Source organism: Urocitellus parryii, chromosome X (genome assembly GCF_045843805.1).
Source record: "Urocitellus parryii isolate mUroPar1 chromosome X, mUroPar1.hap1, whole genome shotgun sequence".
In the NCBI taxonomy this organism is placed as follows: Eukaryota; Metazoa; Chordata; class Mammalia; order Rodentia; family Sciuridae; genus Urocitellus; species Urocitellus parryii.
This window is the reverse complement of record NC_135547.1, coordinates 33,689,614-33,761,702: the sequence shown is the minus strand read 5'-3', so window position 1 is coordinate 33,761,702 and position 72,089 is coordinate 33,689,614. Positions and strand designations below refer to the sequence as shown.

Genomic DNA, 72,089 nt, shown 5'->3' with positions numbered 1-72,089 from the left:
TAAGAGGTCCCATTGCAGGGGACTTGCCTGTGGTTTAATTTGCATCTGTCTTGTTGTGGAAAGATGTCACACTGATTTAAGGGGGTGACTGGTAGGCTGAGGACTCCATAAGATGGCTGTAGGCCCCCCAGCTCAGTTTTCTTTTCACAATTTGGTTTTGAGTTATTTGTGCTGTTTTAAGAATATTTCTGTTACACTTTAAATTTTGTCTGCCATTCCAACAGTTTTTAAGTAGGTGGGTTTAAGAAATTGTCCATCCCCTACCTTTCTCTCTCTGTTGCCATTACATCCTTGTCATCCACAGGTTTGGGTTCAGGGTCAGGGCACTCTGCTTTTTGCTCTCGTAACCTATCTTCTAGTCTCTCCAGGTCTCAGATTATGTAATATTGAATAGAGTATTTATTTTGTCATCCATCTCGCAATTTTGCTTTCATTCACTGCCTTCTTTCTATGTTGTGAGATCAGGACTCACTGCCTAGCTTGCTTCCACCATCTTTCTACTGCACTGAACTTGTGTTTTTAAAGATCTTTTGGAACTCTAATATTCTTGTAATCTAGAAGAGTACAGCTCTTCTTCAGTTTCTCTGGGAGATCAATTCCAAGGACCCCAATGGATACCAAAATCTGTAGGTGTTCAAGTCCTTTATAAAAAGTGGCATAATATTGATATATAGCCTAGGCACATCCTTCTGGTATTCCTTAAAGATCATCTCTAGGTGACTTATAATACCTAACACAATCTAAATGCAATGAAAGTAGTTATTATGTGGTATTGTTTGGGGAATATTAGAAGAAAAAAGTCTGTACAAATTTAATAAAAATGCATTTTTTCAAATATTTTTGATCCAAGGTTGGATGAATTCACAGATGTGGAATCTGAGGATACAAAGGGCTGGGCATAATTACTAATATCCATTATGTTTGAGCAGTTTTCCCATAACCCAAAATTATTCTTTACTCTCTTGCAAAGGTTTGAATTTTTTTTAAAAAAGAAGGAGGGCATTTATAACGTCTCTTTTCCCTCTCCAACATTACTCTAGCATTTTGACATGTGAGTATTTATTTATAAATTCTAAATTATACAAATATACAAATGTTGATGATATACAAAAAGTTATTATCAAATGATCAAATTCATCACTTTTTAAAACTGCTTGTTTCATATGATTATTGATATGGGTTGTTAAACCTGTGACTGATCCTTATTACAGTATCAAATATCATGAGATCTTTCTTGGAAACAGGTTCTATCTGAACTTTTATAAACTTACTGTTCTTCTATAAACTGAATTTGTTTAATAATCCTTATTACAAAGGGCACTGAGAAATAAGTACTGATTTTCAATACTTAAAAGGTTTTTAATAGTTAATAAGGTTTACACTAACACATGTAGCTGCAGACAATAGAGCTAGGACCAGGAGTAGAGGTGCCAATAGGTGGACACACTGGATGTTGCCCTAAAGACTTATGATTTCCATTAAAGATAAGGTATCTCTGACAAAAGTGCCAGTAAGTTTAAATAATTAACCAACGTACTATATCCCAAGTGCTTTCTGCTAATTTCACTATCACCCTCAGATCAAAAGGCATAAACTGTGAGCATGACTCAATTATTTCATAACGAAATACCTAATCTGATTCTAGTTAGTCACCTCTAAACTAGGAAATCACCCTAACTTTTCAGCCTTGCATGACAAGTTAAAAAATCATACAAACAGAAATTTACATATGCACTTGATGATCATGTAAAATAAATGATATCCATAATAATATTGATCTGTCCTCCTACCCTGGCAGTTTTTAAGGATGGAAAGCATTGTATTTGTTTTCACATATTAGAGAAATACCTGTTATTAAGTAATCTTGATGTAGGAAAGGAGAATAATTCTGAGTCTCTTCAATAAAAAAACTAACATGTCTTTTATAGACAATATTTCCTTTTTTAAAAAAACGGACTGTATATGAAAAAGATATTAAAAGAACTGTCATTTATAAAATGTCCATTTGGTAAAGATGCAGTAGTAGGATCTGTTCATTCTATCCTCTTAGCAATCCTCTAATATTAATATATTTTTATTTTGTTGGTGAAAAATCTCAAGGTTACAACAAGAACTATTCTATTTAATATTACATGGCAATAGATTGGATAGTGAACTTAGTATTTATGAATTCATTTGCTTGTTCTTGTTATTATGATAGTTTTCCTAAGACCATGTTCAATTGTTTCACAAGGAATTTTCCCACATTATTTTCTATTTGAGCACTAAGGAGTTGATTTTTTTTCTTCTCAGATACTATTGTTTTTCAAACAGTTATCAATCCACTATCAGATCCATAATAACAAGCTCTCAATTATACATTAGGGATTTTTTGCTACTGGGGAGATCTACCAAAAGCAACCAGGAAGTCTGGGTGTTTACTTCTTGACAATTGATACTTCACTAAGCTACTGTGAGTTCAAGTGACATCAAGAAGATAGTGTTGTGGAAATAGGTAAATGTCAAATATATATACACAAAGATATTCAGCATAATGCTGTTTATGATGAAAAAATTTGAAAACAACTTAAATATTCAATGAGTTCAAAGCATGGTACAACATTAAGGGAAAGAATTCATTCATTAAACTTGATAATGTAGATCCATTATTGTTGACAGGGTTAGAACTCTCACATGTTATATTTTAGAAGTTTTCAAAAGAATCTACAATGGAAAATCATAACATATTATCAAATAAAATATAATGCTATATTAAAAAGGATATTATATTTTTAAAATGTAGATTTCTTTCAGAAAGGAAAGGGTGGTTTAATTTTTGTAAATCAGTGAATATAATTCACATTGACAGAATCAAGGCCATATTTATATTTTACCTCACTAGATGAAGAAAAAAAAATTCATAAAATCCAATATCCATTCAAAATTAAAATGTTAAAACTTTGAGCAAACTAAGAAGAGAGGAGAAATTGCTTAATCTGGTAAACTCATTGTTTAATCAAAAAGTGTACTAGAAGAGTAGATGAAGAGGATTGAGGAGGAGGAAGGAGAAATGGGAAAAAAGAACAGTGGAATGAATCTGACAAAAATTTTGTATGTACATACATGAATTAGCACAGTGAATCCCAACAACACATATATTCACAAGACACTATTTAAATAAAAAACTATAAATAAATTGAAGAAAAATCAGTAGAGTATAGTAGAGGGAGGGGAGAAGAAAGAGAGAGGGGAAGGAGGAAGTTCTAGGTACTGAATTAGAGCAAAATATATTTCACACTTTTGTGATTATATCAAAAGTATCCTAATGTTATATATTACTAAAAAGAATAAAAAACAATAACAAAGCTTACTGGAAACAGTGGAATGTTGAAAGACCCCCTCCATACGCATCCACAATTGGATGCCCAATGTTAATTCTTCCCTTGATTGTTGTACTAGAAGTCCTAGCCAGTGCAACAAGGCAGGGAAAAAATGGTGTAAAGATTGGAAAGAAAGAATTCAAACTGTCTTTATTTACAGGTGAGACTCTGTATTTAGAAAATCCAAAATTATTTATAAATAAGCTATTGAAATTAAAACATGAATTTTCAGTGTTGTAGAATACAAAATCAAATCTAAAATTTTATGTATGCCAGAAAAATCATAAAAATGAAAATTTTAAAGAAAACATTTACAATACCAGAAAAATGTCAAATACCTAGGAAAAATGAAATATATAATGGATCAATACACATAATTAGATAAATAGATCAATGGGAAAGAATAGAGACTTCAGAAACTGATGGATATGTTTACTTAATTTATGATAAAAACTGGCACTGAAGTATATCAGGAAAAGATGACCTTTTCAATAATTATGCTGGATTTGTTACTGAATTGGAACAAATTATGTCCCATGTTTGTATAAATTATATTAAAATTAACCCCAATATTATGTATATCTATGATGAACTACTAAAAATAAATTAAAAACAAATATAAAAATAAAAGGAAATCTCATTCCTATATTATAGCACATACAAATTAATTCCAGACAGACTGCAGATCTAAATGTAAAAGATAGAACAAACATTTAGAAAAGAATATAGGAGAACATGTTACTGACTTTAGAAAAATAAATTAATTTATTAAAAAATAAATTCTTAAATTCTTAAATGATTAATAAAATGATGCTATAAGACTGAACATTAAGAATTTCTGTTAATCAAAAACATTGAAAGAATGAAAAAAATTATATATAAAAAGGTGTTTATAAAAATATGACCTGGAGTGACCAAAATATCTAAAGAACTCCTATAAATCAACAAAGACAGACATTGTAGTAGACAAATGAATAATATATCTGACCAGATACTTTTAAAGAGAGAATATCCAAATAGCCAATGAACATATGAAAAGTGCCTCAGCATCATCAATCATCAGGAAATTGCCAATTAAAAACACACAGAAATAAATACACATCCATTCAAAAGGCCAAAATGAAAAAGGCAGATAACTACAAGTATTGGTAAGGGTGTAAAACATCTGGGATGCCCATGAACTGCTGGTGGGAGAGTGAATTTATATAACACTGTGGAAAACTGACATGCTATACTGAAGCCAATGTAGTTTGCAATCCAGCATTTGTAAGACAAATATGAACATAAATGCACCAAAGATACATACAAGAATGCATTTAATAGCATTATTCATAATAGTCAAGAACTAGAAACAGACCAAATACTCATCAAGTTTAGAATGAATAAATATCTTGTTGTATATTCATACAATGGACTTCTGTGCAACTGCTTGGATGAATCCTATAAATATAATGAGACATGAAAGAAGCTAGATATAAAAACAAGTGCATACCCTATAATTCCATTTATAAAAAGTTCAGAAAATAAAAGTAGTAGACAATGAACGAAGTCAGGGTAGTGTTTTACCTTATGTTTGGATAGTTGCTGGGAGGATGTACAGAGCACTCGAGTGCCAGTTGTATTTTATTTCTTGACCTGAGTGAGGAATACATGGAACATTTTTACTTTGTGAAAATTCATTGAGCTATATAATTACAATCTGTGTTGTCTCCTGTATGTTGAAAACACACACATACACACACACACACAAACACACACGATAAAGAAAAACACTTGTTAAAAGAATATGTCAAATGTTCCTCTTTGTTTGTTTAAAATGCACACCTTCATATAGAAAACTCTTAAATTACTTTCATACCAAAGTCTTATGTTCTGTTGGGTGGGATTATTAATGATTCTGATTTTCTGATTTATGGTTTTCATTTCTTGAGAGTGGGAGTAATGTGGAAAGAAACATAGGAACATCATGAAGTTTTAATTCAATCTTGGGTAAATAGTTACAGACCTATACTAAACCTAAAACTTGGACAAATTTGATGCAGGCTGGCAAGAAAGCAAATGCCAGAGAACTATCTCAGGTTCTTAGTTGCAATTGTTATATTAGTCAGTAGAAGTTTTTGGGTTTCATGGTCTGTGCAAGAGTCTATTGTCAAAGGTTCAGTATAGGTCTCCTCCTGTTTTCCAGTACAACACGTCTCTTTCTTATAGCACTGAAGTACTTGGTTGCCTTAATACAGATACTGCAAAGAGAAGGTGACTTATGGAAGGTGAGACAGGAACACAATGTTTTCACATTATTTTCAAAGTCTTCATGGGAGCTTAGATGTGGTGCCTTTATAAAAGAGAATTAAAGGGAGGAGCTGAATATAAAGGAGATATTTGAAACCAAACTTTTGACTGCCAAATCTCTATGTACATTGAAACAAATTTCCTTATTTTCCCTTCAGATGCATAACTGCCCACTTTGTGGTTGGATCTTAGATATTTAATTTGTCGTGATTCAATGGGGAAATACCTGAGTTTGTACTTTGATATTTTAATTCAATTGTATTTTTCTCGGTGGTCCTGAAAATGTCAACATTTGGTTTCATAATTGTATGTTTTGTCATAAGTCAGTTCAATCACACATGAACCAAACAGGTCTAACATGATTTTACTGGCAAAAGGCCAGTCAGCTTCTGCTGCACTGTCTCTTACCTTACAAGCTTTGAATAATCCTTGTAGTGGTTCCAGAGTGGCTGGGGCTCTCTAGTTCCGGGAGCATGAGTGCATATGAAGTACAGGTTCTTTGGGCAGCTTCAGTCAGTTCCAACATTGTCTTAGCCTACTTTATAAACATGCATAGATTAAAAATTCAGGAAATTATTTCTCTGGTACAAATAAGAAAGCTAAATTTTAGTTAGGGAAGATCATGAGCAAGTTGTTCAGGAAAGTTATTTCTATAGTTGAACTCATAAAATAGACTTAGTAACACCTTTTTTTTTTTTTTTGTATTTCTCAAATCAAAACACCAAGGTGAAAAAAAAAAAAAACTAGTCAAACAGCTTTCCAAAGGTTTTTCTTTGTTGTTTACATGATGGGAGGCACCATTTGGGTGTGCTTTTCCTTTTGTCCTGATGGGCACTTTATTTACATTCTTTCTTTGAATCCTCACAACAATCTAGTAAAACAAGTACTAAGTTATTGTTCCCATTTTACAGATGAGGAAACACAGACAGAGTGCTTAAGGAACTTGTCCAAAGTCACTCACCTATTAAGTGGCAGAACTGAGATTCACATGAAAACATGTAGTATTGTGGAATATAAATTCTTAACCGTTCCAATATATTTCAGATATGTATGCGATCTCATTGTTCAAACATACCTTTTCTGATTGTTTGAAAAACATTCTGTTAGGAGAGAGATTAATTTTTGTCCATTTAAGAAGAGAAAATTGAGGATTACAATGGCTTATTAACTTGCTTAATCTCATACAAAAGAATGTTGGTTAAAAAAAACCAGTTAATTATGACTTAGAATGGAAACTGGAAGCACACCTCACTCATTACAAAATGTTGGGGACCCTTTATTTATATTGTTAGTTCTCAGGGGAGATTTTGTCCATCATCTTCTACTTCCAGGCAGATTTACGAATGTCTGAAGACATTTTTGATGGTCAAAACTTGATGGTCATGGTGCTACTGGTATCTTCTGGCAGAAACTAGAGATACTGCTGAACATCCTACAGTGCACAGGAATTCCCTCCACAAAATGGTGTTTGCCAGGAGGTGAGGGTTTTCAGAAAATGAGAAAATATTGGTCAAGGGCACAAACTTTCAGTTTATAAAATGAATAGTATTATAAATAAATAGTATATATAATAATGTAATATAAAATACATTATAATATAATGTAATAATATAATAATAGTGTATAATTTAAAATGTACTATAAAATGAGTAGTGCTGAGGATCTAATGTACAACATTATTGACTATAGTCAACAATACTATATTATATATTTTAAATTTGCTGTTCTTGTCAAAAAAGTTAACTAGATGCATGTCTTTTTGTGTCACTATGGCAAAATATCACAAACTGAGTAATTTATAATGAATAAAAAATTATTATCTTGTAGATTTGGGGATTGGGAAATCTAAAATTGAGGGCCAACATCTGGTGAGGGCTTTGTTACCCTATACATGACAGAAGTCATCACATGGACAAGACAGGGCAAGGGGCCAAACTAATCCTTTAAAAGACTAATTTTCATAATAGGGACATTAATCCATTCATGATGTAATCACCTTTGAAGGTCCCACCTCTCAGCACTGTTGTACTGGGGATTAAGTTTTCAACATATCAACTTTGGAAGCCACATTCAAACCACAGCATTCTACTTCTGGTCCCCCATATTTCTGTCCTTCTCACATGAAAAATATATTTATTCAATCCCATTAGCCCTCAAAAGCTTAACATGTTCCAGCATCAAGTCCAAAGTCTAAATTTCAGAATCTCATCTGAATCACATATGGGTAACACTCAAGGCACAATGTATCCTGAGGCAAATTCCCCACCAACTGTGAGCCTGTAAAATCAAAAGTTACCTGCTCCCAAAATACATGCATAGGATAAATATTCCCATTCCAAAAGGATGAAGTGGGTAAGAAGAAAGGAGTAACAGGCCCCAAGTTAATTCTGAAATCCAACAACAACAACAACGACAAAAACATCTAACCTTCAAGCTGCAGAATAATTTCTCACTTCATGTGGTACCTCCAGGACATGCTGGGGTAGAGGTTGAGTCCCCCAAAGTCTCAGGCACACCCATCCCTGTTGTTTTGCTGGGCTTCATTCATGCAGTAACTCTCACAGTGTGGAGTTTTGTGCCTGCAGTTCTCTGAGACTAGAGTTGTACACAGGTAGTTCTAAAGATCTGGGGTTTCAGGGGTGGCCCCAATTCCATGGCTCGGCTAAGCAGTGTCTTAGTGGGTGGGGACGGAAGCCCTGGAGCAGGCTTCTGCTATATCCTATGAAATTTAAGTGGAGGCAGCCATGGGGTGTCCATATAGTATTAATACCACAGCTTAGGTAATTAGTACTACATGGACACTGCCAAGGCTTATTGCCTGAATCCTCCAGAATGGTGTTCAAGCCATAACTGGGCCTGCTTGAGCCAAGGTTGGGGTGGTAAAGGAGCACTGTGCTGGGATGCTTATAGCAGAGACCTGACTTGGCTCTCGCACTAAATGCCAGGGTCCCATGGGTGCCTCTATGGAGTCCTTATCCTCAAAGTCCTAGTTTGCCTTAAAGATCTCTGAAATGTCTTTGGGGTCATTCTCCCATTTTCTTGGTGATTAGCACCTGGCTCCTTTCTAGCCATGCTAATCCCTTCATCACAGAGCTGCTTGGCTGTACCCTCTTACATGTTTACATCTAGCTGTGAATTTTCCAAATATTTCCATTATGTCCCTTAATTATAAATTTTATGTTTTAAATCATTTCTCTCCTCCTGGATATTACTGTAAGTGATTAAAGGTAGCCACACAGCTCCAGTGTTTTGCTCAGAAATTTCTTCTGCTAGATATCCCAGTTCATCATTCTTAACTTTCACCTTCCATAAAGCCCCAGGGCATGGACATAGTTCAAATTCTTTGCCAAATTATAACAAGGATGGCCTTTACTACAGTTTCCAATGAGGTATTCCTTATTTTCATCTGAGACCTTATCAGAATGGCCTTTACTATCCATATTTCTACCAACATTCTAATCATGATGACTTAAGTAATCTCAGAAACTTCAGAATTTCTCTTGAGCTCTTTTCTTCTGAGCCTTTCCCAGAATCACCATTAACATTATGTTCACAGAAATATAAAACTTTCTGAAGACTGCTCCTCCTAACTATTCATGCCTTTACCCAGTACAAGATCTAAAGCTTTTTCTACCTCTGTAGCTTTTTATAAAAACAGGTCTACTTCTTGGTTTTTCTATCTTAGTATGTCTTGTGATAATATAACAAAATATCATAGACTGGGCAGTTTACAACAGGAAGATATTTTTTGGATCATAGATCCAGAGACTGGAAAATTCAAGATTGAGGGACTGGTATTTGGTAAGGACCTTTCTGTGTCATATCATGGTAGAAGGCATCCTGCGGGCAAGAGAGATGGCAGGGGATTTGAACCCATCCTTTTATAAAGAGCCAACTCCTACAATAATGATATTTAGTTCATTCATGAGGGCAGAGCCCTTATGACTGTTTCTTTAAGGTTCCACCTCTCAATACTGTTACATTGGGGATTATATTTCCAACACATGAGCTTTGGGGGGAAACATTCAAACCATAACATTATGTAAGGTGATGGATGTGTTAATTAACTTGATTGTAGTGACCATTTCACAACATATATGAGTATCAGATCATCTCGTTGTACACTTAAATATATACATTTTTGTCAATTACACCTCAATAAAGCAAAAAAAAAAAAAAACCCTCAAGTCATCTGGCCCAAATTGTCAATAACACCAAGGTTGAGAAACTTTGACTTGGAGGGATAATCATAAATTGCCTTACAGGTGTGTTGCATGAGCTTATCTAGGACAATACCAGTTTTGTAACTAGGCTGCTATCTTGTAAATTCCAACAGGTTTAGTGCCGTCAAGATGGCTCCTGTGAACAAAAAGAATTGTCTCCAAGATTGTTTCCCAAATGTTTATAGGATTCTTATGCAAGTAGTTAATAATTTATCAAATAAATAAAAACCAAACAATTGAAAAGGGGCTGTAGCTCAGTGGCAGAGCGCTTGCCCAGTAGGCATGAGACACTGGGTTCGAACCTCAGCACCACATAAAAATAAACAAATAAAATAAAGGCATGCTGTCCATCTACAACTACAAAAAAAAAAAATTAAAAGTAGAAAGAAAAGCAAACCGTTCCTTATAGGAGGATAGAGATGCTCTGAGTGAAACAAGGTAATTCATATATTAGATTAGTTCTGATCTCATATATGAAATCTTGTGCCATGACTTAGAGATAGTCTAATTCTCCTCTCAGATATTTATGTGGAATTCTTAGAAATTGACAAGAGTTACGACAAATATTTTCTCAATGTTGTAAAATAAGCACATGTATTTCTAAAAATAGATGAATAGAAAACATGGAAATTTGAATCACTGGGTGTAAGTCATTCTGCCTTATAAAAGCAACTTTAATATATTTTGGATAGGTGTTTTGTGTTATTACCCAGCTATATTTAGGCTTCTAATGTACTTGGCAGTCTCTTATGGGTTCATCTTCAGAATATTCCTGGGTTATTAATGGTATGTGGCAGATGCTTTTTGCCTGAATACAGACCCAAACAATATGTTAGGAAGGAAAATGTAAATTATTGATCCTAAGAAATACCAGTATTTTCACTTAGCCATTCTGAATTTCATGTAGTGAAATGGAAGGAGCTCTAGCTGTGGCATCAGACAGACCTACTGTTCTGCAATTTTTGTGACTGAAGTAGAATTACTTAGCCTCTCTAAGCCTCAGTTTCCTCATCAGGAAAATAGCATACTAAAAATTTCCACCTCAAAACCTTATGAGGATTAAATGGGATTATGCATGTAATTGAGGAGCACACATTTTTCTTACTAATGTTACCACTTAAGAAATCTTAGTCTTCTCCTATATAGCATTCACAGAAATAAACTGAAGTTATGAAACCTAATACATAGGACATTAGGGGATTATACTTTACATGTATTTGGTGGTCTGTCTGGGCATCTGAAATCACAGAAGCCATTAGTAAAGGTTTTCACATGGTCATTTACTCTAATTTTTATTAAATTCTGGTGAGACTTAGGATGTAAATGGCATTACAAAGCAATGTTACTAAGATATAACTGGATAACAAAACCACTAATTTTACTTCATGGCCATATCAAAAAGTCATTTTCCATAGAGATCTATAGAAAATCTTTGTGATTATGGGTAGTATATTGCAGTAAATGTGGGATGTAAATAGTAAGATTCTTACACATTTGTTTCAAGGTCAGAATTCCCAAACCTTATGGAAAATATTGTGCCAGATCTGTCACATATCAAGAGTTGTCAAGGTACTCTGATCTGATATGTGTCTGTGGATAGTGTGAAATGACATAATTTTGGATAATTTCGCAATATATCTTAAACCTCAATATAATAATCACTTTGGTTTCTAATCATACTTTTAGGAATGTATTCTGAGGAAATAAACCAAATCAATTTATAGAACAAATGCTTATCCAAGCATTATTTATTCATAACAAAAATTTGAAAGAATCACCAAGAGTTAGTCAAATCATTGTGGTACCCATGTGGTACCACGCCATTTTGAAAGATGTTGGCATAGGAAAATGCTCAAAATATATTACCAGGTGCAAAAAAATCATACCTAAAACTTTTTTACAACATAAATCCAATTTGGGTTTTTAAAATACATACATATAAAGTACATGTCTAAACCAAAGTGATTGGATATGGATGGAAGGATCATGGGGGATTTTGTTTTTAACCTCAAATTTTTATATTATGAAAATTTTAAACAAAACATCACTTTTATTGATAGTTGGAAAATAAATACTATATGCTTCATAGTTCTGAAGTACTTAAAGAAGGTGAAATATTTCCTTAGCCCTAAGGGGTGACCTGCTGGTCAGTCAGGAAAAAGGAAGGCCAAATATGTGAGCTGTCCAGGCTTGGAGAAAAATATAGAGCAACAGCCTCTTTAAAGACCTAATTTAAAAGTAAGCTGTGTCTAGCTAATTTAAATAATAAGCCTGTGTACCTGCAATTTAAGTAATCTGTGTATAGTTTATGCCCTGAAATTGCTATGCTCTTTAGCAGTTTTACGCTCAAACTGGCTGACAGCATACGTGAGCAATTGACATAGGGCAGAGGAAGGAAGCAACGAAGAAATAAAGGGGAAAGGCTATGAGCCATAGGGCACAGAGTTCATAAAAGAACCACCCTCCCCTCTGTTATCCAGACATTACTTTGGATGACATCAACAGAAAGTTAGCCAGCAAAGAAGTGCTCTTGAGGTTAGTAGCCCTATTTCCTAATACTCTCCATCATCATAAATTGAGAGGAAATACAGTAAATACACAAACTTTCTAAATTGCACTTCCTTCATTTGTGGTCTCAAATTTTGGAACAATTTTACATGCAGGAAGTGGAATAATCGACATTCAGACTAGGATTATAGGAGATTCACAGGTTTAGAGCTGTACACACTGTTCTCATTCCTCCTTGGGACATTGGAAAACAGTCACATGATTTGAACATTTTTTTGTCTTTGCCTTTTGTTTTCTCTTGCTATTTGCATGTATAACCTTACTAGGGCAAGAACGTCAAATAAGGGAAGAATTTACAGGACTATTCCAGGAATGGGTTAAGGTATCTAGGCATAGTTCATAAATACCTGCTGGTATGTTCCTCCCTTGCATTGACTTTATTCTCACCTCTATTTCTCTTTCCCCTCCTGCTTTTTTCCTTTTCCTCTGCATAAAGGATGAAAAGATAAGATCAAATGTAGATTAAAAATTAAACTCATGATATATAGTTTATCCTCTGATTCAAAAATACATATAAATTATTAATAATTACACCACTTGGAGAAAACTCCCTTTTACTATTTTGGCATAATTTCTTCCAGACTTTCTCCAATATAGTTGGGTATATGTTTGCATTTTTTCATGCCATTAAATATTTTGCAACAGATATTTTCTCAGTTGAACAATATAAAGTTTACTTAAACATTCACAAAATGTTCAGACATTCAATGCATTACTAGTTTGTTTTAAAAATTCTGAATACCACTTCAATGAATAGCCTTCTAGTTAAATTTTTGCCCACATTTTTATTTACTTAGGGTAGGTTCTTGGAATTAAGAAGTACCAGGTCAAAGGGAATGAACACTCTTCAGATTTTTGATGTATGTTGCCAAATTGCCTTCCAGAAATGTATATCAATTTATAGTCTCATCAACTATGCAATGAATGTAAATATGGATTTTCAAACCACAATAATTAAAATAAATAACATGGTAAAGCTTAATTCTGATGACAGCCAAAGAAACAAAAATGAGTGCTGCTTTCATTATTTTTCATCCTTATTTCATGTTCTGGAACTGCAGTTTGCCCTACTTATTTTGAGATATCCTCAGAAAGAATAAGGGTGTAGAATGAAGACTGAATACATAATAAAATTAGAAAAATGCTAATTGTACAGCTATGATTTGAATGCCACCTCCCAAACTCATGTCAAAATTTGCCACTATAATAGTATTGAGAGTTGGGACCTTTAAGAGGTAATTATGTCATAAGGGTTCTGCCCTCATGAATAAATTAATGACATTATCATTGGGAGTGGATTCCTGATTAAAAGGATTAGTTCTGCCTGATTTCCTGTGTGTCCTGTGGGTGCTTGCTTACCCTTCTTCCACCATATTATTATGCAGCTGAAATGAGGGCCAGATGCCAATGCCATGCTCTTGGACTGCCCAGCCTTTAGAACTATGAGCTAAATAAACTTCTGTTGTTTCTAATTACTCATTCTGTGATATCTCATTTCAGTGTCAGAAAATGAACTAAGAAAGGCACCTTAGAAAATTCTCAAGTGATTGTGTTCTTGCTAGAATCTGTGAAGGTTTCCTGTTAGCTCTAGGGCAAATATTCAGATTCAATTGTCTGTATTGTAAGTCTCAACAAATAACAAATATTTGTTGAGCTGCTTTGCTCTTGGCTCCTTCAAGGAAATGAGGATGCAGTAGTGAACAGAAAAGTCCCTCCTTGAAGTTTGCAGCCTAGTAATCCCACCACAATGAGACAACAGTGTCTTCTATTGTTACCCTCACCAGAAAAGTCTTTGGCTATAATCCACTTGTATTCTTCTATTTTATACTTATTTTTTCCTGATTATAGTTAACTTGTCTTTCAGCCCTAATATTCAATCAAGGCTTATCATAAGGCTCCTATGAAGCTCTCCCCATCTATTCCAATCATATGAATACTTAAATCTGTACCTACAATTTATCTACCTACAATTTATCTGTTGATTATGTATTTTCTTGTTTAACACTCTAATACCCTTCTAAGGAAGACTGTGAGCTCCTTATGGACACCTTCACTATATATTGGAGAGTATCTGGAGAGTAGAGTCTCTTTCTGCACTTAGTGTAGTGTATATACCAAGGAGCCCTTTCTTTACCAGAACCTTGCTTTAATACAATAGGATGAGATTCTGAACAAGGTTTCTCTCTCTTGAACCTCCTCTGCCTAAGAAGATTTTCTTACAGAGGTCCCAAAGATCTTATGCTAGTCTAGTTGCAAGTAGTAAGCAGAATGCATGAAGGCAGTGTTATATGGAGACTCCATGAAAGAGTATGGGTCTAGAATCAGGGAACTAGAGTTTATTCCTGGTTCTGCCACTCACATATGGAACCTCTGAAAACACAATACCTTGGACAGTCTTATACTCCTTATGGTTTAGGTTCTTCTTTTGTAAAATGGGGACAGTGACACCATTGCTATCTATTCCATAATATTTTTAGGAACATCATATGAGACATCATTTGGGAAGAGTTATATGTGTGAAGTGTTAGAGTATTCTCCTTGTTATGGTTTGGATGTGAGGTGTCCCCCAAAAGCTCACATGTAACATAATGCAGGAAGGTTCAGAGGGGAAATTATTAGGTTGTAAGAGTCTTAACCCAATCAGTGAATTAATCCATGATGGGATTAATTGGAGTGGTAGGGTGTGGCTGGAGGAGGTGGGAACTGGGGTATGGCTGTAGGATATATATTTTGTATCTGGAGAGTGGAGTCTCTTTCTGCTTTCTGATCACTGTGATGTAAGCTGCTTCCTTCTGCCACACTGGCCTGCCATGATGCTCAGTCTCATCTCAAACCCTGAGGAATGGAGCTGTTCTTCTATGGACTAAGACCTCTGAGACCGTGAGTCCTCGAATAAACTTTTCCTCCTTACAGTTGTTCTGGTCAGATCCTTTTAGTCACAGCAGCTAAAAAAGCTGACTTAAACGCCCCTTTCTTCTTAAATGCAGAGATGGGGAACTGCTCCAAAACCAATAAAAGTGAAGTGAACTATAACTCTTTGCCTGAAAATGCAGGCCTGGAAAACAGGAGATATTGGCATGTTGTTTTTATTTTTTATTTTTTGAGAAAGATTGGAAGAAGTTGCAACTTGATGTCAGAGAACAATACAAAGGAAGCCCACCTATTCACACAGTTCCAAAAGACTTCCCATGCACCAGTGTTGTGGATAGCTATCATGCAGAGGGCATTGATGGCCAGCCATTCACAGCCAGCAAATCAGGGACAGCTGAGTGGAGATGATGTCCAAACTCTTTCCAACTCCAATCCTGCAGAGAATAAAGGTGAAGGGAGGAATGAAGGGGCAAATTTTATTCCTTCACCACTCCAGATTCCTTAAGGTGAAGTCTGACAGTACTGGAGGTAAGGGAGAGAATTTTCATAGTCAATTGGCACTGAAGTTTTAAAATGTGTTATACTAGGCTGGACTTTTTGTCTTGGATTTGGGTTATACTTTTTATTGATGCATATTTATATATATTTATGGGTGTTTTATGATAAATCAATATATGTATACAATGTAAAGATCAAATCAGGCTAATTAATGTCCAATTCTTCTAACATTAATAGTTTCTATGTATTGGGAACTTTCATACTCTTCTATTTATTTTGAAATATACCATACATTGTTGTAGATAACAGTTACTGTACTGTAATATAAAAAATTGTCAATCTCAGAGAAGAACAGAGTGGAATAGTGGTTACTAGAAATTGGGAAGGGCAAGAGGGAGAGGAGGGACAAAAAAAAAGGTTAGGTTGGACTTTTTAATAACTAAAAGTAACAAGAAAACTAGGGGATATGCCTGAGATGCTTTTAGGGGTTAAGAAATTGAGATTAAATGCACCATGGTTAAGGCAGTAATCAGAAAATAAAAGTTATATGTTTGTACTTATCACTGTTCAATAAACTGGATATCAATATAGGTGTTTTTCTATTTCCTAAAGGGTATCCTAGTCAGAATTGGTAATAGGATTCATTTAGTACCTCTACCAGGACAAATTGCTATTTTCTGCTAGCTTTCTTTCCATCAAGAAGTTATATAACAGCAATGTATTTTTTCTTAACTATTTAGAATAATAGGATTAATACACACTGTGCCTACTTCATTCAGCATACGTCACTGGAATGACTAACTCAAGTTGGTAAAAGGATTTAATGGAAAGGTGTTATGTAAGAAGCTGTGTTTTAATTTTTCTGCATTTTAAAATAATATTTCCCAGTTAGTCTTAATCACATAGCTTTCTTCATTTCTAGACATATAAGATCTAAACAAATGAGTCAAGCTGTAACCCACACTGGGGTATTAGCTGCTGTTGTGTAATTACAGGACAGGTGTATTACCACTCCTAAACCTGAAAACAACCGTATCTGAATAACACAGGGTGATGGGCAGCCTGAAATTCTGTTCACCATAACTGATTGCTGCACCCTGATGATGTTAATAACTTTAAAAATATTGATTGAAGAGCTGGACTTCCCTTTATTGGTAAGTTTATCCTCTCATGGATATTGGCAGACATTTGGGTGCTGGTTTAAGACACTAAGTTTTGATTATAGAGAGGACAGTCTATGAAACAGATTGAATTGGTTTATATGAAGAATTACCCCTCCTCCTGAGAGGGGTCATGATATTGCAGCAGTGAATTATCTGGCAGGTGATAAGGTATTTAGTATCTGTTCAGGCCAGTGATGAATAGTAATTACCCTTTGTGTGTTTTTTATCTTTATTTAATTTTTTTTAATGTGGTGCTGAGGATTGAACCCAGAGCCTCACATGTGCTAGGTAAGCACTCTACCACTGAGCCACAACCCCAGACCCCTTTGGTTTGTGATTTAAGGAGATACTGAGAGAGAGGGGAGGGGAAGAATAAGAGGAGTCTGCCAAAAAGGGAAAACAGTTTGGAAGAGGGACTGGATGAGGCAAGATCTGGGGAAAAGAAAGGAGAAATAGAAGTAAACAAGAAGACAGAGGAATGCCCAGTGAAAGGAAAGAAGTAATAGAATAATCAAGAAACACTGAGGTGGGAAGGGGACACCTCATAGTATGATTTCTGGGCAAAGCCCGCTGGTTATGCTAATAAAATTGGTTCAAATAGCAGCCCTTACATTTTCTAGCCCTATGACTTTAGACAAATTATTTCACTTCTCTGTGCCTGTTTGTTGATCTGTAAAAATGGAGGTAATAGTAGTACTTGTTTGGTAGAGTTGTTATGAAAAATGAAATCACATATAAAGTGCACAGCATATAATAGCTACTCAAAAAAGGATACTTAATATTTTGATGGTGGTTATTGTTATTATTGTTATAGTCATCATTATTGTTAGTGACAATATTGTTTGACAGTAATAAAGCACAAACAAATCAGCTATAACATTCAGCAATAAAAGAAAGTTCATCAATGAAGCATGCCTCAGATAGTCCTCCAAATGTTAATTTTAGCAAAAGAAGCTTGAATATCATTCTGCGTTGGCAAAGGAAAAATAATTGCATTATATTATTCACATATTAGGCATTCAACTTCATATCACTTTCACATTAAAGGACTTCAGTGAAGCAAAATAAATAAATAAAACTATATTGTATACAGATAATTGTTTTTTGGTAACACTTCTTTAAACTATGAAGTGATAGAAAAATATATAGCACAGTATTAACATAAGTATTATTTGATTTTTATCTCCTTGTAGGACTCTAGTAGTAGGTGGATTTTAGTTAGGTTCCATAATCAAATTCTTTTTTACATTTTTTTAATTTAAGAAGTTAACAAGGGCAATTATTTTGTGGATCACACAAAGTAAATGATTTCCTTAGATGGGGAAGCAAAAGATTAGCCACTGGCTCTCTAAAGGGCCTGATATTGAAAAACTATGGTGCAGAGTTCTGGTAAAGTTTATTATGTGTTTGCAAACCAGCAACAAGCATACCTTAGAGCTATACATTTAAAAGGAGACATACCGGTGTATCAAGGTGAATACTAAGTATTTACCTCCTTTAATGCGTCATTACAATAGTAGCAGGTAACTAGGTCAGGTTAGAATGTTTATTCATCATTACTAACAACTTACAGAATACCTCTAATGGTTATTCAGTTTCAGTGTGACAGAAAGAGCTTTACTGAAGAAAGATTCTCCCTCTCTGGGCAGAGAAAATTTTCAATTTATTTGCTTCAAAAGAGCAAAAAAATCCACATTAGTTCCATTGCCCAGTTGACTCAGGTATATCATATTAAGGATTAATTTGGTTAAAGAGATTTAGTAAAAAAAGATACTTTATAGTGAAGCATCTAAGTTTTCCTGGGGCTGCAAACCCTACATGTCTATTACCATCTTAGAGAATAATGTTTCTATCTTTGCATCTAGGCCACAGTACTAAAATCTAGCACTCACCTTAAGCACCCAGCACTGATTGTCTTCATAAGGGTCAGCTGAATCTATAGTAGGACTATGAAAATATCCCTAAGCTGGAAACATCTCAAATGTCCATCAGTAAATGAATATGTAAATGGTATTAATGTATATTGATACATTGTAATACTATATGAAATGATAACAGGTATGTATAAAATATGGTAGAATCTCCAAAACAGAATATTGAGTCAGATGCAGTCAGACACAACATTTCATTCATTGAAAGTTCAAAAATTGGCAAAAAAATAATTTATGGTCTGAAGATTCAAGATAGTGGTTAATGTTGGGGAGGTAATGAGGGTTGTGATAATGTTGTTTCTTAAACTTACTGCTAGTTGAACAGGAATGTTAAGTTTGTGAAAATTCATCAAACTTTACACCTACACGATTTGTGCACTTTTGGTATGCATATCACTTTCTTTTCTTTTCTTGGTATCAGGGATTAAACCCAGGGGCACTTAACCACTGAGTCACATTTCCAGCCCCCACCCCCCTTTTTTGAGACAGGGTCTTGCTAAGTTGCTGAGGCTGGCTTTGAACTTGTGATTTTCCTGCCTCAGCCTTCTAAGCTGCTGGGGTTACAGGTGTGTACCACTGTGCCTGGCACATGTTGCACTTTCATATAAAATTTACACTTAAAAAAAAACTATAGTATTCTATAGCCAGTGTAAAAAAATCACAAAATTTAACAGATTCACTTTCTCAGCTTGCAAAGCACCAATATGAAATTATGTATCAGGAACAACCGTTTTCTTCAAGGTTCTCTTGCACATTGTACTTTGTATTCTATAGGAAATTATCATATGAGTTCTCTGTTAATTCACTAATTAATATAGTTAAAGAATCATTTCCAACTTGGCTGATAGCAAAAATATCTATGTGATTATGTATGTGTGTGTGTGTGTGTGTGTGTGTGTGTGTGTGTGTTGCTTGGGATTGAACCCAGGACCTTGCACATGTTAGGCAAGTGCTCTACTACTGAGTTACACACCCTGTTCTGTGTTTGCCTTTCTTAAATAAATCTTGCTTCCTAGAAATAAAGGAAACCTTTCTAGAAATAATTAACTAATGTTTTGACTGAGTAGAATACAATAGTTTAAAAAATAGTTAATGTCTGATACTAAACCCTTAAAGCATAACTCATGTATACACACTATGATAGGAATTTTATAAATATATTATATTTTTACTGTTGACTAGTGTATTCATTCAAATTTTCAGCTGGTGAGATTTTAAAAGAGTTCTTCTAGAATTAAAAGCATCTTACTACAGTGCATACCCCATGTTTATAGCAGCACAATTCACAATTGCCAAACTATGGAACCAGCCTATATGTCCATCAATGGATGATTGGATAAAGAAAATATGGTATTTTTACAAAATGGAGTTTTATAAAGCCATAAGGAAAAATGAAAGAATGTCATTTGCAGAGAAATGGGTAGAACTAGAGACCATTGTGTTAAGGGAAATAAACACAGAAGGTTAAGGGTCATATGTTTTCTCTCATATGTGGAAACTGGAGAGAAAAAATAAAATGAAATGTGGGGGTGGATCTCCTAAAAATCAAAGTGAGATCAGTAGAGAAAAGAGACCAAGGAGTGGGAGGCAGTGAGGGAGGAGTGAAATGATGGTGAGTGATATTGGCCAAATTATACTGCTATATTGTGTGCATGTATGAATATGTAAGAAATCCCATGAATATGTACAACTATAATGCACCAATAAAAACGAGGAAATAAAAAATAAAAAATACTAAAAAATTAGAACAGAGTTTTTCTGGGATGAGGCTAGAAAACCATGTAGTTGCTAAATAAAGCACTGGGTTTCACAAGAGTGCTCAAATGCCTTTTCATTTGCACAAATTGTACATATCCAAATAAACTAGAAGAAAGCTTTAGGTAATGAGTCTTCTTTAATTTTGGTCATTAAAAATAAGATTGAAAGGACTTCCATGGTTAATAACATAAATGTGATATTAGCTAAAAAAAATTAGGATGTAACTATTGGATCCATTTGAACTTTGTTTCCTGAATAAAATTACAGTTATAAGTTGATTTTTAGTTGCTGATGACTTATTTTTAAATGAATCTACCTATTTGTGACAATACTTTAAAAAGAAAGCTAATCAAATTCATAGTTATGGTGTATATGTCAAGGAAGAGATGGCCCACTGTTAAACATTGCATAACTGAGTGGATGAGAGGACAGTCACTAATTATGATTTTGAAGTATATTGCATGACTAAAACAGAGCTTGTCATATGTTATTTCTAAGTTAGCCATCACTTTATTATTGTCTTTTAGACCATAGCTTAGGCTGAAATTGCAAGGCCTATGAATGACCACACTTTCTCTCTCCAAACTTATTTTTTGTTACTCCAAAAATCACAAGTCTTCTTGTGATCTCTAATACCTACTCATTCATATCCTTGTGTCTGAGTTTATGTAGTTCCCTCTATTTTCCTACTCAATTCTATACTTCATCTGATTTCTGAATCAATAAATGATTCATAATCACAATTTGTTCAGCAGTTAATAAGTCAAATCCCAAAGAAAAGAAAGCATGCTCCTGGTGTTACATGATCTCTTGGAGGTGGATTCTAAATTATGTGACTTTTCTGTTTTTTGACAGCAAAGTCATTAATTGGTCTTTTTGAATAAAATGTTTGAATAATCTTGTATGAGTGTCTTCTCTGCATCAGGTTCTGTACTAAGTCCTTGGATTGTGGGAAGGATAGAGAGACAGTCTCCTTGGGCTTCTCAAAAAAATTAAAAATGGGCCAGGCATGATGGTGCATGCCTGTAGTCCCAGTGACCCAGAAGGCTGAGGCAGGAGAATTGCAGTTCAAGGCCAACCTGGGAAATTTAGCAAGACCCTGCCTCAAAAAATAAATAAGTAAAAAGGACTGAGGATATAGCTCAGTAGTAAAATGTCTGTGGGTTCAATCCCCAGTACTGCAAAAAAAAAATAATTAAAAATAAAACTACCATATCACACAGCAATCCAACAACTACTGGGTATATACCCCAAAGAAATGGAATCAGTATGTTGAAGACACATCTATCTCCCATGCTTATAGCAGCATTATTCACAATAGCCAAGAAATGGAAACAATCTAAGTGTATATCCATCAACAGATGAATGGTTAACAAAGATGTGGTACATATACACAATGGAATACTATTCAGCCATACAAAGAATGAAATCTTTTCATGTGCAACAATATGGATAACTTGAGAACATTATGTTAAATGAAATAAACCAGTCACAGAAAGACAAGTGTCACATGATATAACTCTTATGTGAAATCAAAATTTGATCTCATAGAAGTTGAGAGTAAAATGGTGGTTCCTAGAGAGGATGGAGACAGTGGGAGCTGGATGGTGAAAAGTTGGTCAGTGTGTATTAATTTACACTTAGGAGCAAGAAGCTCTGGGTGCACTGTTGAGTAGTATGATAACTGTAAATAATAATTCCATATTTTATGTATAAAAATCTAGAAAAAAGAATTTGAAAGTTTTCACTATAAAGAAATGATAAACGTTTGAGGAGATAAAAAAAAGTTTATACTGTCCTAAACACTACATAATGTACATAAATGAATCAAAACATCATGTTACCCATTAACCTATACATTTTATGTTTTATGTATGAGTTAAAATATATTTCTAAAACTTTAAAAAAGTCCCCCTGTCCTCAAAGAACTCACAGCTTAGAGGACTATAAGCAAATGACCTTACACAATGGAAAAAGATCAAAGGGTAGCATAGGAATAGAGAGCGGAGGCATTCAAACCTAGTCTTTGGTAATACAGGAAGAACTGTTGTGGAATAACCTGGAAAAGGAGACACCTAAGCAGAGTCTTAAAGGATGAGTAGTAGTTACCCAAATAAAGAAGAGGTGGGAATTTCCAGAAGAAGCAATCGCATGAGCAAAAGCACAGAGGTGAGAAACGAAACAGTATGTACAGGATAGGACATACAAACTTAAGAGTATGAGATAAAGAATGACAAGAGATGATAGTAAAAAGGCAGAAGTCAAGTCATGAAAGGCCATGCCTGGCAATGGGAATACCACCCCCTACACAAACAAACAAAATACATTCTTTAAAACATCTTTTATTTTATTTTTTGCTTCAAGTGCTCTAATCTCAAAGGTGATTGAAACTTCTGTACTGTGTAACATACAGGCAAAATTGCTTTTTGTTCTCTCTAAATATAACTTACCTCTGAATTTTGATCCCCATAATCTTTCTATCCTTAGGGTTTCTAGTCTCTTTCTACTCTTTCAGTTACCAACAGTTGGTGGTGGCCCATGATGGGTCCCTTTCATTTCTTCAGGACTTTGATAGTTTGGTAAATGCTGTTAGATTTACTTTTCAGCTCACCCTTTTATAAAGAGTTCTGTGGGCCCTTCACTTTACCCTCTCTACCATAATAATTTCATTTTAACCTTTAGGCACATGTCAGTACTAGGTAGTACTAAAAGGCACATGCTCATACTCTTTCTTTTTCTCATGCTCGTGTGTGTACACACACACACACACACACACACACACACACACACACACACACCAGTCTGTTAAATTCAAGACCAAGCTACCTGAAACGTATTGATACTTTTTCTTTCAAACTTCCCTCATGGACTTTCCTTTACTTCACTGGACTCCTGAAGGCGTATTTCTATTGCAAATGGAACTTTCTTGTCAGCCAGTAGGAACAAAGGACCTTAACATAGGATATAGAATCTGGCTGTTTGCTGGTTCCTTTGTGTGCAGGAGTTTGTGCTATGTTTCACAGAACTACTTATTGGATGAATTATGTTTAAATTATTTGAGTTTTCGATGAAAACAGCATTTTAATAATAATTATTTCCTCCCCACTCAAACTGGGATGTTTCCTTACAGTTTACTTTCTAGGCCTCACCCTTCTTGCAGAGTCTAGTTCTTTTGTTAGGTTAGAATTTCCCATAAACCTGCTCAATAATTTGTTTGTGTTTGGCTTCATTGAAATACTACACAAAGCAATCCTTGTAAAAGGCAAAACTGTCCTGAAGGCGGAGAAAGAAGCTTGAGACATAGACTCAAAGTCACTCTTTTCAGGCAGAGCCAGCTGGGTAATCTTATCTTAGCTGGCTGTGATTCAAGGTGCCCAATTCAGGGGCTTTCCCTCTGGGAGCACTGTCTGCCCCAGGGGATGAAAAGCTTTCTAATGAGGGGCAAATATTTGGGAAATCTGAGGGCCCAGGGCGGTATGGTCTGTTTAGGGGAATCTTGAGGAACAGAATTGGCCCCACAGACTGTGTCTCTCCCACCTTCCAGAATCAGGGTAGATCAGCACTTGGCCCCAGGACAGAGACCAGACTGAGAGGCGAGGTTAGGAGGAAGCAAGGAATCCAGGAAAGGAGGCAAGATTGCTAAGGCACCTGCACAGCTCTGAGTCAAAGGCTGTCAGTCATCCTAGCTCAGGCAGCTCTGCTTGCTCGCTCACAGCCCAGCCCTTTCCTGGGGCCGGGGCAGGGAATTGCTACATGCAGGATTACCTGGGGAAAAACCTGAGCCTCACTTAGGTCCCTTCCGGTAATTGACACGACTGGAAGCCTGGGAGGGGGAAGGGAGAGCTTCCCTCCATAAATGGTCCCACCCCTGGGCAAGGTGGCTCACTCTGGCAGGTAGGAACGGGGGAGTGTGCACCTGCTACCAGTCAAGCTCAGCCCGACTGTGAGAAGAGGCAAGGCGGAGCAAGCTGAGGCACTGAATGAACCATGGACAAATTGAAGTGCCCCAGCTTCTTCAAGTGCAGGGTGAAGGAGGTAGGGGTCTGGGAGCTGCTGGAGGTGTGGAGGGCCTGGGAAGGGAAAACTTAAGAGGGAGGGTTAGTTAGGCTTAGGTTTTGCCTTCTGTGGCTGCTCCTTGTTCTCTTCATTTCTGTTCAATTATCTTCAGGTGTGCCTGAGATAGCCCCATAGAGTAGAGGAACAAGAGAACAGTTCTTATTTAGGCAGCTAGGAGACTTAGAACTACCTCAGCCTGGGAAGTGTCTATGAAATCCTGTTCTCTGTCCGTCTCTAAACTGTGGCCATATGCTGGAGGGTAATGTGAAAGTGCACTGTCCTTATCTGACCTAAGAAACCTTGATACCCCAGAGCACTTAATAGGTTGAGAGAGAACCCCTCTCCTCCCACTTACAAGTGCAGAGAGAGTTGCTCCACCTGGTGGGACAGGAAAATTGTCTCTGCATATTATTCTGTGGCTTTTTGATTTTATGCTCCAAGACAGGGAAGAGAGGTTAAACTGCCCTCAACTCCAAACTTCCAAAATGGTCAGCACATAAGAAAGGGAGTATGTGAATTGTTTTTTTTTTTTCCAGTAGAAACTACATTTGATCCTTCTTCTCAAAGATCTGCTACAATCTGAAGAACATTAACTTTTCCTAATTCATTCTTAAGACTTTTGTACTTGAAACCTGTTTTGTCCTCTTCTGTTTGCCTTTTATGCTGGCATGACATTTAACCTTTTCACTAAACTTTGGACGATTTAAGCTGAAAGAGTAGTAGAAATATCTACCTACAGACTTTTTTCTCGAGGGAGAAAATGTTGAGTAAATGCAGCTACCAGCAGAAATCTCTCCTATTTTGGAGAGAATTTCCCTTGGATAGGATGTACACAGGGTTTGTTCTTTCTTTTCCTCCATTTCTGTAACTCTATAGATTTTTGAAATTATGCTTCTGTGGAATTTGTAATGGTAGAAAGATATTTTTTTCCTTCCTCAGAAGGTGACGGCTTCATCTGAGAATTTCCATGTTGGTGAAAATGATGAGAATCAGGACCGTGGGAACTGGTCCAAAAAATCGGATTATCTTCTATCTATGGTTGGATATGCAGTGGGACTGGGAAATGTGTGGAGATTCCCATACCTAACCTACAACAATGGTGGAGGTATTTTTTCTTCCTCTTTTTCCTTCAGTTACAATTGGGGTGCCTCTGAGGACACTTTAAGAGCTAATAAAGGTATACAATAGTTTCAGTTAGTGGAAGGATGAAAAACAAACATACTACCTGTATTATTAGACTGTGAGTTTACTGGCTCAAATTAGGAATCTTGTTTCAAAATATTCTCAAATATAAACTTGATAAGTTTTCTCTCATTTCTGAACTTCTGATTTAAGTTCCCATATAATCTTCAACTAGGACTTTAAAAAATGTGTACATCTTCCTGTGAAAAATCTGTTCAAATTCAAGTTGTTAATTTATTTATAGCTAAATCAAAGAAAAAAAGGGACATATAGTTCTATTATGAGACTCAAATGAATTGTTTGCTTAACTAAAACAAGGCATTACATTTTGTTATTTTAACTGTGGAAAGAGATGATAAATGTAATTAAAGGTTTAGTATTTTTAAATTGCAATCTTTGGTTATACATATTCCAAATTAGATTGACTATGTAGGAGATCCTTCTAAGATGCAACAGAGTTTAGTTCAAGGCTATATGTTTTATTCTTGCAACATCATTAAAGTAGGATCAATTAGAAAAAAAATAACTGAGGTGACATGCAAAGGGAAACAAAATGAATTGCACAATTCTTTAGAAATGTTGAAATATCTTTTCACTTACACCATATTTATTTACTTATAATTGCAGGTTATATTAGAAGTGTAGAGGTGACATGCCATCATATTTCATAACTGGGTACCAGTGAATGTGTGCCACTATAATTATTTTTCCTTGGTACAATAAGATTTTCTGTGATATTTCAATGTTCCATTTCAATGTTCCGTTTCTTGCTAATTTGATGAATTAAAATGTTCACACTCTCCTTCAGATACTTAAGAAATCAGATCTTTACTAAACACTTTAAGTGTAGGTAGCATAAAATCCTCTATGTAGGACTTAGGTCATTCAGTAGTGGGTTTGATGTAAGAGTTGGCAAATGAGTCAGAAATCCCAGTCCTTTTGGTGTCTTATGTCCTAACGTCCAGTGTGGTGAAGAGAAGCATTAGGCTCCTTTTGAGCTTCTTGACCTCACCGATTTGAATAAGAAATTCCCTTTGATTTGACAGCACACATACACTGAACAATTGCCATTAATTTCTAGGAATTGCATAAACTAGTTGTAATTGAGAATTTTAAAATATTGCCAAAACAAAATAGTATTATTTAGCATATGCGTTTATCTTTTTTTTTAACCATTTCCTTTAAAAGTTGATATGCCCTATTGACTCTCAGTTTTTAAGATATCATTTGGGTCATAGATGATCTAGGCTCTCTCAATTCCTTCTTTTTTTTTTCACTCAAGGGTAGAAATGTAACACGAAATTCGAATTTGTTAAATGTTAATTGATCAGGTTTAAGAAATATGGTCAGGTTTGGAAAACTATTGTAAATCTGGAACGTTTTAATCTGTAGATTCTTTTTAACAGTTTATGAAAGAGAAAGTGTCATGTTATCTTAAGATCTAGACCAGCAGTATTAATAGTATGTGGCCACTATGTTAACAACTTATCAATCATAGTCATCATTGGTCATGAAATACAATAATAGGTGAAAAGTCATATATAAAACTAAGGAAAATAATCACTTTTAAAAAAATATCTGTCCACACAAGGCTAGTAAAACTTTATTATTGTAGGTAATCAGTAATTTTTTTCTTCATATTTATCTTTGGTAGGACTTAAAATTCTGTTAGTCATATTAGTGATGGTATACCCATTGCAACATCTATTCAAACATTCTTCCCTATGTCTTCCAGGGTTAGCATTAAAGTAAAGCCACTTAAATATGAGTCTGTACTTGATTGTCTCATTTTACATAGACTCTATTTTAAGGGCTGGAAAACATATAATTCATAGTTATGATGTTACAGTATCTTAATATGAAAAATACTTGAGGAAAAACTATAGACATGAGTAAATGAAATGTATCTAATCCTATTTTTATTCACATTGCTTTTATTAAACTTTGCCAAGACATTCAGAATATTTGACTAATAAGTTTAATATTCTGTCTCTGCTTCAATTTAAAATCTGGTAAAGGTTTTAATGAACAATATTATGCCCAAAAGCAGACAGAAAGAAAACAAACTATTAAAAAGTTTTAAAAGGGGTTGGGGTGGGGGAGAAGGGCTGGATAATTTAATATGGAAGAATTAATTTCTCTGAAATTGAAAGTTAACTATTCAGTTTAGATTATTCTCTCGAAACCAACAAATTTCTTATTGAGTAAAGAGTCTCATGGCTATTTTGAGAATAATGAACTTAATCATAATAACTTCCACTCTGAACCACATTTAGCATTTGTACCCTGTATTAAAAATTGGCGATTTATATGCCTGACATGTTGTCAACTGTTTTTATATAGGCCCAGTATTTGAACCCTTACCCCAAATTGTTGAGTTGGTATTGCTCTCCACTTTTATGAGGTGCACAGGGTTTGTAGGTTAGATAAACTGCCCCAGGTCACATAACTAAGAAGTGATAGAGGCAGCATTTTAACCTAAGTCCCTCTGGCTCCATACCTGTGTTCATTCAACTCCTCTAGTTTACATTTATAGACTATTATTTTTAATAATTGAAACCACTTCATTAGGTACTAGCATGACCATTTCATAGATGAGAAATCCAAGGTTTAGAGAATCATAGAAAGTAGTAAATTTGAGACCCACACCTGGAACACATTGATTCTACTGTATCAGGACACTTAAAATGTTATGCTGGTTGTCAAAATGCCATGAAGATTTTGAAATGTAATAGCATTTTTGTTCTTTTCTGCCTTTTCTAGGTGCCTTCTTGATACCTTATGCAATTATGCTGGCATTGGCTGGTTTACCTTTGTTCTTCCTAGAGTGTTCATTGGGACAATTTGCTAGTTTAGGTCCAGTTTCAGTTTGGAGGATTTTGCCATTGTTTCAAGGTAGGTTTGAAAACATTTTCAGCATCATGCTTATTAGTCAATGTGTATATATAGCTGCATTCACTATGTGGGAGAAAAAGTGTTAAAATTTGGACATGTTTGATCTCATAGAATGTGAGAACAGAATGGTGGTTACTAGAGGTTGGGAAATAGATGAAAAGATGTATGGGTAGAGTTAGGAGAAATAAGTTCAAGACATCTATAATCTACAACTCTGTAATTTTAGAAGTCATAGCATGGTGACTATATTGATGCCAATAGTATACTCTCAAAGATAGACTAGAGATTAAGTGTTCTCACCAATTAAATGGCAACTATGTATGTAATGTATTTGTTAGTTAGCTAGATTTGACCATTCCACATTGTACATATACTTCAAACATCATGAAAAGTACATACAATTTTATCTGTCAATTGAAAAAATAAAAAGTACAAAAAATAAAATCCGGCCAAAGGAGCTCAAGAAGCACACATTGCTATTTTTCTGTATAGTGTGCAACAGTGGAATTTAAGAATAAAATGAATGAAATGTTTTTTTGTTTGTGTTTAGTGTGGCTGCAGATATGGGGAGGCTTATAAGGGACAGTAGAGATGGTTGTAAAGATGCCACTATTTTCTATTTTCACCTTTTGAATTATTTTGGCACATCTTGTTGTACACTTACTTAACAGCTCTGGCTTTTAAAATACTTCATATGCAGTCTTTGTCTCACTGTCTTTGCACATCTTTTACAAAGCCTCTTTCAGAAAACTTGTAGGGCAGGTCACTATTTTTTTCTTGGATGCTCCTAATAGAATAGGATACTAGTAAAACTGAAAATGCCTTTATTGTTATTAAATATCAAACTGCCTTTCTCTCTGAAGATTAAATATCATGTTAGTATTTGCTAGCTGCTGAAAAATATTTGCAAAAAGCTCAAAGGGACATCAAAAATAAATTCATGGTGAGGTGAATAGAATATTGTGCTGGAAGACTAGAAAAGCTACTTCAAACGCTAGTCTTAAGCATTGGAGTTACATTCAGTATGCTAAACTGCATTTAGAAACTACTGAGTTAAAGAAATTTTGCAGGTTTAAGTTCAGATTTCACTGAATTATACAATTTATTTTACGTGTACTTGTAGAAATACTGTACTATGTCCCTTCAGAACATTAATTCAAAGGCTTCATTTTCTGCCTGTCAAAATGTTGGTTTATAGATGAAGATGTAAATATTGGTCAATGTGTCAATAGAATATGGGCTTTGAATGTTTTTTTTTTAAGTTTTTAAGCCAGGATTTTTTTTTAAATAGTTTTTTTGGTTGTTGATAGAACTTTATTTTATTTATTTATATGTGCTACTGAGAATCGAACCCAGTGCCTCACACATGCCAGGCAAGTGTGCTAGTGCTAAGCCACAGCCCCAGCTCATGGACTTTGAATGTTTTTAATGCCCACACTGTCCACTCTGATAAGAATTCATAGACTTAATGAGGAAGAGTAATAGACATAGGCTTTATGTAAATTTGAAGGCTTAATACAGGTCTTCTTCCCTTGACCTTAATGCCTTTTCTAATCAACTGAAAAACTGTCTCATAAAACCAATCATTGAAATAGCTTTAAATTTTGGAATAAAACTACTCAGTATTACATTCTCCATCCCTGACCTCTTCTAACCCACCCTCTGCAAAAGAAGAAAAAGAGTTATTTGAAATAGTTTTTTAATTTAAAATAGATTTTGTGGAAATTAAGATGCAGCTTCTTTTTATGAGCTAGTACAATAAATTTCACTTAAGTTTGTTTAATTTTTATCTTTTCCAGGTGTGGGAATTACAATGGTCCTGATATCTATTTTTGTGACGATCTATTACAATGTCATAATTGGTTATAGTCTTTACTACATGTTTGCTTCTTTTCAAAGTGAACTACCATGGAAAAATTGTTCTTCTTGGTCAGACAGTAACTGTAGCAGAACACCTATAGGTAAATTTCACTGATTTAATTTTTAAAATATTATCATCTCCATATCATTCTTTTATATCTTCTAAATAAGCTTGAAGGATTAAATCCTCCTGGGTAGGAGAGAAGTAAGAAAACTAGAAATTAATGAAGAGAAAAAAATGCTATCCATAATAGTAGGAGTATGTTTTTCAGGGAATAATAGGTGTGATTAATTGTTGGGATAAGTAGCATCAATTTAGGTCCAATTTTAAGTAGGCTATAAGTCATTGGTTAAAACAGAATATAGCATGTATGATCTGAAAACTAGTTAACATGTTAATATTTGAGGGCAGGAAGGAAGGCTAAACCAGGCCTCTGAGTACTTCTTGCAGGCTTAAGTCCTGGGCAGAAGAGAAGCAAGGAAATGGGAAACTGATAGAGAAAGTGCTATCCATAATGTGTGTTTCAGGAAACAGTAGGTTTTGTCCATGTCGATATGATGGTAATCTTTGGGATAAGTAGCATCAATGTTGTAGGCTATTACCATTGTGATTACCTATATACACCAGAGCTTAAAGTTATAAAGATTTGTTGCTTTTGAGAAATCTGAATGCATCAATTTATCTACATAGTTTAGATAGATAAGTCCACCTATTAAAAGTTTTTAGAGCACTAAATCTCAATAAAAACAATTATAGCTACTCTATAACTGTTAATAGTACAAATACTATCATGGTTTAAAGAGGCAAATAGTTACTATATTCACTCTAAGCTTATGAGTAGAGAAAATTTAAGATGCTGCATGTACATGATTCCTTCTACTTGTAGAATGTTTTATTCTACCTTTACCAAGTTAACAATTTAGTCAGTAACTTAAATATTTATCAGTAACTTTTTTTTCCAGGAAAGTACTCTTCAAAAGCTCAATTCACATCTGTGTCTGTATTTCTTTTTTTAATAATTTTTAGTAACTCACTGCAATGTGAGTATACATGGTACAGAGATGCAAGTGAATATGAGCTGGGTACACGCCAACAATTTTACCTGCATCAATGGCAGTGAAGTTTATCAGCCAGGGCAGCTTCCCAGTGAACAATACTGGAAGTAAGTATATTAGAGGATTTACTTCTTAAATAGATTTTATTAAAATGTTTATAAACAAAAATGGACTGTTGATCAGTCCCTTCTTTAACTCATATAAATATACAAAAGGGGAACCAGCATATTTCATTTGATTCAAATGTTTACATGTTTAACTATCCTAGGTGAATAGTAGTTATTTGCAAAATTAGCTCAGAGTTAACCATGTTTCTCATATAAATGAGTTATTCAGTGGGCACAACACTAATGATCTATTTTTTATTTACTAGAAAAAAATAGTCGATTTTTTAATTATAAGTTTGCAAGTTCTAATAATGCACATTTGAATGATAGGTAATATTGGGAGCAAAATTGCTTTTTTAAAGCTGCAATTCCTAATTATTTGGCTTTTACAGTTGCAACTGTATTGTAAGATTAGATATTTGGGGTTATATTTAATTTATTAACTTTAAATCAATTCTCCTTATACTGATCCATTACCCTTACCTTACATCCTTGACTACTGTTGAATGAGTTCTTCCTCATCCACATGAAAATGCCCTATATGATTTTTTGTATTTTAATTTTTTAAACTGATTCAGAAAAAACATAAATTGTGCCTGTTAATGAGCTACCATGTGATATTTCAATACATTTATACATTGTATAATGTTTAAATCAACTTAAACACAACTAACTCTTCAGTTATCATTTTTTATTAGAGCATTATAGTTATACATAGTAGTTGGGTTTATCCTGAAAAAAATTATATATGCACTGAATTCTATTTCAGGTCAGGATCCTCCCCTATTCTCTTCCAACCCTCCCCCCCATCCCACTCCATTCTCCTTCCTCTACTGGTCTTCCTTTCACTCATCTTTTTTTAAATTTTTGATTGCTTGTTTCTACTTATACATAAAGAGAAATTACCTGTGGTATATTTATATATGCACATGACATGATATTTTAAGAATTCATTACACATTTCTTCCCCTTTCCCATCCCTCCTCTCTCCCTCTACATCTCCTTCTTGTATATTACTGACCTTCCTTATATCTTTGTAATATCCAATCTTCTCATACTTCTCTCCTTTATTGTACTCTGGCTTGCACATGTGAGAAAACATTTGACTTTTGATTTTCTTATGTTGGCTTATTTTATTTAGCATGATGTTCTCCATTTCCATCCATTTATAAGCAAATGCCTTAATTTCATTCTTCTTTATGGCTGAGTAAAACTCTATTGTGTATGTATACACCAAAATTTCTTAATCCATTCATCTATTGATGGATACCTGAGTTGTTTCTATAATTTAGCTATTGTGAGCAATGTTGTTATAAACACTGATATTGCTGTATTGAGACAATATACTGATTTTAGTTCTTTTGGGAAAGTACCAAAGAGCACTACACCTGGGTCACATGGTAATTGCATTCTTAGTGTTTTGAAAAATCTCCATACTACTTTTCTGAGTGGTTATACTAGTTTGCAGTCCCACCAACAATATATCAGTATACCTTCCCCCCATAAGCATTTATTATTATTTGTGTACTTTTTATTATTTTTTAAAATTTAAAATTTTAATTTGTTAATTATAACAACAGAATGCATTACAATTCATATTACATATATAGAGCAAAATTTTTCATATCTTTGGTTGTACACAAAGTAGAGTCACATCCTTCATGTCTTCATACATGTACTTAGGGTATTGATGACCATCACATTCCACCTGTCTTTCCTACTCCTATGCCCCCTCCCTTCCCTTTTCCCCTTTGCCCTATTTGGTGTTCATTTAATCCTCCCCTCCTCCTCCCCGCCCCCCTGCAGCATATTATGAATCAGCATCCTTAAATCAGAGAAATCATTCAGCATTTGTTTTTTTGGGAATTGGCTAATTTCACTTAGCATTATATTCTCCAGCTCCCTCCATTTACTTGGAAATACCATGATTTTATTATCTTTTAATGTTGAGTAATATTTTTTATCCATTCATCTACTGAAGGGCATCAAGACTGGTTCTACAGTTTAGCTACTGTGAAGTGTGCTGTTATTTGTGTTCTTAATTGCCATTCTGATGAGAATGTGGTGAAGTCTTAGTGTTGTTTTGATTTGCATTTCCCTGATTGCTAGAGATGTTGAACATTGTTTCATTTATTTGTTGGTCATTTGTGTTTCTTCTTTTGAGAATTTTTTTAGTTCATTTGCCAATTTATTGATTTTTTCAGTGTTAAAATTGTTGAATTCTTTATATATTCTCAATATTAATCCTCAGAGAAGCAGCTGGCAAAGATTTTATCCCATTCTGTAGTCTCTCTATTCACATTCTTGTTTCCTTTGCTGTGCAAAAGCTTTTAATTTGATGGCATGCCACTTACTGATTCTTGATTTTATTTCTTGGATTGTAGTGTTGGCCCTATGTTTTCTTCTAGAAGTTGCAATGTTTCTGGTCTAATTCCAAAGTACTTGGTCTATTTTGATTTGACTTTTGTGCAGGATGAGAGAAGTTTAGTTTCATTTTTCTTCCTATAGCTATCCAGTTTGTCCTTTCTCCAAAATTTATTTATGGCACCTTTGTCAAGTATCAAATGACTGTTAAGTATGTGGGTTTGTCTATGTGCCTTCTATTCTGTTCCATTGGTCTTTACATCTATTTTGATGCCAATACCATGTTGGTTTTTTTATTACTATAGTTCTATTGTTATAATTTGAGATCAGGTATTATGATGCCTACTGCATCACTTTTCTTGGTCACTATTGCTTTGGCTGTTCTGGGTTTCCTATTCTTCCAAATGAATTTTAGAACTTCTCTTTTCTAGTTTGTGAAGAATGTCATTGGGACTTTAATAAGAATTACATTAAATTTATATAGCACTTTGGGTAGTATGGCCATTTTGACAATATTGATTCTGCCAATTTAAGAACATGGGAGATCTTTCCATCTTCTAATGTCTTATTCAGTTTCTTCCTTCAGAATTCCATAATTTTCATCATACACTTTTACCTCCTTGGTTAGATGAACTCCCAAGTGTTTTATCAGTTTTCATTTCTTTATGATAATGATAAAACATTCAAAGTCTTTCCTTCTAGCTTTTTGATATATAATACATTATTGTTAGCTATAGTTATTTTACTCTGCTATAACATACCAGAACTTCTTTCTCCTAACTATAACTTAGTAACCATTGATCATTTTAGTAACCATTGATCATCTCCTAACTATAACTTAGTAACCAGTGATCATCTTCCCCTACCCTACTCCCCCCAGTCTCTGGTAGCTCTATGAGATCAACTTTTTTAGATACCATATATGAGTAAAATCATGCAATACCTGTCTTTCTGTGCCTGATTCATTTCACTTAACATAATGACCTCCAGTTCTTCCATGTTGTTATGACAGAATTTCATCCTTTTTAATGGTGTAATACTATTCCATTATGTATATATACCACATTTTCTTTATCTACTCATCAGTTCATGGACACTTAGGTTATTTCCATTTCTTGACTATTGTGAATAATACTTTAATAAATATAATAGTGCAGGTTTATGCTGATTCAATGTCTTTTGCATATATATACACTAGCAGGATTTCCGAACTAGATGATATTTTTATTGTTTATTTTATTTTTTGAGGAACCTATAGACTGTTTTTTAAAATATGAATTTTTAAAATTTTGATGTTGAATGCTCTCAATCAGCCAGCTAAGAATTAAAATTCTAGATCCATACATTTTGCTGTGGAAAATCATAGAATTTTGCCAAATGTTTTTGAAAAACATGAATAAAGCAGCCATTTGAGTTTAATAATATCTACAAGTATGGAATAAGGAAATATTTGATACAATTTTAGCTATTTTATTCATCATTTTAATTTGAAAAATATTGAGTCAAATGAAGGCATATAAGGTTAATTTCTTTACATAAAGAAATTTGAATTATACAATAGAATCTGTCAATGAAAGGCTCACAGGACATGGATGTATTAATAAACTACAATACACATGAAGCTTCCTTTAGATGAACTATTTTAAAAAATACAATATTTTAAAAGACAAATGATTCTGTGTTCATAAAAGGGCTTATGTGTTTCAGTAAAGTGGCACTTCAACGGTCCAGTGGAATGGATGAAACTGGAGAAATTGTGTGGTATTTAGCACTTTGCCTTCTTCTGGCTTGGATCATAGTTGGAGCAGCATTATTTAAAGGAATCAAGTCTTCTGGCAAGGTAATTTGGGAAACACATTGATTAGTGATGGTAGCTGCTTTCCAATTTCATTGAAGTTCAAACTCAAGCAATTATCAGATGCATATTTTCTACAATGGAGACTTATGAGCATGTGAAAGTTTTCTAAGTAGGGATTTTAGTTTTAAGTAAATACATAGGATCATTGCTATTGTTAAAATGAACAAAAAGTAATACTAAAATTGTGCTGCTACAGAATTGTGAAGCTTGAGAGTATTTTTTTTTCTGTTTTCTGACCTACCGTATAAATAAGCATCTTGAGTGGAATTATATAGTGTCGTAATTTTTGGTTTGACAAGTCTAGATCCATGTGGAGTAATAGTACCAAGACTTCCTTGTTGGAAAGAAATAGAAAAAATACCATGAAATTATTCTTCTAAACGAAAGTTTTCCAATATTGACTCAGAATCTTCTCTCTCAGTGAAAGGCCTCTTCTGAAAAACATTGTTACATTTTCCCTCTTCATTGTTTTATTTTTTAAAAGACTTTCGGAGAGCACAATGGCAATTTAAAAGAACACTGTGAAATTTTCTCTGTGAACAGTTACATGGTACCCAGAAAAGGGAATGTTTCTTTAATTATTAGATTGAAATTTTCTTAAAGGTAGAGGACAAGATAACTGTGGACACTATCTTTGTATTCCTAGTACATTATCCAGCAAATTCAACTAATGTTAAGTCATAATAAGACATGCAGTTACATCACAAAAAATACTGTGAACATCACAAAAACAGTGGAAACTTTCTGACATGTTCTAATTGCACATTTTTTAAGCCCTTGCTTCCTTTTTGATGTTAATATTGGAAGAGTCCATTACAGGCCATTTATCCTGGCAATTAATTTTTATTGGTCTCTGGATGACTTATTTAAATAATCTCTTTGGGCATATTATCAAACATGGGACATCTATGGATCAAAGAAATCATCCACATTAATGAAAAGCCAGCCTTAAAGGCAAAATCTGTTCATCTGGAACCATATGTTATTTAGGACAGAAGCAGGGTATTTGTATCCTATCAAACTCTCTGAATGGTAGCTTTAAGTAACAAGTGTTCACTATTCACTTTAATAAATTATTTAAGAGATTTGGATATCTATAAGATATTTTTCCTTCTTATTAGGAGCTGAATATGTACTAATTATTGTAGATTTTTAAAAATCATTTCCCTTCTCACCTCAATAATTTTCTTGAAAGGAAACATTCAGTCCTCTTAGACATTTATAAATATATATTTAGGAAAACATCCCAAATAGATCACAAGTTATAACTGCTAATGTACTGTTAATTTACAACATGAGCCTAGGAAATACTGCTTCAACATCAAAGTGTTTTTTTTGAAGTGGATGATTTGAAAGCGAGAATAGAAATAGGAAATTATGCCAACTTTGGTACTGGTATTATCAGTACCTTTATTAATAACTTTATAAAATCTCCAGTACTTTATTTTACTAATCTCATCCATCTAATAATTTTACCTATATACAGTTAAATACTGTGCTTTAAAAATAACATTGGCTTTTGTTATCTTTTTGGTAGGTGGTATATTTTACAGCTCTTTTTCCCTATGTGGTCTTACTCATTCTGTTAATACGAGGTGCAACTCTAGAGGGTGCATCAAAAGGCATTTCATACTATATTGGAGCACAATCAAATTTTACAAAACTCAGTGAAGCAGAGGTAAGACTTAATTTGAATTTAATGTTATCTGAGGAGGTAAATCTTAAAATCATATACCAAAACTCTTTGGTTGCATGAGTGTCATTGTGCTTTGTAAAAGAATATTCAGTTAAATATATTTGAGTTTCTGTCTACTAGAGTTTCTGATTAACTTATGTAACATGATCTTAATTATCTTATTGGATTTAAGAACATAATTTTTAACAATAGAATTTAAACAATCGTTTTATTCATGTAAATGATTTTGCTTGACCAACAGGGTTTGGTGTTTATTAATGTGAAAATATTTTATGCATAAATACCTGCAAATGATGATTAGTACTATGTGATTTATTGGATAAATTCATAGTAGCTTTAAAGATCACTGTTGAAAGTTTAATGGTCTAGTGTGCATTTTTAATTTTTCTTTTTAATTGTATTCATAAGTTAATATTCCAAAAGCAAGATCAAATTTTGCCTAATGGATTAAAAATTAAAACATATGGATTAATGTGTTTTGACATGGATTAAGCATTCTCTAACTAAAATTTATTCCAAAAATGTAAACATGTACCAAGAATATGAACTGGGTAATACCCTTTAAACTTAATCTACCTCCAGATAATGGCTGTGTGTCGTGGGTACATAAAAATCTTCCACAATTTTAACTACAGAGAATGTTGACAATAATACATCTATTCAGTTGATACAGCCTAAGAAGGCTTTCACTCTTTTAGTAGTTGCATCACATACTTGTCACATATTAAGCTTCTGGTCAGCTAAAAATTCACAATCTTATGTTAAAGTCAAGAAACAATATATTAATATCTGCCACATGAGTACTGACCAAAATGGATATTACTTTTAGATTACTATGGTATTCTTTGTGGAAATCATGCTAATTTCCAGCCATTTTTAAAATGGAATCAGATTATATTTAATTAATTGTTGTAGGATATTTCTGGTAAGTAATGTAAATTCATTAGATTTTAGTCATTGAAACCTGTCATTTACCTTTTTGAAATATGAAATGCCAATCTCTGGTCTTTGGTTCTTTTATTGTACCCAATAATTTTCACTCAATGATGAACCACAATAGCTCTAAATTATGTTGGAACTATGACATTTTATTATTTTTAGTCTTGGAGGTTAATGTATTCTGATGTGTCCACAGGCCATCTTAATGCATTTCTTCATTTATCTTGGGCCTCACTCTTTTTAACCTTGTTTGTTAATCTCTTCCCAACTCAAAGACCATTTTCGGCGGTGAATAAGAAACAAATAAAATGGTAGTTGGGATTCATCACCTTCTCTCTGTTAGGTTATTAAACAAGATAAAACAAGTTAATGCATTTTAGAAATGGTAAACTCATATAACTAAGAACTAATATCCAATTATTTCAACTATTGATGTTATGTTATTATAGTTGCAACATTTTCCCTAAGAAATAGACCCCCCATTTTCTTAAACTTCATTACTTTGAGCAAAGTGGAAAAGCCTCTTTGATATTCTTTAAGTGGCTTTAACAAGCTTCAGACATCTTGTCTTTGTACTTCCTTGAAACTTTCCTGAAAAACATACATGACTATTTTATATTGTTCTGTGCTTCAATGTCTTTATTTAAAAAATCAGACCTCTATATAAAGCTCCTTGTGAAAGATACAATTTATTCCTCTACTCCATCTACTCCCCAATACAACACAACCCCACTCTTCTTTTGGGCTTCCTCACAATGAGAATTGTTTTTCTTAGATATTTTTTTATTCCTCACAATTCATATTCTAAACATGAGATAATAAGTATATACTTTAAACTTTTCTTGGAATATATGAATTCTACTGAAATTTCCAGGAAAATAGAGAACTTTACAAATTAATAATTAGAAGGGTCTTCAGAGAATATTTTACTAACTCCCTCATTTTATGGTGATGAATTTAAGACCCAGAAAGATTCAAATTGAGTCAAGTGTACACAGTTAGTGCAAATTGAATTAAGATTTCATAATCCCTAATAATCTTGTGTATGTGTATGAGATTGATTGATAAGGGGGTTATAACTATGTTTGGAATTTCTGTCCATATTTGTTTGTAATCAAAGACAACATGATGGTATAGAGTAGCATTCTTACATATCCCAGAACTGCTATAGCCACCTCCAGCTCCCATATGCATACATAATATATCAAGTGAAAGAGGCTCAGAGACATGCTATTTATCTCTTAAGATGGAAAACAGCCTAATAAATAAAAGGGTATTTTACTTCTAACAGGATTTTGTTATATGTAAGTCAAATAACCTTGATCTATGCATGTACTTCTAGCTATTTTTCTGTCTTATTATATATCTATCCATCCATCTTGCTTCATGCTGACTTCCTACAATCGAACATCAAACTGTATTCTGAAGACCTAGTAATGTTTCACTCCCTAACAACTTTCCTTCTGTTGAAATAATATTGAAGGGGAAAATTTTTACTTTTAATTTCTAAATAAGAAACTGAACATCAACTTATTTTATTTCTCACAATAACAATAGCAGCTATCATTGAGCATCTTATTAGTTGCTTTGCATCTGTTATCTCATTTCTTTCTCATGTCATTCTTTGGATGATATTATTGTTACTATTATTATTGTTATTATTAAAATCTACCTTACAGATGAAGAAACATACTTAAAGAGGTTAAATAAAGTGAGGTCAAAGGGAGTGAGAAGTATTAGATGTAAACATTTTTCTGACTCCTAAATCATTTTCTAAAATTAATTAATGACCTTTAACAAAAACATAGAAAGGGTAAATTGTGAAAAGAGGAATGAAAACGGGGTAGGATTAATGAAGTATGAGGGGTCCGCAAGTACTAGACATGCTAAGAATGTGTTTTTATTATTACTCTATATGTAGAGTCAATAGAATGTGACTGTAATTGATATGTAGTGTTGATAGAATTCCAATCAAATTCTCAACACAGAAAAAGTGAAGAGGAATTGTCCTATTGGATGTGAAACAATATTATAACATTGTTTTTATTAAAATAGAGTGGTACATAGGTATTGACATACACCACTGGAATAGAATATTAATTTCAGAATTAGATTCATAATTAAATGGAACTTGATATATGGCAGAGGTGGCAATGCAGATCAATGGGGAAAGAATGATTATCCAATTGATAACACCGATACACAATTCATATTGAATATATATGATTGATAATATCTATTATACTTGTACTGTTGATATCCCACTTAGGATTACTAGGAATTCCATGTGTTAATATGCACAATAAAAATTAGGGTGAATTGAAATTTTAATAGATAAGCAAAATTTTTTCTTTCAGAATGAGATATAAATAGTATCTTTATAACCTTGGGCAGTATTTTGTTAAATAATAGGCATCATGGCCCACACATACAAGCAAAGATGGATACCTTCAGCTATGTTAAATCAACAACAAAGACTCTGGTTTATCAAAAAACACAATGAGGTGAAAAAAAGCCACAAGTTGAGAGATAAATCCAATATATATGATAGACAAAGGATTAGAATCAAATTACATAAAGAATTCCTAGAAATCAAATAAGGCATATAACACAATCAAAAAAGAAAGACTGAACAGAAGTTTTATAGGAAAAAAATTCATATGGAAAATAAATATTTAAAACCACACTAGCCCTTGTATGTAACAAGAATAATCAGAACTCTTATTTCACAGCCACTAGATTGGATCAAATTAAAAATTCTGACCAAATTCTAGCAAGGATGTAGAGGAATGTGAACTCTCAAATGAGCTATGGAAGTACAAAGTGATTCAGTCATTCTGGAAAGCAATTTACAGAGTTAGTAAAAGAAAGAATACATGTAATTTTTGACATCACACTTCCCAACCTAGATTATAAGGATGCAGGTACAAGAATGTTCATAGCTATATAATAACAAAATATTGAGCAACCTAATGTCCACCAACAGAAAAAAAGGATAAATTGTGATATATACACTAGGGCAGTAGAGAACTGAATAAATGATTAAAGCCACATGTATTTAATTGAGCCACATGAATTTGCCTGTGTTCTTTCATTATTGAATTACAAAATTTTGAAATTTTATATGCCTCAACTTGATATTGGAAAAAGTTAATATTACTGAATGAAAGAGTAAATTGTAAAGTTTACATCCATTAATATGATTTTTTATGAGTTTAAAACCAAGAAAAGTTAAACACAAAGAACAGGAAATGATAAACTCCAGTCAGCACTGCAGGAAGGGTGATACAGTTAGGGAGAGACACAAGAAGGCTTTAAGAGACTAGTAACATTTTATTAAGCTGGGTAGTGGGTACTTGATATTCATTTCATTGTTTTATAATATGTATTTATATATATGAAATATTTTATACAAATGAAAGATTAAGAGCACATGTTTAAAAAATTTAATTTTCTCTTGCAGGTTTGGAAAGATGCTGCCACCCAGATATTTTACTCCCTTTCAGTGGCTTGGGGTGGCTTAGTTGCTCTGTCATCTTACAATAAGTTCAATAACAACTGCTTTTCTGATGCCATTGTAGTTTGTTTGACAAACTGCCTCACTAGTGTGTTTGCTGGATTTGCTATTTTTTCTATATTGGGACACATGGCTCATATATCTGGACAGGAAGTCTCTCAAGTTGTAAAATCAGGTATGTAATGCTATATGTTATAAAATTTGATTAATGTAGCTCACTTACAGTCTAATATGGTTGATAGCAATTTACATTAATGATTTAGGATCTTGTATTTTCTTTATCATTTCATATAATGCAATTTGTTTAAATGATATAATAATTCTTAGATGATTTATGTAAACGAGAAACATTGTTTAAGAAGACACAATGTTTTTCTGGATTTTGTTTAGTATGAACCACTTCCTGCACAATTATAAGTTTCAGGAATTATAGTAAGCACATTCCATGTATTGTGAGAGAGAAAACATATTTCAAATTCCCCTATGCAAACTACACATCAGATCTGAATTTCTAAACACATCAATATCATATAGAAATTCCAGTTATTCTGAATATACAGCTGTGTGAGCTTTAAAGGAATCTGCCTAATGAACTTCTTAACTTTAAAATGTTTAATTATTTGGCTAGAGATTCTTAGAATAATTTTAAGACCACCTTATTAAAATTTTATTATAGTTAGTATAATTTGATGGAAATACTGATAAATGATAACAAAATTTCAGGACTAGAGAAAGCCCCTGGAGATCTTCTTGTATCTAGCTCCTCATAAGGGACTAATATACAGGAATCTACATCTTGAAGATGGTCAAATATTTGGAACATGATAGATCCTAGACTAGAAGCTAATTTTTTAAATTCTAAGTCAGTCCTCTGGAAAGTGAGAGAAACTTAAAATAGTTAAAACTGACAATCATATAATAAAAATGGAACAAAATGAATAGCATCTTTAAATGTAGCAGCAAATAGAAAACAAGATTCAATCTATAGTTTCACATACAGTTTTGCAGGTGTCCATAAACTGATTAAAACAGCATTGCTCATAATGATTCTGGGTAAACATTTGGAAAAAGACTAAAAAGTTCCATTCGTGTATCTTTCTAGATAGTGTAATTCGTTTAGAATTTTAAGCTGAGATAAGGTGACATAATCTATGTTTCTACAATAGAGACAATTGTTACTCTTCATCAATCTTAAAAGGAAATCAGTTGAACAAAACCATTAAAATAAGTTGAATTTCTTATGGAAGAAATAGGCACTAGCTTAATTCATGTCCCATGTTCACAATGTAATATTGCACAACAACCAAGTTAAACACTTTAAAAAGTGAATGTGAGATAGTCGGTAAAGAACTTATGTCAAGGATTGCATTGTCAAATCAAGATGAAAATTTTGTAGTGTCCAAATATGTGAATTTTCTTGACAACTAATTTAAAACACTATACATTTTTCATAGGTTTTGATCTAGCTTTCATTGCCTATCCAGAAGCTCTAGCCCAACTCCCAGGTGGTCCATTTTGGTCCATATTATTTTTCTTCATGCTTTTAACTTTGGGTCTGGATTCTCAGTTTGCTTCCATTGGTAAGTAATAGTACCTCCAGTGTTAACATTACCTTCATATTTTATTCATGTTTCCTCTACTTGAAAACATCCTTTTCTTACCCTTATTCCTCCTTTTAGCTGTTAATTCTTCTAACGCCCACTCTGAATCATTTTTTAACTTAAAATTTAAGTATGGAAAATATAAACTACACATCTATTTGACACTCAAAAGGAACAAACAATATTATGTCATATTTTCTTCAGATAATTTTTAGAAGACAAATGATTACAGGTGAATTTTATGTCCCTTATTTTTTTTAATATTTATTTTTTAGTTGTAGTTGGACACAATACCTTTATTTTATTTATTTTTATGTGGTGCTGAGGATTGAACCCAGGGCTTTGCATGTGCTAGGCAAGTGCTCTACCACTGAGCCACAACCCCAGCCCCTCCCCTATGTTTCTTACTAAAATATTTAACATGTTTTTTCCTAGAGGCAACCATCACCATGGATTGTGTGTTATTTAGTCTATGTTTGCATAAATTGTACATATATCCATAAATAATATACATTTAAATATTTCACATAAATGTCAAGTTAATGTGTATATGTGTGTATGTAATATATATATTACTCTGACAGGTTTTTACATGTATTTGAACCCATGTTGCTACATAGACATATAGATCTATTTAATCAACAATCTGTTGCCATTTTGTTAGGCATTTGGATTCCTTTTTTTTCCCCCTGACACACACTGCTGCAATGACTATCCTTATTCATGTTACACAAAGGAGTTTTCACTAAGGTATACAACCAATTATTATGAAATAGTTTTCATCATATCATTCTCTTACATAAAAATTTTCATAGTTTACTCTTTATAGGACAAAATCCAGGTTCCTTTAGTTGACTTTTAAAGTCCTTGTAAATTTCAAATACATTTCCTAATACTTTTACTCATCCTTCTCCTCTTAGCCAGTTCCCTATTTAATGGATACATTTATTTCTTAAATCTAAGATCTTTTTTTATCTCCAATGCCAACTAATTCTAGTATGCACCTGATTAAATTCTCATTAGAATTTTCCTTCCCTATAACTTTTTCAAACTACTTTAGCCCCCCAATGACTTTACAGTTGTCACCAAAAAAAAAACCTTATAAAACAGATAACAAATAGAGATGCTTTTTATTTTCATCAGAATCAACAAGTGGTGAGTTGTAAGATAAAGGACTCTAAGATTAAAAACAAAAACAAACCAACAAAACAAAACAAAAAATCAATACAAAAAAATAAGTAGAGCTCAAAGTATATTCTCCACAAATATTTGTAAATGTGATTAATAGAAGTTGAATTCTGTGATTAACCTTACTGAGTTGACATATGTCATTTTTTCCCACCAAAGAAACAATTACAACAACAATTCAAGATTTATTTCCCAAAGTAATGAAGAAAATGAGGATTCCTATAACTTTGGGTTGCTGCTTGGTTTTGTTTCTCCTTGGTCTCGTCTGTGTGACTCAGGTATACTACAGCTTTTTCTTTTCATAGACAAAGTATTAATTGGGACATATGTCAGAATCTAAATGAAAAAAAGATTTAAGATGGTGTTTAGTGAAAAGTCTAAGTTCTACTTGGATTAAGGTTTTTCAAGTTTTAGACCATTTCTTCCCACTGTAACTTTGTTAATATTTCACAGAGGAAGAGGCCCAGTAATGACAATTTCATACAGATTATAACAAGATTATAGACTTTAAACATACATTGTAAGTTTCTTGGCAGCTACTATAGAGCCTATAGATATTACATACCATCTTGACAATCAGCTCTTCTAAATGCTTATTTTTTCCCAATAACTCCGTATAGAAAAAAATGTTTTTGAGATAGTTAAAACCACATTTTTGTTTGTATTTGAAACATTCTTTTCCATATTTTAGCAGAAGTGAAGCTAAGGAGCATATGTTAAAGTCCAATTTTCCTATGAACACAAATGAAAACAACACAGTGAATCCCACCATCATGTACATCCACAAGAATGGGGTCCTAACTAGAAAAAAAAATATATATATATATATATTATAACTAAAAAGAGACAATAAATAAGTAAATAAGAAAAAAATAAAAGATTCAATTTGAACACTTCATCAAACACAAAAATAATTAGAAGTAACTGGCTTTTTTTTTTTGGTAGGCTGGAATTTATTGGGTTAATCTGATTGATCACTTCTGTGCCGGATGGGGCATTTTGATTGCAGCTATATTGGAAATAATAGGAATCATCTGGATTTATGGTAAATAATGACTTTAAAATTATTTAAAAGTTTTATTAAAATAGTCTAAATGATTATTTTCATTATGTATATATAATCACACTATTAATAACTTCACTATTGTAATAGTAAAGTATAATATATTATAAATAAAATTATTTACAGGCATATACTTCATTGTTGTGGTTAGGAAAATGTTTAGATGTAGAAAAATATGTTGGACAAAAATGATTGAGGAACCACTGAGTAAGGGCTCAATGTACTCTTTGACATTTTTTTTTGTAGGAGGAAACAGATTCATTGAAGATATAGAAATGATGATTGGAGCAAAGAGGTGGATATTCTGGCTATGGTGGAAAGCGTGCTGGTTTGTAATTACACCTGTCTTGTTGATTGTAAGTAATATTATACCATGAATTTATATAATATGTACATTTTATATAATATATAATATATACAATTCACATAATATATACAATAATATATACATTTAAATATTTCTAGGATAAACTTAGACTGATTTTCACATTTTGTAGTATTTGTGATTGGTGCCTCAAAGCTGCCTAAATTTCCTTTGCATTATTATTTTTGAGGCCATGGGTTGAAACATTTACCATTTAAGAAAATAAAGAAATTCCTATAGACTTAAAAGTTATTAATAACCTAAAATTATCAATAGGATAAAAACTATCAATAAGATAAATAAAAACAAATTAATTTCTCATTCCCTAACAGATACACTGAGCCATCAATAATTTTCTCAACCTCTCTGCAAGTACAGAAAAGAGTAAAATAGAAAAGGCCAGATAATGTCTTCAAGAAATTCAGTTTAAATATACTGATTTCTAAGACAGCACTTGGATTACAGTGTGCATTTTTTTTTATTTATGGGGGGAAGTATTTTACATCTGAAATTACTAAAATAAATTCACCTATTTCAAGAGACAATTGTTAATAAATTCAACAATTGGTGCTATTTAAAATCTGAGGGAAACAAATGGTGTCTAATTAATTTTATGATATATAGACATGAAATCTTCAAATAATAGTGTAGGAAAGTAAATGGATAGTAGGAAACACTTCATGAGATGGAGAAATGCCATGCACTATAGGTAATGGTGAGATTCGGGTTGATGGTAAAGCTTCACAGATGTGTTTTAGTTTTCATTGCCTTCATCCTTCCAAGGTTTCCCTAGAAAAGACCATTAAATAATTTGATAGATATTTGCTTAATATCTGAAATATCATATTTGATTGTTTTAGTGGGTGTTTTATGTTTTAAACATGAATTGATTAGTTTACATAGTAAATAGTTTGGGACTGAATGTGATAAATTAAAATATTTATATGCTTCATATTCTTGCTGAATGACTTAAAGAGCCACTAAATATCACTCCAGTTATTTAAAAATCTCTATAACAAAATAAGCCCCCTATCAACTTATGATATCCAACTAGACTACTAACCAGCTAATTTTCATTGATTACACAGGTCAAACTTTTGAATTTACTTTAAAATGCTAAAATATTAAATATCAAATGATACACATTGACATCTATTTTATATAAAGTCTTGTGTATTAGACTCCAATGTCTTTCATTCATATTCTTGTAATTATATACAATTATGGTAACTGTGAAATACATTGAAGAACTGTAATTAAATTAATGGAATATCCCACTCAATTCTATAATTATACTTGCATATCTATTTATAAAGATTTCTATAATCTATTGCTTTCTTATTGTTTCTAGTAAAACAAAGTCAGCTAAATTTAGGAAAATTAGTAGGCAATTTTTGGGTTTCATTTTGATTTACAGATTTCTATAAATAATTTTGATACCTCAACATTTCTAGTAGGTTTTTTAAAAAAACATTCTAAAACTGGGCCTTAAAGTGATGGAATCTTTATGATTCAGATTTTTGCCATATTAACTAAACTTGATTTTTTTCCCAGAAAGAGGCTGGAAGTAAAGTGTGCTTTTATAAGTATGCACCCGTAGTGTATGTGCAAATCCATGTTTTGAGGTGAAGGGGTGCTTTCTGCAGTTAAAAATAACAGAAGCAATTGCTAAGCAAGAAGAGAAGCATGTCCACTAATGTCTACTTTTACATTCTCATTGAATTAAAATATATGCTGGCAAGCTATAGCATAGAATAAAACTATATTATTACAAATAAATTATAATTTCATTTTGGATATATACCCAGTAGTGAGATTGCTGCATCAAATGGTGGTTCTAGTTTTGATTTTATGAGGAACCACTATAGTCTTTTCCATAATGACTGTACTAATTTACATTTCTATCAATGGGGCTCATGGGTTTCCTTTTCTCTACATCCTTGCCAACCGTCCTGCTCCTGGGTGTATATATCTAATGGAAATGAAATCAGTAGGTCAAAGAGACATCTGCACTCTTATATTCAGTGCAGAACTATTCACAATACCCAAGAAATGGAAACAGTTTAAGTATACATTAACTATTAATGGATAAAGAAAATGTGGTGCATATATGCAATGGAATACTATTTAGCCATAAAAAGAATGAAATCTTATCATTTGCAACAATGTGAATAGTACTGAAGATTATGTTAAGTGAAATAAGCTGGGAACAAAAAGACAAGTATCACATGATGTTACTCACACAAGGAATCTAAAAAATTTGATCTCACGGAAACTGAAAACTAGAATAGTGAGACCAGGAAAAGTGCGTGTAGGGGAGCAGTATTATGAAATATTGATCAGTGGTACTGAGTTATGGTTAGATAGAAACAAGAAGTTCTGGTATGCCATTGCACGGTAGAGTGAATTTAGATAATAGTAGTATGCTTTGTTTCAAAGGGCTAGAAGAAAGGATTTTCAAAGTTTTAACAATAAAGAAATAATGTCTGAAGAGATAAATAAGTTTAACCTGATTTGAACATTATGCAATATATGCATGTATCAAAACATAACTCAATTAATATGTATATTTAAATGTTTTATGAATCAATTAAAAATAAAAATATAAAAATATTTAAATTAGTAGAGTAAAAGCTCAATAAAAAATTTCAAATTCATTTTACTTTCAGTCCTAGTCAAGTATTTTACCAGAGTATATGTGGAACAAGTATTTATATCTTTTATGGTGGTATTAAATTTTGGAAGAATTTATTCAAAGTAAAAATAGAAATTTTATTCATTTCATATTATTACCTTCTGGCTTGTTACCTGATTATCTTAGTTCTTAATTGTATTTTAATTTTAGTTTATTTGATAAATTACTTCTTTGGAAGAGGATCAAATGGTTAATCATATATGCAATAAAGTTTAATCTATAGCATTGTCTTTTCATTTTTTGTTTTTGCAGGCAATTTTAATATGGTCACTGGTGAAATTTCAGAGACCCACGTATGGTGAAATTTCATACCCTGACTGGGGAGTTGCTCTGGGCTGGTGTATGATTATTTTCTGCATTATTTGGATTCCAATTGTTGCTATCATAAAAATAGTTCAGGCTGAAGGAAACATCTTTCAAGTAAGCATATTAAATTGTAAAATACTTTATATAAATTATTTGTCAGAAAAATGAACATTAATTTACTTTATATGGCAGTAATATGAGATAATATGCAATTAAGCAATAACTCTTTTTTCTTACTACTTCTAAACTTGATTTATTCATCTGTTAGTAGTACATTACATTGTCTCCCTGTATTAGACTATAAGCACCTTGTGAGAAGTCTTGTCTTCTTGTTAGTGGATCATCAAGACCTATTACAATACTTAACATATTAAGTATTTTAACATAACCAGTTAAAATAAATATAAAAAGCAAGTGACTTGTGAATCTTTGGGATAACTCAGTACATTGTAGAAAGTCATTTGCTTTTTATATATATAATCTTTACTTTTTTTCCCTTTATTTTTATGTGTTGCTGAGGATTGAACCCAGGGCCTCCCACATGCTAGGTGAGCTCTCTACCACTGAGCCACAACCCAGCCCCATAATCTTTACTTTTAAAGCCTCATCTGGTTATAACATAAATCCTAGTAGTGTGTTTAGACTGCAATAGGCCTGGTAAATTATCTCAAACCCTATGTAGACCTTGAATCATCATTTCTCCATGCAGGCTTAGCAGTTAGATTTGATTATGAATTTTTACTAGAACAATGACAAGGAGCCTTAAATTAAGTAAATCCTCTTACTAGAAGGATCCAAATCAATATTTTGACATTGGAACTTCTTTCCTTTGTTCTTGAACCACATGCAACTATACACTAGTTTAGATACTCATTTCACCCTCACCTCAAAGCCAGATGGAAATCATTCAAATTCAGTGAAGGTAACTGTAAGTGAACCTGTTACTCTAATGAGCTCACATGCCTTCTGAAGTCATTTACATATTTGATTAGTTTGATTGTTAGTATGATTCTATTAACACTTAGGTAATAATTTATTTGATTGTAATTTCTTCTTAGACTGCATTATTGAGTATTTAACTTTTTAACTTGCTATTTAATTATTGTTAGCATAGAAACTTAAAAATTATAAATGAAAATATAGTTTAATATTCAGTACAATTAAGTAATAACAATTTATTTAATTTCTTCTTAGTAGACTGCATTATTAAGAATTTAGATTCACTTTTCAACTTTTCTATGATTCTTATTTCATTTTTTATCTTCTGGCTTGTTACCTGATTATCTTAGTTCTTAATTGTATTTTAATTTTAGTTTATTTGATAAATTACTTCTTTGAAATGGGATCAAATAGTTAATCATATATGCAATAAAGTCTAATCTGTAGTATTGTCTTTTCATTTTTTAATTTTTGCAAGCAACTTTAATATCGTCAAAATTAAAGCATAGTAAAATATTTGCTTGTTAGCAAAGAAACAAAATGTTAGAATTAAGTTATAGTTTAATATTTGTTTGCAGATTATAACACTTATATTCTAAGACAGGAATTTTTTTTCTCATTTCAGCGCATTGTAAGCTGCTGCAAACCAGCTCCTAACTGGGGTCCATACCTGGAACAACATCGTGGGGAGAGATATAAAAACATGGTAGAGCCTAAGAAAGAGATTGACCATGAAATACCTACTATTAGTGGCAGCAGAAAACCAGAATGAGACCTCATTTTTAAAAATGTTTGTTGTATAATGTGATTTTAGAGTAGGGGCAATTTTTATTTATTTGTATGTTACCTAGAAAAATATAAATGCTATGTTCACAATAGGGTAATAAGTATTTTTCCCCCTTAAGCAGGAATGTAATATAAAATGTGAATCTATTAATGTTTAACAATGTGCTTATATTTCTTTTAAGATTAGCTATCTGTATAATATGCACACAATTATTTCACAGTGAAATTTAAAAATATTACCATAATGTTTTTCTAATAATTGAATGCTTTATTTTGAGCTGTTTTTGTTATGTAACTTTAAAATTATTATTTCTTCTATTTTCTTAACATACAACCTTTCTTTTTCACAAGTTGGGGGAATATCAGTGTATTTAAAAGGAAGTCTTACAAACTACTGGCCTCACTTAGAAACATCATAAATATGTGGAAAAATGACCATTCATATTATATAAAGATTATAGTTTAGTGCTTTTGATCCAAATATGTCTAAAATCTTCATGCATTTATGGCTCGTTTTCTATGTGAACTTATTGACAGGACAGGAGAAATAAGAATCCTTTGACCAGTAAGGGATAAATATAGAAAGTGGAATACAGGTTTCCTTATATTCTATCTTCCTTCTTTAGGTTGTATTTGGAAGAAAACTATGACACATCTAATTTCTATTGTCTAGCAACATTAAGAATTCATTATATTCTCTGAATATTGGTTTAATTTCACATAAAATATGGATCAAAATATTAATGAGAAAATGGTTTTACTCAAAATTTGCATTTAATAATCATGATATATGGCTAGTCTTATGTGAATAAGTTAGTGATTATGGGTGATAATTACATATTTACATATTAATAAGAGATAAACTTGTCCAAAAGGAAGATTCTATATCCTGGTTTCCTTACTATTGTTAATGAAATAGATAACAGCTTTATATTTTGATTATATTTCATTGAGAATTGGTTTAAACATCATAGCCTAGGACAATCAACACTGCCTAACTATACAAGGAATTTCTCAGCAATTTTAAAGATTTTTTTTAACAGGCTTGAGGGAATTATGGCACTGAAATTATATGTAACATCATCTGTGTGATGTAGACATGCATTTTTTTTTTTTTTTTTTGGTAGGGAGAGTCCGTAGTTTTCATCAGAGTACCAAAATGACTTAGGAATCAAAAAATTTTAAGAATCACAAATCCTGCTGCTGGTTTTTATGCTTGGCAAGTGACTGACACTAGAAGGAATTTTTTCCTTTTCTTTTTTTAGGAGTAGTTTTTCTTATACATTTTAAATCCCTTTTCCTTTCAATTTAAGATAAAGGAATAAGGTATTAAGGCATTTCTTTAATTTATACTGGTAATTTATTTTGAGGGAAGGGGGCATTAAGGTAAACAGGTCTGCAATTAAACCATATAAATGAATTGTGTATAAATAATATCAGTGAATTATGTACATATGGATAATGAACTCACATTTGATATCTTGAGTGTTTTCTTTGAGGTAGGTCAGATGATGTTAAAAAACTTCAAGAGATTAATTCCTTAGCTAGACCAGATTTTGTAAAATATTATTTGAAAGAGATAACTGAGTAGTACTTAGAAATACTTTTTCATATTTTTAATCCACATTAAATTACTTGCATGCTACCACTATAATTTGGTGCTATTTGAGGTGCAGATTTTTCACCAAAGAGAAAAATGCATGGCATTTTCTATAGGTGACTTGCAATTCAGGGAAGATTTTGGCACATTTTAAATAAAAGAATATCTAATTGGGAGAGGGGAGATATGAAGTGGAAGCAATCCTTTTCAAAAGTTGACCACAAAGACTAGTTAAATGTTTGTCACTATCTTCACAAGATCTTAATGAAGTTCTTGGCATATTGTAGGGTGCCCAATGATAGCTCTTATTATTATTACACAGATTCAACAGTGGCAAGAAACAGTATTCTGAATAATAGAAACTAGTTCCATTGAATTTTACTTACTTTAATTCAAGCATGGAGATAATTGCAGTATTATGCTGTAAACCACTAGAGAAAACTGTTTTTCACTCTTGAATGAAATTATAATCACTATATCTCAACTATTTTTTGAATGTAGCTTATTGTAAAAAAAAAAAAAACAAACTTTTGGACTGATTTTCTTACTGTATTGTTCTTCCATTCCTTCTCCAGTAAAATATATTTTAGCAAGTACATGTAATCAATTCTTTAAATAAAATATGAGTAAGAAAATCAATAAATGTTTGGATTTTGTATCTGACTTGATATCCCCTTCCCTTTTAAATAATAATTCATTTGGTATAAACACATAATCAAATGAATTCACTCAAAGTGTCTTTAATGATTCCTTCCACTGTCATTACATCTTGTAACCTTTTCAGTGGATTCCTGCTTAAGTAATGCACCAGTTATGCCCTTGATAATTAGGAAATGTTCCAATTCAGCCAGCTTGTATTCCACGATCCTGAGGTTTACCAATATTCGTTTCTGTATTGTTATTGAGTGTGGGAAATTATTTAAGATATCCCGAGAGAGGTTGTTGACTGAAAGACTATCAGTATTGCTCCTAGGTGACCAAGAAGGAGAAGTTCTTACTAGTGCAAGAGAAGTCGAATTTGATGATGTTTCACCAGTGTTTCTCTGTAAAGGAAATTATACATATGTAGTTTATTGATTGTAGTAATTTCCAAATACTACCAAATAACAAGTTAGTTACAAAAATGAACTGACCTCCCCTAAGAGAGATTAAAAATGTGTTGAATGACCACATTGATTCAAAATATGTTCTGCCCAGACAGACTGAGAAAAAAAAAATATCAAAGTAGCCTTGTTGCTCCAAAGTGCTATATGCTTTTGCTTACACTTCTTGGGCAGTCCAGTGGGTTTACATGTAGATGCTGTCTTTGACCCTTATCTAAAAGTACTTCATTTGCAACTTGAAACCAGGAAGTCCATATTTAAACATGAAATACTGGTAAATGTCCAGAAAGCTCCCACAACGATGGCAGGAGAAGCAAACAGGAACACGGGGGTTGTAGAAATAAGAGAAGAAAAAGAAGTAGTTACAGATTCTTAAAATGGGTCATGGTGGTGGGGAATGGGAACTTTTAACTAAACATTTCTTTCCAAGTGGGTAGAAAGGTAACTATATCACTTAATGATTTGGAGCTATTTTATATCAGTCCACGAGGCGAATCACTGACCAAAATGCGGGAATTGCGGAGGATGAGGATCAGGAAGAAATAAAAGTCTGGAGCTTTGTGGAGAGAAAAGAGGAATGATGACATCTCCCTTTAATTCTTATTTTATTATCTTTCTAGAGTTTTGCAAACATACTCCCTGATCCACGTATTCACCTAGCTTCATCTAGGTCCAATCTCTTACATACATACACCTTTACCTGATGCCGTTTTTTCCATAAGACAATCAAAAAGGCGAAAGTAACGCAGCTCAGTAGAAGGAAAAACATGCTCATGGTTCTTCCTTGTCCACTTCTCTTTTCTCAGGACAGATGCACTCAGCTGGGCAGTTGGGAATCAGGGGGCCAGTAGCCACCCGGCCGGTGGAAACCACGGGCCAGAATGGTAGGTGCCTCTCACTACCTGGTGCGACTGGGATACGCAATTCCATCGAGCTTTATGTACTGGAATGGTGTGAGACCTCATAATCGGTACGCATGCACGTGGGAGTAATACACCACAATCTGATGACATAAAAACTAGCCTAGGAGGTACCTAGCAACCACCCACCTTGTTACTGTCTCAGGTCATTAGGAGAGTGAGAAATAATGAGGGAAATTGTGATTTCCAAGAATTTGAACCATTATAGATGTACAGACTCTAAATAGACTGGTTAAATATATGATATAAACAATGCTCTTCCCTCCTTTTTTCTTTAAAGTATGTCTTTCCTGCAGCCACTCCAAGTTTTATATCAAAAAGTTCAGATCTAGTGTGGTGGTGCATGCCTATAATCCCTGTGACTTGGGAGGCTGAGGCAGAAGGATCATAAATTTGAAGCCAGCCTTAGCCACTTAACAAGTACCTAAGCAACTTAGCAAAACCATTTCTCAAAAATAAATAAATAAATAAACAAATAAACAAACAAATAAATAAAAGGGCTGGGGATGTGGCTCATTCAAACCCCAGTCATATTGCAATAGTTAAATACATGGTTTTTAAAATGTTATGGTTTAAACAGTGATTTTAGGCACATTTCTGTATATAAATCCTCATTGCAAGTTTGTATTAAAGGTATTTTTAATACCAGGCCTTTTTATTTGCAAATGAGGGAAAGATTCAGGTTTAAACTCATTCATAGCTAGTAGAAAAACAGGAATGCTTGGAGTTTTGAGTTCTGAGATAAACTCTTCCATTCCTTCACTCTCGTTCACATCCCCCAAACCTCCATCTCCACTCTGAGTTGTGTACATCAAATATTTGATATTTTCCAACAAATAATTGAAGTGTATTTTGATTAGCATTAATGAGAGGCAACAGACACAGGAGTCATTGCACTAGAAATGTTAGATGTGTTCAAGAAATTTATTTAAATGTGGAAGAAAACACTAAAGAACCAGAACTAAAGACAATAACCAGGCAATCTCAGGGTGAATGTTAAACTACAATCACTAACTCTGCTTGAGGAACAATTCTCACCTTCATATTGGTAGGAAGGAAAGGAATTGCATTTCATAAAATACTATTTTCTAATGATTGGTTCAAAGTTTAAAGTTTTATTAAATCAACAAATATGTACCTAATACCTATGTACTGGGCACTGTGTTATATTCTGGGAATAGGATCATGTGCAAAAATAAAGTCCACCTGGAATGTGTGCTCTAGTATGGGAGACAGATATTAACCAAATACAGAAATTAATGTAAAACTGCTGGAGTATGAATGATAGCAAGAAGTACATGGTGGCATGGGAACTTATAAGATATGGAATGTAAATAAGAGTAAGATCCTGGCTTTGTGGTTTAATCAATTGGGTGAAGTAACCAAGTATGGAGTTGCTGATCATGAATTTGGTTTGGGACATGTCAAGTATGAGCAATTCAAGATCAAATGAAACATTTGATCTCAGAGAAATAATTGAAGACATGAATTTGTTAGTCATCTGCATGTTCATGATAACTAAAACTCTAGATATGGAAGAGATTCCCTAATGTTACTGTAGGATGTGCAAATAGAAGTCAAATTAGAATAGAGCCTCGAAGGATTTCAATATTTAATAACTTGGTAATAACACTTCTATTGGTGTGCTATTATGATTGTCTTGAATCTAAATTTCTTGTTTCACTGAATAAAATTGAATGAAGCCCACTAATCTTAATCAACAGAATTTTTAATTTTGATTGTGCCAATATCCAAAGGAAAACTTCAGATTTCTTGGAAAGTGATTGTGTGTGTGTGTGTGTGTGTGTGTGTGTGTGTGTGTGTGTAGTGTAGTGTAATGTTTGGTTAAAAGACTAAAACTTTTAACCAATTAAAGTGTAATGTTCTGTGGCAATACTTACATTTGTACCATTGTGTAAACATCACCACTAACCATCTTTAAAACTTTTCATCTTCCCCAAGTGAAACTCAGTATTCATTAATCCATTTTTTCTCATTTTCCCAGATATGGAACAACTATCAAAATTTAAATTGAGCAACAAATATAACATTGATGTTAACTTTGAAGAAATAATGGGTTTAGAGGTCTATTCTTTTGAGAAAAGTAATAAGTGAAGTATTAGAGTGTTTGAACACACACACAAATGTACTGAATGTATCTGAATCTTTTTCCTCATTTGTAAAAAAAGGCTTGGTATTAAAAATACCTTTAGTACAAACTTGTAATGTACACACACACAAATATGTGTGTGTGTGTGTGTGTGTGTGTGTGTGTGATTCACAGCCTATTTTAAGCCACCCATGTCAATTTCATTGACATATTCATAGAATTGAAACCTTAGGACTTAACAAGTTGAACACTAACTTCCTGTTCTACTCTCCCACAAGTCCCTAACAACTAGCCTTCTGCTTTCTGTATTCTGCTTTCTGTATCTATTAATTGGACTACAATAACTACTTCATATAAGTGGAATTGCATAATATTCATATTTCTCTGAATGGCTTATTTCATTTAGCATGATATATTCAAGGTCCACCATGTGGCACATGTCAGAGTTTCTTTTTAAGACTGAATAATATTCCATTATATGTATATACTATGCTTTGCCTTATCCATTCATCCATCTATGGACACTTGGGTTATTTACATGTTTTAACTGTTGTGAATAATTCTCCTTTGAACATGGAGATAAAAATGTCAACCATGTTAGTAGGTTTTGTGTTGAGTTGTAGGAGTTTTTTACATGGTCTAGATATTAATTTGACATCAGATATATGATTTGCAAAGACCTTCTCCCTTATTGTAGGTTACTTTTTCATTCTATTGATCATGCCCTTTAATATACAAAAATTCATCTTTTTTTTGATAAAGTCCAACTCCTTTTTTTCTTTTTTATTGGTTCTTTTTATTTTTACATAATAGTAGAGTCTATTTTGATAAATTATACACATATGGAATATAACTTATTCTAATTAGGGGCCCAGGCTTGTGAATGTACAGGATGTTAGGATTCACTGTGGTGTATTCATATATGAACATAGGAAAGTCATGTAAGATTCTTTCCACTGTCCTTCCTATTCTTATTTTTTTAACCTTCATTTTATTTATATGTGGTGCTAAGGATTGAACCCAGTGCCTCACACGTGCCAGGCAAGTGCGCTACCACTGAGCCACAACCCCAGCCCCTGTCCTTCCTGTTCTTTTCCTCCCTTCCTTCCCTAAATTTCCCTTTGTCTAATCCTCTGAACTTCTATTCTTCCCCTTCCCCATTATTGTGGGTTAGCTTCTACATGTCAAAGAACACATTCTCCCTTTGGTTTTGGGGATTGGCTTATTTCACTTAGCATGATAGTCTCTAGATCCATTTACTGGCAAATGTCATAAAGTCACTTTTCTTTGTGGCTGAGTAATATTCCATTATGTATTTATACCACAGTTTATTTATCTCTTCATATGTTGATAGGCATCTAGGTTGGCTCCATAAGTTAGCTATTGTAAAGTATGCAGCTATAAATATTGATGTGGGTGCATTACTGTAGTTGCTGATTTTAAATCCTTTGGATATATACTGAGGAGTGGGATAATTGGGTCACATGATGGTTCCATTCCAAGTTTTTTGAGGAATTTCCATACTACTTTCCAGAATGGTTGCACCAACTTGCAGTCCCATCAACAATGTATAAGTGTACCCTTTTCTTCACATCCTAGCCAATATTTATTGTTATTTATATTCTTAATAATTGTCATTCTGATTGGAGTGAAATAAAATCTCAGTGTAGTTTTAATCTGCATTACTCTAATTGCTAGAAATTATGAACAGTTTTTTTCATATATTTGTTGACAATTCATAGTTCTTCTATGAAGTGCCTGTTCAGTTCCTTTGCCCATTTATTGATTGGGTTATTATTTTTTTGGTGTTAAATTTTTTGAGTTATTTATATATACTGGAAATTAACACCTTATCTGAGGTGTGGTTGGCAAAGATTTTCTTCCATTCTGTAGACTCTCTCTTCATGTTCTTAATGGTTTCCTTTGCTATAAAAAAGCTTTTAAATTTGATACCATCCTGTTTATTGATTCTTTTTTTGGTACTGGGGAACAAATCTAGGGGTGTTTAACAATAGAGCCATATCCCCAGCCCTTTTTTGTAATTTATTTTGAGACAGGTTCTCACTGAGTTACTCAGGGCCTTGCTAAGTTGCTGAGGCTGGCTTTGAACTCATGATTCTTCTACTTCAGTCTCCTGAGCTTCTAGGATTACAGGTGTGTGCCACCATGCCTGGCCCATTTATTGATTATTGATTTTACTTCTTTCAATTTAGGAGTCTTATTGAGGAAGTCAGTTCCCAAGCCAACATTATGGAGTTGGGTCTACATTTTCTTCCAATAGGTGCAGGGTCTCTGGTCTAATGCCTAGGTCCTTGATCCACTTTGAGTTGAGTTTTGTGCAGGGTGAGAAATAGGGGTTACATTTCATTCTGCTACATATGGATTTCCAGTTTAGCCAGCACCATTTGTTGAAGAAGCTATCTTTTCTCCCATGTATGCTTATGGTGCTTTTATCTTGTATGAGATGACTGTATTCATGTGGGCTTTTCTGTGTGTCTTCTTTTCTCTTCCATTGGTCTTCATGACTGTTTTGATGCCAATACTATGCTATTTTTGTTACTATAGCTCTGTAGTACAATTGAGGGTCTGGGATTGCAATGCCTCCTGCTTCACTTTTCTCACTAAGGATTGCTTTGGCTATTCCACGTGTCCTATTTTTCCAGATGAATTTGATGACTGCCTTTTTTGTTTCTATGAAGAATGTAATTGGAATTTTAATAGGAATTGCATTAAATCTGTATAGCACTTTTGGTAGTATGGCCATTTTGACTATATTAATTATTTCTATCCAAGAATATGGGAGACCTTCCCATCTTCTAAGGTGTTGTCAAGTTCTTTCTTTAGTATTCTGTAGTTTTGTAGTTTTCAGGGGAGGACTTTCATCTCTTTTGTTAGATGGATATATATATATACATATATATATATATATATATATATATATATATATATATATATATTTTCTCTTGTGAATGGGATAGTTTTCCTAAATTCTCTTTCATCTGATTAATCATTGGTATATAGTAATGGAATTGATTTTATTTTTTTTTCTTGCCCGTACTTTGGTGTCATACCAAAGAAGTCATTACCATATCTAAGTATGAAGTTTCTGTGGTTTAAAAGTTTAATAATTTTAGCCCTAACTTATGTCTTTGATCCATTTTTAGGTAGGTTTTGGAGATCATATCAGGTAAAGGTCTAGCTTCATTCTTTTGCATATTAATATCCAGTTTTCCTGTCACCATACCTTGAAAAGTCTGTCCTTTACTTTTTTGAATGATTTTGACATCTTTATTAAAAATTGTCTCTGTATGTAAGGGTTTATTTCTGAGCACTTTGATCCATTCTCTTGGCCCATTTGTTTAGATTTATGTTAGTATCACATTGTTTCAATTACTATGGGTTTGCAGTACATTTTCAAATTAGGAAGTATGAATCCTCTTATTGTGTTCATGTTCTCTAGAGTTTGGGTTATTTGGTCTCTTGAAATTCCAAATGATTAGTGCTCTATCTGATGTGTTTGTGGTAAAGATTTGATCCCATTGTGTAGGCTCTATTCACCTCACTAATTGTTTCTTTTGCTGAGAAGAAGCTTTTTAGTTTGAATCCATCCCATTTATTGATTCTTGGTTTTAATTCTTGTGGTATACAAATCTTATTTAAGGAAGTTGGGGCCTAATATGACATGATGGAGATTTGAGCCTATTTTTTCTTCCACTAGGTGCAATTTCTAGGTTCTTAATATACTTTGAGTTGAGCTTTGTGCATGGTGAGAGATAGAGGTTTAATTTCATTTTTTATATGTGGATTTCCAGTTTTCCCAGCATCATTAGTTGAAGAGACTATCTTTTCTCCAATATACTTTTTTGGTGCCTTTGTCTAATTTAAGATAACTGTAATTATGTGGGTTAGTCTCTGTGTCCTCTATTCTGTACCATTGGTCTTTCAGTCTATTTTACTGTCAATACCATGCTGTTTTTGTTACTATTGCTCTGTAGTATAGTTTAAGGTCTGGTATAGTGATGCCACCTGCTTCACTCTTCTTGATAAAGATTGTTTCAGCTATTCTGGGTCTATTATTTTTCCAGATGAATTTCATGACTACTTTTTCTATTTCTATGAGGAATGTCATTGGGATTTTCATTGGGATGGCATTGAATCTGTATAGTGCTTTTAGTAGTATGGTCATTTTGACAATGTTAATACTGCCTGTCCAAAAACAAGGGAGATCTTTCCATCTTTTAAGCTCTTCCTTAATTTCTTTCTTTAGCATTCTGTAGTTTTCATTGTAGAGGTCTTTTACCGCTTTCGTTGATTCCCAAGTATTTTTTTTGAGGCTATTATAAATGGGGTGTTTCTCCTAGTTTCTCTTTGAGGATTTGTCACTGATGTACAGAAATGCCTTTGATTTATGAGTGTTGATTTTATATCCAGCTACATTGCTGAATTCATTTATTTGTTCTAGGAGATTTCTGGTGGAACATCAGATAGAGCACTAATCTCTAGGATATATAAAGCACTCAAAAACCATAACATCAAAAAATAAATAATCCAATCAATAAATGGGCCAAGGAACTCAACAGACACTTCTCAGAAGAGGGTATGCAATTAATCAACAAATGTAACAAAAAGGCTCAACATCTCTAGCAATTAGAGAAATGCAAATCAAAACTACTCTAAGATTTCATCTCACTCCAGTCAGAATGGCAGCTATTAAGAAAACAAACAACATTAAGTGTTGGCAAGGATGTGGGGAAAAGGGTACACTCATACATTGCTGGTGGGACTATAAACTGGTGCAACAATCTGGAAAGCAGTATGGAAATTCCTTGGAAAATTTGGAATGGAACCACCATTTGACCCAGCTATCCCATTCCTCGGCTTATACCCAAAGGGCCTAAAAATATCATTACAAAGACACAGCCATATCAATGTTTATAGCATAACAATTCACAATAGCTAAATCGTGGGACCAACCCAGATGCCCTTCAGTAGATGAATAATATGGAAACTTTGGTATATATACACAATAGAACATTACTCAGCATTAAAAGAGAATAAAATCATTGGATTTTCAGGTAAATGGATGGAGTTGGAGAATATAATGCTAAGTGAAGTTAGCCAATTCCAAAAAACCAAGGCTGAATGTTTTCTTTGATGTGAGGATGCTGAGTCATAATGGTGATGGAAGGGGAGCATGGGAGGAATAGAGGAACTTTAGATAGGGCAAAGGGGAGGGAGGGGATGGGAGGGGGCAATGGGGTAGAAATGATGGTGTAATGAGTTAGACAACATTACTGTAAGTACATGTATGAAGACTCAAATGATGTGAAAATACTTTGAAAAATTGTGCTCTATATGTGTAATATGAAATGAATTGCATTCTGCCATTGTATATAACAAATTTCAATGTATTAGAGATATAATCATATGCTTTTATTACATGATCACAAGATTATTATTAACATGTTTCCTAATACTAACATATACTTTCATCCTGACAAAAATCCATGAGGTTATAGTTTCTTCTTTTTGATGCCAAATTCAGTTTGGTGGAATTTCAGAATTTCTGCATCTATATTCATGACTAAGATTGCATTTCAGGGTTCATTTTGTATTATCAGCGTGAAATTTTTTAATATCAAGATATTCTGGTTTCATAATTGATTGGATAGCTTTCCACGTTGTTTATCCTTCAAAATAGTTAAGAAAATAATAATTATCTAAGAAGGTTGAAAAACTCTTTTTTTCTATCTTCATTCATTGTATACTGAACTACTCCAGGAAGAACTGGAGATGTTTTACCAAAACTTCTATCAGAGGATAAAGTATTACTAAAACAAAATAAATGATTTGCATAAAAAAGAAATTCCAAATGAATTTTAGAAATAAATTTTGCAATGGAGTTTTCAATTTTTGAAAGAAAAAGCTCCATTAGTGTTTTGATAGGGATTTCATTAACTTTGTAGATTACTTTAGGTATTATTCAAACTATTTTAATTATTAGAAGTTTTCCAAACCAATAATATGTCTTCATATTTATTTGCACTCTTTTAAGTTTTAGCAATAGTTTGTAGTTTTCAGTATACAAGCTGTTTACCTTTTTCACTAAGTTTATTTCTAAGTGTTTTATTCTTTTTGAGACAATTTAAATGCACTTGCTTTCCAAATTTTGTTTGGCAGATTTCACAAGAGTATAGAAATGGCAGGTTTTTTTTAGTTGTAGATGGACACAATACTTTTATTTTATTTATTTATGTTTATGAGAATCAATCCCAGGGCCTCACACATGCTAGGCAAATACTCTACCACTGAGCCACAACCCCAGCCCAATGCCAGTGACTTTTGAGTGTGTGTTTTACATTTTGAAACCTTGCTAAGTTCATTTATTATTTCCAAGGGGGTGTGTGTGTGTGCGCGTGCGCGCTCGCGTTTGTGTGTGTGTGTGTGTGTGTGTGAGAGAGAGAGAGAGAAAGAGAGAGAGATTGATTTAGAGCTTGCTTTATGTCATTTCAAACAAAGATAATTTTATTTATTCATTCATTCACTCATTCATTCATTTATGCCTGATTGCTTCAGCTAGGACGTTTAGTACCATGTTGAACAGAAGTGGTGAAATAGGGCATCCTTACCATTTTCCTTATCTTGGAGGGAAAGTTTTATTTTTCATTGACTATGACATATGTGAAAAATATGGCCATACATTTACTATGTTGAGATATTTTTCTTTCATTCCTAGTTTGTTGAGTATTTTTATTTGAAATGATTATGTGCTTTTTTGGGGGACTTCATTCTGTTAATGTGATTGTATTACTGTGATTTTTATATGTTGACCAATCCTTACATTCCAGGAATAAATAATTTAGTCTGGTTTATGATCCTTTTAATGTACTGTTGTATTTACTTTACTAACATTTTGAAGAATATATTTTTTTAAAGTGGTTTTAGTTTCACAGCAAAGTTGAGTAGGCTGTACAGATTTTTCTCATATACTTCCTACCCCCTTTCATGCATATCCTTCCCAATATCGACCCCCCACAGCAGAGTTGTACTTTTTTTTTTAACCAATGATGAAAGTATGTTAACACATCTTTATCACTCAGAGTCTATGGTTTTCCTAAAGTCTATGGTTTGCCCAAAGTCTATTCTATGACTTTGGGCAAATTTATGACATGCATTTACCATTGTAGTATCATACAAAAAGCAGTTTCATCAACCTGAAAATTCTGCATGCTCCTTTTAATCAAGCTTCTTCTCTGCAAACTTCTGGCAACTACTAATCTTTTTTACAGTCTCCATATTTTTTCCTTATATAGAATGTCATATAGTTAGAATCACATAGGGTATGTTTCCAGAGTGGTTTCTTTCACCTAGTAATATACACTTAAATTTTCTCCATGGATTTACAGGGATTGATAACTTATCTTCTTTGTCCTGCATAGTATTATATTATCTGTATATACAGGAAATTATCTATTTACCTACCAAAGAAATATTGGTTACATTCAGATTTTGGCAATTATGAGAAAAGCTGCTATAAACATCAGTATGAAGGTTTTTTGTGTACACATGTCTTAAACTCCTTTGAGTATATTACAAAGTATATGATTGCTGGATCACATGGTATGTTCAATTTTAGAAGAAATAAGTAACTGCTTTCCAAGGTGACTGTACCATTTAGTGTTCTCACCAGCAATGGATGAGAGTTCCTATTGCTTTACATTCTCATCAACATTTGGCCTATTGTGAGTTCTAGATTTTAGTCATTAAAATAGGTGTAAGTGGTATCACATTATTGTTGTTTTGTTTTTAAATTCTTAGGACATCTGATGTTGAACATTTTTTATATGTTTACTTTCCATTTGTACATCTATTGGAAATGGTGCTGAGGATCAAATCCAGAGCATCATGCACACAAGGCAAGCATTCTACCATTGAGCTATATCCTGAGCCTGTTTGCATAGCTTCTTTGATAAAGTTTTTGGCCCAGTTTTAAATCAAGTTGTTTGTTTTCTTTTTTTGAGTTCCTCATATATTTTGGATTACATTTTTTTGTGAAACATGTTTTTTAAAAATATTTTGCTTCTGTTTTTTGTTTTTTTTTAAATTTGTTCTGTAGTTAGTGTCTTTCACAGAGCTGAAATAATATTTTAAAATTTTTTAATATTTTTATTGGTACATTATAGTTGTATATAATTTAGGAAGTATTTTGTACTCATTTGTATATGCACACAATATAACAACATAATTTGGCCAATATCTGTCGCGACCCCTCGCCGGCAAGGGAAAAAACGACACAGGATTCTTCCTTCAGCAGTTTACTCATAATGAAAAGACAGGAACAAGAAAAGAAAGCGCGCGCACCCGAGCGGTCGGTCTGCCCCAGCTTAAGTACCCAGCCTTGCCAATGAACCAGCACCACGTAGAAGAGTCTAATAGGTGCAGCGCAGCGGAAGCAGGCCAGAGCCCAGCCCACAGCCCAACAAGGAGTTGTTTAACAACTCTAACTGCTGAGTCATCAGAAGCAGGAAGCCAGCGCCATTTTCAGGGTGCGGTCCTCAGCTCCCAACAAATATCATTCTCAAGAAGTTCTCCTTAATCTCCCCACCCCTTCCCGCTGGTCCCTGTCCTCTATCCTCCTCATATCCATTTGATAGAAATTTTTAATTTTTGTGAAGTCCAGCTTATCAATTCTTTCTTTCAAGGGTCATGGCTTTGCTGTTATATCTAAAAGTCATCACTAAAACCATGGACATTCAGATTTTCTCCTGTTATCTTCTTTGAGCTTTTTATTATTGCCTTTTTTTGTTTAGGTCTGTGACTCTTTTTGTGTTAATTTTTATGACAGGTATAAAGTCTGTGAATAGATTTATTTTTGTATGTAGAAGTTCAGTTATCCCAGAACCATTAAGATAAAATACTATATTTTCTCCATTGTATTGACTGCTTCTTTGTCAAATATTAGTCAACTTTATTTGGATGACTCTATTTTGGGTCTCTCTATTCAGTTTCATTGATCTATTTATCTATTCCTTTTGTGAATACTATAGTTTTGATTACTGTGGCTTTATAGTAAGTCTTTGGGTTGGGTTATGTAAATCCTCTAATTTTGCTCTTCCTATTCAATATAGTGTAGGCTATTGTGGGTTTTTCCCTTTCCACAGAAACTTAAGAATCAATTTGTTGTTATCCATAATATAACTTGTTGGGATTGCTTTGATTTCCCATCAATCTGGGAAAAACTACAATCTTGACAATATTGAATTTTCCTACCCACAAAGATGGAATATCTATTCTTTATTTATTTAGCTTTTTGATTTTTTTCTTCAGAGTCTCATAATTTACATAGGTCTTATGTATATTTAACTAGGTCTGGAAATATTTATACCTAAATATTTCATTTTGGGATACTAATGCAAATTATATGGTGTTATTAACTTTGAATTCCACTTGTTCATTACTGGTATATAGTAAGAAATAGACTTTTGTACATTAAAATTATATCTTGCAGCCTTATTATAATAATTTTTTAGTTCCCAAAGGAATTTTGATGTTGTTCTATTAATTCTTTTAGATTTTCTACATACATGATCATGTTATTTCTGTACAAAGATAGTTTTATTTCTTCCCTTCCAATGTGTATACCTCTTACTTCATTTTCTCATTTTATTGTATATTATGATTTGTACTTGAAGTGTCCTCCAAAGACTCATATGTTGAAGTTTTGGTCCTTAATGCAACAATGATGAGATTTTAGAAAATGTTTGGATCCTGAGGGCTCTAACCTCAGCAGTGGATTAATTCATTTGATGAATTAACAATTTGAATTTGAGAGCCCAACATGGCAGCCGGCGAAGAGGCAGCACATTCAATGCGTCCGTGGTAAGGGGATCAGAGAGACACATTAATACACCCACATGCGTCAGGCTGAGAAACTTCAAGCAAAATTCCACTGAAAGGAGACCTACCGGGAACTAGTAAGTTTAATTGGAGGTGTCTGCTTGTCACAGACTACTGAATCTCGGCAACGCAGAGCAGGGGCACAGCCCCGCCAGCCGCCGCCAAATGGCTGCTGCTCACTCGTAGCAGCAATCTTAGGAGCGGGCGTGGCCTGCCTGGGCCCACACCGGCCCCCGCCGCCCGGTTCTGTGAACCGCAGCCGGCCGCTGCACACACGTAGCAGCAATCTTAGGAGCGGGCGGGCCTGCCTGGGCCCACACCGGCCTGGCTCTGTGAACCGCTGCTGGCCCACAGGGTGCACCGAGCTTAGGAGCGGGCACGGCCTGCCTGGGCCCACACCGGCCAGGCTCCGTGATCCACCACCGGCCGCTGCCGGGTGGTTGCAGTCCACACGTTACAGCGAACGTAGGAGCAGACATGGACCGCCTGGGCCCCCGTCACCCGGCTCTGTGAACTGCCGCCGCCCACACGCTACAGCAAACTTAGGAACGGGCGCTGCCTGCCAGGGCCCACGCCCGCCGCGGCTTTGTGAACCACCGCCGGCTGGCGCCAAGCAGCCGCTGCCTGCAACCTTGCAGTGAGTGGGGGAGCGGGCGCTGCCTGCTCGGCCCCAGCCGGCCCGACTCTGTGAACCTCCTCTGGTGGTTTGGAGCTACAGATGACCACCCCCCACCTGCCAGCCCAGTGCTGCAAATGACCCCTGACCAGGTCTGGGAAAGGCCCCGCCCACAGCAGGAGTGGAGACTCGCCCAGTCCGGGAGGAAGAACTGCTGCACAGTGATTGACTCCCGCCTACTGAGAGGAGAGACCTGGCCCGGTAGGCATAGCTCCATCTACTGGAAGAGCAGTTAATCGAACTCTAGGACTACATTTATAATTTTTTTTTTGCTGTCCTTTTAAATGTTTTTTTAATCCATCTTATTTTATTTTATTCTTTTTTTTAATTTCATTTTTCATTTCTACTATTATTATTTTTTAAAATTCTTTTAAATTTTCTATTTTGTTCTTTCCTTCTTTTCTCCTGCCTTTACATTTCTTTTCAATTTTCTTATTCCCCCTTCCTTGAATTCTACCTGCTTACTCTCATTCTCTTTAGTGACTCCTTCCCATCCCTTCTAATACCTTTCCTCCCAAGCATCAAATAAATTTATAGGAGTAAACAGTAACTCAGCAGTCAAACAGAACAAGAAACAATATGAACAGCATGAAAAAGCAAGGAAGAAAAGGAGTGCAAACAATGCAGGGCAGCCTAAATATTTAGGAGGATATAGAGTCACCAGAAAAATGGTCATATAAAGAACTCATGGATCACCTGAGACAGATGGAACGGAACCTTAAAGAGGATACGAGACAGCAAATTCAAGCAGCGAAAGAACACATTGAGAATGAAGTACATAAACAGATAAAAGAAGAAGTTAAGCATCTTTATCAGGAGATAGAGACTATAAAAAAGAATCAAACAATGATCTTAGAAATGAGGGAAATTATAAACCAAATTAAAAACTCAAATGAGAGTATCATTAATAGAGTGGAGCAAGTAGAAGCCAGAATGTCAGATAACGAAGACAAAATATATCATCTGGAAAAGAGTCTAGCCAACTCAGATAGGCTGGTTAAAAATCACGAGAGAAACCTACAAGAGATATGTGATAATATAAAAAAACCAAATTTAAGAGTCATTGGGATAGAGGAAGGGATAGAGATTCAAACCAGGGGAATGAGTAATCTACTAGATGAAATAATTGCAGAAAACTTTCCAGAAATAAAAAAGGAAACAGATATACAAATTGTAGATGCATACAGGACACCGAGCATACAAAATCACAGTAGACCAACGCCAAGACACATTGCTATGAAGATATCCAATATACAGAACAAAGAGAAAATATTAAAAGCTACAAGAGAAAAGAGAAAGATTACATTCAGGGGTAAACCAATAAGGTTAACAACAGACTTTTCAACTCAGACGCTGAAAGCGAGAAGATCCTGGAACAACGTATTTCAAACACTGAAAGACAACGGATGCCAACCAAGAATTCTGTACCCAGCAAAATTAAGCTTCAGATACAACAATGAAATAAAAATCTTTCACGATAAACAAAAACTAAAAGAATTTGCAGCCAGAAAACCAGCGTTGAAGCATCTTGAGCAAAACACTTCACGAGGAAGAAATGGAAAACAATAACCAAAGCCAACAGTGGGAAGTACCTCAGTAAAGACAGACGGAGCGGGGAAAGCTAATCATGGAGAAACAAACGAAATATTTAAAAAAAAGAGAGATAAATAATCAAACATGGCTGGAAGTACAAACCATATATCAATAGTAACTCTAAACATTAACGGTTTAAACACTCCAATAAAGCGACATAGGCTGGTAACATGGATTAAAAAAACAAATCCAACAATATGCTGCCTCCAGGAGACACACCTGACTGGAAAAGACATACACAGGCTGAAGGTGAAAGGTTGGGAAAAAATATACCACGCACATGGTCCGCGCAAGCAAGCAGGTGTGGCCATCCTCATATCGAATAAAATCGACTTCAAGACTAAGTTAATCCAAAGGGATAAGGAAGGACATTATATACTGTTGAAAGGAACCATTAAACAACAAGATATAACAATTATCAATATTTATGCACCAAATAACGGTGCTGCGAAATACATAAAACAAATTCTCCTCAAGTTCAAGAATCAAATAGATCACAACACAATAATTATGGGTGACTTCAACACACCTCTCTCACCATTGGACAGAACCTCCAAGCAAAAGTTGAATAAAGAAACTATAGAACTCAATACCACAATCAATAACCTAGACTTAACTGACATATATAGAATATACCAACCATCATTGAATGGATATACTTTTTTCTCAGCAGCACATGGATCCTTCTCAAAAATAGACCATATATTATGCCATGGGGCAACCCTCAATAAATATAAAGGGGTGGAGATTATACCATGCATTTTATCTGATCATAATGGATTGAAACTGGAAATTAATGATAAAAGAAGGAAGGGAAAATCCAATATCACATGGAAAATGAACAATATGTTACTGAATGATCAAGGGGTTACAGAAGACATAAAGGAGGAAATCAAAAAATTCTTAGAGATAAATGAAAATTTAGACACAACATATCGGAATCTATGGGACACAATGAAAGCAGTTTTAAGAGGGAAATTCATCGCCTGGAGGTCATTCCTCAAAAAAAGGAAAAACCAACAAATAAATGAGCTCACACTTCATCTCAAAGCCCTAGAAAAGGAAGAGCAAAACAATAGTAAATGCAGCAGAAAGCAAGAAATAATTAAAATCAGAGCGGAAATCAATGAAATTGAAACAAAAGAAACTATTGAAAAATTAACAAAACTAAAAGTTGGTTCTTTGAAAAAATAAACAAGATTGACAGACCCTTAGCCATGCTAACGAAGAGAAGAAGAGAGAGAACTCAAATTACTAACATACGGGATGAAAAAGGCAATATCACAACAGATGCTACAGAAATACAGAAGACAATTAGAAATTATTTTGAAAACCTATATTCCAATAAAATAGAAGATAGTGAAGACATCGATAAATTTCTTAAGTCATAAGATTTGCCCAGACTGAGTCAGGAGGACACACACGATTTGATTTGAACAGACCAATATCAATGGATGAAATTGAAGAAGTAATCAAAGTACTACCAACCAAGAAAAGCCCAGGACCGGATGGGTATACAGCGGAGTTTTACAAAACCTTTAAAGAAGAATTAATACCAATACTTTTCAAGTTATTTCAGGAAATAGAAAAAGAGGGAGTTCTTCCAAATTCATTCTATGAGGCCAACATCACATTGATTCCGAAACCAGAAAAAGACACTTCAAAGAAAGAAAACTACAGACCAATATCTCTGATGAACCTAGATGCAAAAATCCTCAATAAAATTCTGGCGAATCGGATACAAAGACACATCAAAAAAATTGTGCACTATGATCAAGTAGGATTCATCCCTGGGATGCAGGGATGGTTCAATATACGGAAATCAATAAATGTTATTCACCATATCAATAAACTTAAAGATAAGAACCATATGATCATCTCGATAGACGCAGAAAAAGCATTCGACAAAGTACAGCATCCCTTTATGTTCAAAACATTAGAAAAACTAGGGATAACAGGAACTTACCTTGATATTGTAAAAGCTATCTACGCTAAGCCCCAGGCTAACATCATTCTGAACGGAGAAAAATTGGAGGCATTCCCTCTAAAATCTGGAACAAGACAGGGATGCCCTTTATCACCACTTCTATTCAATATAGTTCTCGAAACACTGGCCAGAGCAATTAGACAAACGAAAGAAATTAAAGGCATAAAAATTGGAAAAGATGAACTTAAATTATCACTATTTGCAGATGACATGATTCTATACATAGAAGACCCAAAAGGGTCTACAAAAAAACTACTAGAACTAATAAATGAATTCGGCAAAGTGGCAGGATATAAAATCAACACTCACAAATCAAAGGCATTTCTGTATATCAGTGACAAAACTTCTGAAACGGAAGTGAGGAAAAACACTCCATTCACAATATCCTCAAAAAAAATAAAATACTTGGGAATCAGCCTAACAAAAGAGGTGAAAGATTTATACAATGAAAACTACAGAACCCTAAAAAGAGAAGTAGAAGAAGATCTTAGAAGATGGAAAGATATACCCTGTTCATGGATAGGCAGAACTAACATCATCAAAATGGCGATATTACCAAAAGTCCTCTATAGGTTTAATGCAATGTCAATCAAAATCCCAATGGCATTGCTTGTAGAAATAGATAAAGCAATCATGAAATTCATATGGAGAAATAAAAGACCCAGAATAGCAAAAGCAATTCTGAGCAGGAAGTGTGAATCAGGTGGTATAGCAATACCAGATTTCAAACTATACTACAGAGCAATAGTAGCAAAAACAGCATGGTACTGGTACCAAAACAGGCGGGTGGACCAATGGTACAGAATAGAGGATACAGAGACTAATCCACAAAGTTACAACTATCTTATATTTGATAAAGGGGCTAAAAGCATGCAATGGAGGAAGGATAGCATCTTCAACAAATGGTGTTGGGAAAACTGGAAATCCATATGTAACAAAATGAAACTGAATCCCCTCCTCTCACCATGCACAAAAGTGAGCTCAAAATGGATCAAGGACCTGGATATCAAATCAGAGACTCTGCTTATGATAGAAGAAAAAGTTGGCTACGATCTACATATTGTGGGATCA

General features: G+C 33.7%; 2 protein-coding genes across 2 annotated transcripts; one reads left to right on the top strand and one right to left on the bottom strand.

Moving 5' to 3' along the window:
- The first annotated feature begins 24,647 nt into the window (after positions 1 to 24,647).
- Slc6a14 (solute carrier family 6 member 14) lies at positions 24,648 to 51,118 on the top strand. The gene is made up of 14 exons (XM_026380642.2): positions 24,648 to 24,695; positions 25,656 to 25,821; positions 28,662 to 28,793; positions 30,593 to 30,754; positions 31,681 to 31,816; positions 35,888 to 36,020; positions 37,576 to 37,716; positions 42,137 to 42,365; positions 43,645 to 43,770; positions 45,139 to 45,257; positions 45,925 to 46,024; positions 46,289 to 46,398; positions 49,354 to 49,521; positions 50,972 to 51,118. The coding sequence occupies exons 1-14, from the start codon at positions 24,648 to 24,650 to the stop codon at positions 51,116 to 51,118; spliced, it is 1,917 nt and encodes a 638-aa protein (XP_026236427.1).
- Positions 51,119 to 53,472: 2,354 nt separating this feature from the next.
- Ct83 (cancer/testis antigen 83) lies at positions 53,473 to 54,800 on the bottom strand. The gene is made up of 2 exons (XM_026380641.1): positions 54,738 to 54,800; positions 53,473 to 53,775 (listed from the first exon to the last, which is right to left on the bottom strand). The coding sequence occupies exons 1-2, from the start codon at positions 54,798 to 54,800 to the stop codon at positions 53,473 to 53,475; spliced, it is 366 nt and encodes a 121-aa protein (XP_026236426.1).
- Between the last annotated feature and the right edge of the window lie 17,289 nt (positions 54,801 to 72,089).

Excerpts from the sequence above, each read along its gene's own strand:
- Slc6a14 (XM_026380642.2), top strand. The coding sequence starts at position 24,648 with ATGGACAAATTGAAGTGCCCCAGCTTCTTCAAGTGCAGGGTGAAGGAG. Across the intron at positions 28,794-30,592 it reads GATTTTGCCATTGTTTCAAG|GTGTGGGAATTACAATGGTC; the intron begins GTAGGTTTGAAA and ends TATCTTTTCCAG. Across the intron at positions 30,755-31,680 it reads CTGTAGCAGAACACCTATAG|TAACTCACTGCAATGTGAGT; the intron begins GTAAATTTCACT and ends AATAATTTTTAG.
- Ct83 (XM_026380641.1), bottom strand. The coding sequence starts at position 54,800 with ATGAGGTCTCACACCATTCCAGTACATAAAGCTCGATGGAATTGCGTA. Across the intron at positions 53,776-54,737 it reads GCGTATCCCAGTCGCACCAG|AGAAACACTGGTGAAACATC; the intron begins GTAGTGAGAGGC and ends TTTCCTTTACAG.